Genomic DNA, 72,089 nt, shown 5'->3' on the forward strand with positions numbered 1-72,089 from the left:
ATCAAGGTTGATTTTCCTAGGTTCAAGGGTGAAGAACATGCTGCTTGGGTTTATAAAGCAAACCAATACTTCAACCATTACAAGACCCCATATCATGAAAAGCTTCCAATGGCCTATTTTTACATGGATGGGGAAGCATTGGTGTGGTTTGAAGATGCTGAAGATATTGGGTTATTTGTTAGTTGGATGCCTTTGTTCAAGTACTACAAGTAAGATTTGGATCTATTGCCTGTGACACTCCATTGAAGGCTACTATTCAAGAACCACTTGTTCTTGTGAGTAATCCAATGCTCATTGGCGTTTGCCAAACTCATGTTTCACCAGATGGGTCTGTTTATACAATCAAGAATGAAGACGTAGACTTACCACATAATCACGTTGGGGGCCAAATCTCATTACTTAGTGGTTGTCACAAAGCTAAGGAACTAGATGCTTCTTTTCTTGGAGATAGTTGTGGGATAAATGATGGATTCCATAGCCGAGATGATCACAATTTTTATAAGAAATTATGTTCTATATTGCTAAAGGTTAAGTTCAATACGACTATTTTGTGTTATGCTCCTATGTCATGGGCTGTGCTTTAGAGCTATTCGTGTAATCAACAGTCAAGATGCTTTGGCGTATTGGGTTAGTGGCTGGTTTCCCCTAATGAATGTGTTATTTCACAACAATACCTTGTGGGCAAAGTGTTTTCAAGGAGAAGGAAATCTTAAGAAATGAAATAATTGTTGTAATCCCTTTAGTTAGGTAGTTAGCTAGTTGGTTGAGATTAGGATGAGTTAGTTAGGATTTGAGCACATGTAGCTCATTTAACACATGACTTAATTCATAGAACACATGTTGAATTAACTAGCCAATTATCTTGAGTCATATGGGCCAATGACATTAGAGCTAGTCTCCTATAAATACATAATTGTAATTCAACATTAGATATCAATTGATGAATAACCCAACTCATTGCTTAGTGCATTCTCTCTCTCTCTCTCTCTGTCTCTCTCTCTCTCTCTCTCTCAATATTTCTTTATGGAGGGTGACTACCTCAAATTAAGTCAATTTTCCTATTATTCCCAGCAATTCCCTAATTCACTCTCTCTTTTCTTTCTCATCCAATCTTTAATTCTGATTCAAACTCAATAAGGCAACTAAAAGTTTTAGAAATAAATGAGGCAAACGTTTCAAATACAAAAGACTTAAATACTTTCTAAACTTAAAGTTAATAGTTATTTAGCAATTCATTGGAATCCAATTAATTATTCAAATATAAGGAAAATGTTTCAAAGGAGGCTTTAAAACAATTAAGATAATTGATTCGATTTTAATTGGTAACATCATAAGTCAAGTCAATCAAATCCTAATCAATTAAAAATCTCTTTTAAGCTCTAAAAAGTGCAAGCTCTTAAAGTCAAATCAAGACAATTCAAGTCTAATAAAGGGAAAACACTCATCAATGAATGACGCTTTCACTTCAATTAATGACCCTTCCTCATAAGACTTAAGCACACTTTAGGAGTAAGACTCACAACTTTGTTTGGTACCCACATGCATGCGCAAGGGCAAAAATTCAGTCACACATCATCGTAAACCCAATACAAAAGACTCAAATTGTATGTGTTTTTGATTTGATAGATATATATATATATATATATATATATATGTCATTGTAAACTATTCTGTCAATCTTCAACCCTTATTTCACTTTTTTTTTTCTTTTTTACTTATTCTCTACGTTAGTCTTTTTTGTATTTTTTTACTTTTACTTTGATACTAACGTATTGTATTGCACACGCATAAATGAAATAATTTTTTTCCTTTATTAGTGTGAACTATTTGAATTGTATTTAAAATTATGAATGAGGTTTATAATTTAATATATTTGAGAAAATATGTTAATAGTTAACATGAAGTTATTTTATATGTGAAAGTTCACTTGGTGTGTAAAACACTAATGAATGTTTAGACCCCAATTTCAAAATAACCAACACAAGCTTATACTCAAACAATATATGTGCGAAATAATAAGTACAAGCTATACCCAAACAACCAAACTACTCTAAGCCATAATGTAATCACAACGCAACAGTAATTAAAAGTAAAGAGTAAGGGTTAGAGAGATCAAACACAAGATAACACTAGCACATGTTATCGAAGAGGAAACCAAAGAACTCGGCAAAAAACCCCTCCGCCACCCTCCAAGCAGTAAAATGATCCATTAGAAAATCAATTTGGATACATGAATAGCAATAGACCCTCCAAGCCTAATCTACCCAATGCACCTAAGCCCTTCAAGCTTCTTTCTCCAACCGGGTTAAGCCTAACATTGTCTTCTCTAGCTTACCGGATCCCGCAATAAGCCCATTGCATCAACCAAATGAATTGGTCCCCTCTAAACTGCTTCCTAAGCACCAAATAACCTTCTCACTGATATGAATATGGTGAGGTAAGGATTTGGCTAAAGCTCCTCTCAAGAGTATGTCAATGGAGAGGGTGAGAGTAGAGATATTTGAAGAGTCAAATGTATAAGATTGTGGATGAATCAATCTTGTTGTTCTCTAAGGTTTCTCTCTCAAAATTCTCTCTGGAAGCTTTCTACATTTCGTGAGTATAAAGGTATTTATAGTAGGGTATGTAAAGAATGTGAAAAGTCATTTTTCTACAAAACAGGGGGTTTTGGCAATTCACTCGCGATTGGGACAAGTCACAAGTTCCAGTCGCGAAATAACTAACTGACCAGACTATCCTTTTTGTCCTGTAATGCTCCAGCTGTTATGACCCTTCAACTTCTAGCATGTTTCACACGTGTGGCACTTTAGTGAGTCATCACTCGCGAGTCACTTGCGAGTTACAGTTGTGAGAATGCTCTTGATTGCACACGCACTTGAATTCTACACACTCTCTCACATACAACCCTTACATGATTCCCACCTAAATACAGGGTATCTAACTGTTGAATTATAAGCAAATTTAGCACGGAATAAAGCCAACACATGGTTGAATAAATTCAACTTTACAATCTCCCCCTTTGGCTATTGTTGGAAATAAAGAAGAGATAATACCTGAATTTTCCTTGGAAATTACACAATTTGATTTTACCAAAAGAGGTGGTGGAGATGAGGCATGGACCAAGTTACTGTCTTAAGACAAATTGTACAGTCTACGGTATATCCGATGTAGTTAGACAAATAGTTTTTGCACGTTGTCCCCAGGATACAACAATCCAGCCACCTTTACTGATTATCCTTGCGAGCTTACACTACTCGTAGAGTATAAGCTCTCTATAGTACTTTCTTTTCCCATAAAATTTTGTAAAAGATAGAATATTTTTGTGAGTAGTAAGAAACAATAGATGGTAAGTGTTTCAGACAATAAAAAATTGTTTTTGAAAAGTCTAAAACTTTTTAATTTAAAAATAAGAATTTGTGTTTTTGAAACTTTTATTTCTTTCCATATATATAAGGCCAGACCTGTGCTTGTCCTTAGCCAAAAAAAAAAAAAAAAAAAAACGTTTGCTATATTTAAAACTTTAAATGATCATAAAATTATTGAAATCAATGTGTGATCAATAGCTTTCTTTTATATATATATATATATATATATATATATATATATATATATATTTAAACCGGTCAAAGGCTTCGGTTCGTTAGAACAAAAAAAGAAAGAATCATGATGCTATGACATTAAATCTCCCATAAAGTGGCTAAAGATTAAAAGCCAAACTGTGTAATACAATTTCAAATATGCATAAATATTGTCATTTGCTTTTTACTTTCCTTAAACCAAATAGTAAACACTTGTGTATATATGGTAACTTATTATAACATAAAATAATTCAGTAATAGCTGTACATTTAAGTGCTAAAATATCTTCCATATATGACGTTATTATGTTATATTCAAATAAGAACATTTGAATACAAAACGTTTAGAATGGAAAGTATATATTTGTAATAAAACCAAATATGCTGGCAATTATGGTATTAATATCACGTTAATGTTCATAAATTTCCTGATTAAAACCATTGACAAAAGTTATTCAAATTTTGAATTATATTTGAATTTCAAATTTTAGCAATCAGCATATCTGACATTAAGGGATAATTAGTACACATAAATGAGTATTAAAATAAATATAATATTTTTTATAAAAATATCCAACGGCTATTCTATGACAAAACCCTAAAACAGACTTTAAACTTAAAATGTGAGTTGGGAACAGTTGTCAAAACTCATTCACACCTAACTCTAGGTTATGTGAAGCTCTTGAACCATACAAACAAGTTTTCCTAAAAACAATATCATAAGAAGTTCATTGTAAGCAAAAATCTTGAAATGTATATGGAGCAAGCACAATTCAATCAAGCATGGATATGAGAATTAAACATGGCTTAACCAAACAAGAATAGTCACTATAAATAGTGACCACAATGAATATTCACATAGTGAATGAACATCCGGACATGCAAACTAATAAGCTCAATGCCCAACACTCAACCGATGCAAGAACACTAAGGTAATTGCATCAAGGATACAAGATCCAACAAGAGCACAAGAGTACTAAAGAGAATGCAAAACATAATCTAAAAATACTAAATAGCTACAAAAGCAAAGGTACAAAAATAAATATAGTTTAAATAGCTAAAACAGTCAAGCATCCATAACACACAATATCCAAGTATTTTAAAACCAAAGTACTACTTAAAAACAAAAGTACTAAAACCATAAAGTACTAGAATAAGTGCTATGATAAACCATAAAAACTATGAAAAACTATAATAGCTATAAAAACTTATAAAAAGTTCTCCCCCTTCAGATAGGCTCCCCCTCAAGAGCTACTCTATACTACTCCCCCTTTTTGACCGAAATGGCCAAAGGGTTATTGCTGGTTTGTGAAGCCATCAAACTTAGTTGTGAGTAAGTTGATTTGGTCCTGGATGGTTGTAAGCCTGTCGGAGTGCTCAGTTTGGACATCTTTTAGGTCATCGATCCTCTCAAGAATAATCTGAAAAGTGTCTGAAGACGATGAAGCTCTGCTCCTTCCTCGACCACCACCTCTTCTTGAAGAAGATGGTTGTCCTTTATCTTCAGTTTCTGTGTCCATAGGCGGTGCTTGTTTAGGTTCATCTGCTTCCTCATCACTCGGAAGATGAACTCTACTCCTTAGGATTGTTTGAGATTTGATGGAAGGAGGCACACTCATTAGGCTTATATCCTATGGAGTCTCCACACCTTTTTCATGAAGGATCCTCATAATCAAACTTGGGAGAACAAGCTTTGCCCTTGAGGTTGTCCTTGTTGCTTCGGCAATGATGATGAATACATGAGCACCGATGTTGATGTAGATTCTCTCACGAAGCTCCATTAGGAAGATGGCTCTAGCATTGTTGATGGTAGTCAACTTCTTTACTGGATACAAGTTGAACAATATGATGTCTGTAAGGCATCTCAAATCCGAAGGGAAAGTGGTTGTGTTAAGGCATTTTCCTTCTCTAGCACCACCAATATGGGATTGTACTATTTCTATAGAGATCATCCTGTCCTTGAAAGTAGTGAAGTCATCATGATCTAGGTCTCCATGTCCAAGAACACCATCAATGTCCCCCACATCAAGAATGAATTCATGGGCTCTAACCCAACAGTCTAGGTAATTGTTTTCAAGTATGGCATTGGCATAGAATTCCCTAATTAGTAGTTCACAAACCCCATGGAGATCACCAAGGAGCTTTTCCCAACCTCTTCCTTCAAAACAGCTAGGGATGAAGGATTCCTTGAGTTCAACAAGATCCATAAATCGCTCCTAAATGATTGGAGCCTTCTAAAAGTGATGGTTGTATCACTCAAAATGTTGAGTGGAGCGAAACCGACTATCACCCATTCGTTTCCTCTTGTCATCACACTGAGCAGTGATTTTTCGTGGAGCCATCTGCAAAACAAAGCAGCAAATACCACAAAACATAGCACAATACCCTGTAACAAACTTAATTAATAACAAGTTAGTACCAAAACATAAACATTGAATTAAAAATCTAAAAATTGGAATTGAAAGAGTAATTCAAAAAAGATGACATGTGAAGATGCTAAACATCAAACCATGATTCAATCATGGCATTACACATTCATCATGTCAAAGGGTGTGTGTGTGTGTGCATCATATGCAAAAGTGTCCAATAAGGGCATGAATACATGCAAGGGGCAATGTGTGAAAACACATAATCATTTGATGTTTCAAAGACAAAGAAACATGATTATCCCCACAATTTTTGTACTCTCAATGGAGTCCAAAAAAACACACAAAAACATCTAAGAGACATTTTATCATGAAGATGGTATGCACAACACAACACAAATCATAGTGCAATGCATAAATACAAAGAATAAACATGTAAAACATGTATAACAAGCATTATACTAACAAAACCCATATATCAAACTCATCAAAAACCCATATTCAACAACCATATTTCAATATCTCAACATATACACAAAATCTAAGAAAACTAGGAATAGAAACTTGAAATAAAGTGAAAATAAGAGAAAACTCATACCTTTTCTTGAAGATTGATGAAGGATTGAAGAAGATAATGGAGGTTTTGAGAGTAAGAATAGAGGTTTTGGGAGAGGGAGAGGTGGAGAAGACAAATGGTTATGCTCGTGATGCGAGAGAAAACTGAAAAATTTTTGAAAACCGTCTAATATTTAACCCTATTTATGCAAAACACGCGATTTTTGTGACTCAAATATCCCGCGAGCAAGTCACCAAAACGAGTCGCCAAAAACCCTTGTACAAAATTTTGAAAATTTTGTCTAAGTCTTTTTCGCGACTAGGGCATCCACTCGCCAGTTAGTCGCGAACCTCTCTGAGTAAACTTGCGACTGGACTTCCACTCGCGAAGTAGTCGCGAAAATGACCAAAACCCATAAATTTTGAAAAAATTTCTAAGTATTTTTCGTGACTAAAGGTCTCATTCGTTAGGGAATCACGAAACCTTCTAAGTAAGCTTGCGACTAGGGCCTCGCAACTAGCTTGACTCATGAATGAATTGCCAAAAGTCAGAGTTGAAAATTTTTGGATTTTTGAGAAAAATTTTGAAACAAAACACTTTCCAAAAAAAACTAAAATACTCAAAAATCTTTTTGTGTTTGATCAATATATGATTGAGTATGTACAACACATTTAATCAAGTACAATCACACAAATGAATTAGACATTCATTAAACATTAGGCATGTGTGTTGTATCTGGGTATCAAATGTGAGATAGTTCTTAGTCTAATATGAAACTTTAATAATCAATTCAACCAAGACATACACAATTAGCACTAAGTAGAGTGACCAATCTCAATTATAAAAATGAGCATATATGACCTGCCACAAAAACTTGATTACATAACTTTTAAGCTTTTCATTTGGCTTCTTACATTTCATAACATTTGATCTTTTTAGAATATTACATCTCTTTTTGAGATCAATGCCTGAAAATATTAATATTTCATTTTTGAGAGTAAGCATTTAGCTTTTTGGGCATCATACATTTTCAAAACAAGTCGCTTTCCCTTTTTTCTAGTCAAATACTAGTATGTGCGACGGCTTTTGCAACTCATTATCTCTTTTTGAGATTTCACATTGGTTGAGTTATAAAGCAAAAACATAAAAGAGTGGGAAGATATATAGACACAAGTCTATGTATGTCTCAAGATCAACAAAACTATTGACTAATTATTCATGACAAGTTTGAAGATCTATTTACAACAATCACATAGATGTCAAGATTTTTCCCACAATGATACAAGTGCAAAAAGAACAAACTAAGCTCGTAAATGCACAAAACCATTAGTACAGAGGTACAAGGCTAAACATGCGTGTGACAATACACAATAATGCCGATCAAACTTTTTGGATTTTTTATTTTTTATGTGTTTTTGGATTTTTGACACAAAATAAGTAAAGATTGTTCAAAAACGAAACAAACTAACATTCAAAGCTTCTTAAACAACAAAAATAATAAAAACATGCTAGAATGATAAATATAAGCAAACAACCAACAATGTCACAACATATCAAAAGAATTAATGCATGGACATGCTATAATGCTTATGCAAAAGTACCCTTCTTCACCCACATGGCACATGCGTTTGGGGTGATATCCTTAGAGGATTGAGTACTTGAGTGACGATTCTCAAACCTTAGGGTGAAGTTGGCCAAACAAGAAGTGATAGTGTCTATCATCTTCATTACATCACCAATATTAGGATCTACTTCTCGCCCTTTTGATTGCTTGTGGTTCCCTTTGCCTTTTCCTTGTCCTCTTGGCCTTTGAGAACCCACATTCTTCAATGCTTGAAACTTGTGGCAATTTGGCCTAGTATGTTCTCGGACTCCACAATGATGACAAAAGTGTTGAGTTTGAGGACCTCTTTGTGCCTTCGGAAGAGACTTCCCTTTTGCTTTGGGTTTGGCCACAAATGGATTTGGAGGCTTTGTCAAAAACTTTTGAGTAACCACATTTGGTTTCTTCTCAACTTTCACACTTTCAACAAGAGGGGTTGTAACCACCAGTTCTTTGGCCTTAACAAACTTCATCTCCTTAAACACATTAGTGCTTGAGCTACTTTCTCCGGTGTATCCCAAGCCACTTCTATAAGAGGAGGGCTTTTGATTGGCAAGCATCTCATCAAGCTTCTTTGAAGCAACACGCTCCACTTTAGCATTAACTTGATTAACCTTAAGTTCAAGAAACTTAATCCTAGAATAGGCATTCGTTAGCTCTTCATTCATCGTTTCAACTTCACATTTTATTTCTTTATACCTCACGAGTATGCTCTTGTAGTCCTGTTCTACTTTCTTCATTTTTCTAATGGCTGCCTTAGCCACTCTAGCATACTCTCCGGTCTTCTCAAGAAAATAATTATAGGATTTTTGCAATTCCTTTGCCCCTTTATAGATACATTCTTCATCTTCATCATCAGATTCCTCTCCAACCCCCATAGACTCCACTTCAGTGTGCTCACCAAGCTCTTCCACTATAGTGCTCAAATCTTCCAAAGAGTCCACGAGTGCGATGGTCACAACTTTCTTTCGAATCCGAATTGGAGCTGTCTGAGTCACTAAAAGTAGTAGCAAAGACTTTAGCCTTTGCCTTCAAATAAGTGGGGCATTCTTTCTTCACATGGTCATGCCCTGCACTCATAGCACGTGACTGCTTGAGATGGAGAAGAATCTTTGGAATCTTTCTTCTTGAAATCTTTCTTGTCCTTCTTGAAATTTGAGAATTTCCTTTTTTCAAAAGGCTTCCCATCCTTTTTAAATTTTAAGAACTTGCGAAAGTTCTTTACAAGGTACGCCACCTCCTTTTCAACCTCATCCTCAGCCGAGGAGTCTTGAGCTTCAACTCTCTCATTGATTGTCTTAAGAGCAAGAGATTTGCTCTTCCTTTGTGATGGTAGAGATAGCTCATAAGTTTGAAGAGAACCAATGAGTTCTTGAATCTTTATCTCATCAAGGTCTTTGCTCTCTTTGATGACTATGACCTTGGCACAGAAGCTCTCCAGCAATGATCGTAGGATCTTCCTAACAACCTTAGAGTCCTCTCTCTTTTCACTCAAGTTGAATTTTCCAATCACCACTTCATTCAACTTCCCATAAAAGGCGAAGCGAGTGGTGAGCATTTGTAGCTTGGTGTCTTTCACCTTCTTGGTGCCTTCATATGTGGTCTCCAAAATTTCCCATGCCTCCTTGGCAATTGTCACATGTGAAATCTTGTGAATTTCATTGAGTGAGACACCATAAAATATAGCATTTAAAGCTTTACTATTAGCATTGGCTGCTGCAAGGGCTACCTTATCCCAAGTAGATTTGGCAACCTATGGCCTAGTCCAACCATTCTCAACTGCATCCCATACGCTCTCATCAATAGAGCACAAGAATGCACGCATACGCACTTTCCAAAAGGTGTAATTGCTCCCATCAAAGAAGGGAGGTGCATTTAGGGATTGAGACCTATCCATCTTAGGGTCAAGGATCACACTTAGGATATAGAAATCCGTCAAAGTGTACTTGCTCTAATACCAATCGAAAGTTCATTTGGTGTGTAAAATACTAGTGAATGTTTAGACCCCAATTTCAAAATAACCAACACAAGCTTATACTCAAACAATATATGTGCGGAATGATAAGTACAAGCTATACCCAAACAACCAAACTACTCTAAGCCATAATGTAATCACAACACAACAGTAATTAAAAGCAAAGAGTAAGGGTTAGAGATATGCAAACACAAGATAACATCGGCACATGTTATCAAAGAGGAAACTGAAGAACTCGGCAAAAAACCTCTTCGCTGCCCTCCAAGCGATAAAATGATCCACTAGAAAATCAGTTAAGATACATGAATAGCAATAGACCCTCCAAGCCTAATCTACCCGATGCACCTAAGCCCTCCAAACTTCTTGCTCCAACAGGGTTAAGCCTAACCTTGTCTTCTCTAGCTTACCGGATCCCGTAATAAGCCCATTGCATCAACCAAATGAATTGGTCCTCTCTAAACTGCTTCCCAAGCACTAAATAACCTTCTCACTGATATGAATATGGTGAGGTAAGGATTTGGCTAAAGCTCCTCTCAAGAGTATGTCAATGGAGAGGGTGAGAGTAGAGGAATTTGAAGAGTCAAATGTATAAGATTATGGATGAATCAATCATGTTGTTCTCTAGGGTTTCTCTCTCAAAATTCTCTCTAAAAGCTTTCTACATTTCGTGGGTATAAGGGTATTTATAGTAGGGTATGTAAGGAATGTGAAAAGTCATTTTTTTGCAAAACAGGAGGTTCTGGCGACTCACTTGCGACTGGGACAAGTCGCGAGTTCCAGTTGCAAAATAACTAATTGGTCAGATTGTCCTTTTTGTCCTATAGTACTCCAGCTGTCATGACCCTTCAACTTCCTGCATGCTTCACACCTATAGCACTTTGGCGAGTCATCAGTCGTGAGTCACTCGCGAGTTCCAGTCACAAGAATGCTCTTGATTGCACACACACTTGAATTTTGCACACTTTCTCACACACAACCCTTGCATGATTCCCACCTAAATACAGGGTATTTAATTGCTGAATTACAAACAAATTTAGCACGGAATAAAGCCAACACATGGTTGAATAAATTCAACCTTACAATATGAATTTAAAAAATCGTACGAAATCTTTTAGATTTTTTTTTTCTTTTTTCTTTAGCAAATTTCCTTATACTATATGTTTTTTTTTTTTTTTGGCTGAATTTCCTTATACTATATTTGAACGCTTGGGAGTTTGCTTCACAAATCTATTAAATACTAAAAATATTTTGAATATGAACATTGAGGATAATTGCACGGATACTCTAACAAAGCTAATTAAAGAAAAGGGTATACCGTCAGTTTGGAAAGTAAGTATTTTCCTTATACCTTATTTTGCATACTGCAATTGCGATTTAGTTCCCATTTTTCTACATATTATTTTTAATATTAAATTTATAATATGGTATGGTCTCCTAGAAATGCTTAAGAACTACACAATTTCATTCTCATATATCAATATTAGTGAACAAAAGCCAATCAATAGTTTGGAACTACTTCTAGAATAAGAAAAATTATAAATATGAATTAAGAAAAGGGAGCTTTAAAGCCTTCAACAATAGTTTGGGAAAACATAAATATTATATACAACAAAATGAATATTATATATGGATCTTAAAAAGAAAACATAAAAATTATTTTCAAATGAAATTGCAAAGTGTCCGTGCATAGCGCGGGACATTATCTAGTATTAAGAATTCAAGGGACTCAATAAATCACTGTATGATGACCATGTTAGTTAGGTCCTTTGCAAAAATATGTAGTAATAAAAGCAAGCCAATGAATGTTGTGTGTGATAAACCTGATATAGAAGTTGTGAAACGCATTTGTTCACTAAAGAGAAGTGAGAAGCAGATGATTGGCTTGCCAAAACATCAAGGCTTCATCACATGAATGATAACATAATACCATTGTTTGAGGAGCATCAAATAGACAAGAAATTGATGAAAGCATTAGAAGCAATGGATGGGACAAGTAAATTAATGGAGGGTTGAGTGGAAAGTAGGCTGACTATCAGAAAATTTGGAAAACTGTTGAAAGTCAATTGATCACATGAAACCTAGTTTTAACAAATTAAATTAAATAAAATAAAGCAGGGAAGAGTGAAAAAGAGAAAGTAGAAATGGAAGGAATTGGACCAATATAAACCTTTGGTTGTTCTTTGTAAAAGATATAATACATAAAATAAAGCAGGGAAGGGTGAAAAAGAGAAAGTAGAAATGGAAGGAATTGGACCAATATAAACCTTTGGTTGTTCTTTGTAATAGATATAGTGAGTGTTTGGATTGAAATGAATCCGGCGTCTGCGTTTTTAAAGTTCTACGTTTTCCTTCTTTTTTTTTTTTTTTTTTTGGCCCGCATTTGTTGACTTTGGGAGACAAATTTTGCTTTTATGAACAGTGTATACACTGTTCATGTACTGTGCATACACTGTTCACGTATTAAAAAATATTAAAAATGGGTCCCACAGTACTATTTACACATTTAAAAATTATTTTGCTACAGTATTTTCAATTTTCAGTTTCAGCAACAATAAGTTCAATCCAAACGGACCCATAATACATAGGGAAAATCTTCTTCCACGCATGCATGAGAGGTAAATAAAACCTGATACATATGAATTGGAAGCTAATCTCTCAATAAAAAAGAAAGAAAGGAAGGAAAAAACACTTCCATTAAAAGAGTGAGCTCGATTTGATCCATTTATTCGTCTTGTAACAATTAAAATCTCTAGAAGTCCTCGAAAAGAGACATCTCGGTGGGAATCATGATTTCGAAGAGTCACTGATCAACACCATGAAATAGAAATAGAATTGCAAATTTGTAAGTTATTAGTAAATGAATTAGCCGCTTGTCAAACATGAGACATTATGCCATGCAAGAGATATGGAATTTTATAATTTTACTTTAAAAAAAAAAAAAAAGTCATAATCAGTGTACAATTTTTTTTTTTTTTTTTGTTAACTTCTATTTTTTCTTAAGAGAGATAACAAGTAACTTTATCTTCAATTTTTTTTTTTCTTGAAAAGATTGATGCTTAAACTCCAACAATGTATCCTTTTTTATGAACGGCATGTTATCACACCAAATTCCACCCTTTACACAATTTTATGACTTAAAAAAATTAAATTAATTTTAGAAAAGTTGAGTCAAGAATCTTATAACTTAATTGACACGTTTCTATATATATAATATATTTGGGGGTCTAGTGGAAAAAAAGTTTGAATTACAGGATTAACAGCATATTGTAAATATCTTTAAAAAAAAAAAAAAATTAGAGAAGTTGATTTAACCAAAAACACACCCCTTCTCACAAGTCACAAGGGTTCCATGTTCCTAGAATTTTTTTTTTTTTTTTCTTTTTTGATTAGGTCCCTACCTTTACTCATATATGAAAGTGAAAAACCTGTTGTAACAAATTGTTACAACCTGCTTACTTTCTCTAAAGTAGGTACGTAAAGGAATCATTGTTGGCAAAATGGAGTATATTACCTAAAAGAAATCATCGGCGTGCAATATTCAACATTGGCAACAACAAAAAAGACTAAAAAACCCGAAGGAAAATGTTAAAAAATGTCTCAAAATATTGGTTTAAAAATTACTTTTAGACATATTTTACGAAAAAATATTAAAATAATTAATTTTGTTTATAATTTTTTATATTTATCGTAAAAGTGATATGAAAATTTTTTCTACTAAGGTTTATTAAGAATTGGCTAATCATTGAGCAAACTAAAAAGAATACCGTACGTAACAGTTGAGCCATGATTCCTAAATCCTAACCATACAAAGTAAGAGATCAGGTTAAAACTTCGAAGCACGCTGCGTGCACAGCAAAACCATGGTGGATCACAACGTCGCCCACGAAGCCACTTCCAGTTCCGAAGTTTCCAGGCTCCGATGGCACGTGTTCTTAAGCTTCAGAGGCGAAGACACGCGCTACCCCTTCATAGACAAACTCTACACCTCGCTCCACAACAAAGGCATCCGAGCTTTTCGCGACGACGATGGGTTAGGCCGCGGGGACGACATCTTGCCGACTCTACTCGACGCGATCGAGGAGTCCGCGGCTTCCATCGTCGTCATCTCCCAAAACTACGCGTCGTCGAGGTCGTGCCTCGAGGAGCTTTCGAAGATATGCGAGTGTAAGAGGCTTATTCTCCCTGTGTTCTACCAAGTTGATCCCTCGGATGTTCGAAAACAAGGAGGACCCTTCTTCGGAAAACACTTCAGGGAGCATGAAGAGAAGGTAATTGAGAAGAAGATTGAGAAGGAAAAGGTAAAGAAGTGGAGGGAAGCCATGAAAACAGCTGGTGGAAAAGCTGGTTATGTTTTCCAAGACAAAGACAGGTACTTACTGTGTTAATACGTATGTACGTATGTATGTTTGATCCTTTTGATTGAATTGTGTTTAATTGTGTTCTAGAGTTAAACATTTTAGTAACTTCGAATCGTTTAGTGAAATGTGGCAATTTGCTTTACAATAATAGTGGCTTCTTCAGCATGATATGTCTGTGCACCTTGCAATTCTTTAATCCATCTTTAATTTTTTTTACTTATTTAAATTAGCGGTCGTTTTAGCTTTACATTTTTTTTAATCATTTAAGCATCTACTGAAATATATAATATCTGCATCTTCTCCTTTACTGTCCTTTTTCTTTTTCTTTAACAACCTAGCGATAGTACCAAAATTTTGGGGTTTGTTATATATGATCAACAAACTAGTAAAGGTTGGTCACAGGTACTTTTTTGCCATTCATTCTATCTAGGATACTTTCCTAATTGACATGTCATTTTTGTAACGTTTATTAATTTTATTTTTAGTTTTTCTCTACTTTTTTTTGGCTACCTCAACTTGAATTGATTCGCTCCCTCACTTGTGCATTAATCTTTTTCCTTTGAATGTAACTACATCATCCCAAGTGACTCTCTCTCCTCTCTTCATCAATAGGGGCCATCCCATTTTACTTGATAAATAGTTTAATTGAATTTTAACAGTTTTTTTTTTTAATCTAATTTATATTTGTCGAGTTGATCTTAAAATGAATCAAGTATTATGAGGTGCATATTATTATTAACAGAAACTAGAAACTGGCTATCTCAATATTTCTATCAACAACTCAACTAAGATTGGATGTTATGCATGAAGGGAGATCCGGTGCTTCTTGCTCGCATTTACATTTTATGTCATCTAACAGTCTTTGTCCTAACAAATACTACCATGCTCTGTAGAAGCCAGTATTATGGTATCATCAATGGGGTCATTCAGCAGTTGTCAGGCTTCACATAAGGTTTTATATACAAAATCCAAAACATTTATGATAAGGTGATATAATATTCTAGGATAATCCTATACATTTCATTCTTACATATGATTATATTTTTATGCATATAATATCTGTTTCCCAGTGGTCATCCTTTGGAAGGCCATAGAGTTTGAGGCACTTATATTTATCATCAAAATAGGCACTTGATACTCTTTATCTATGTTTCTCTCTACCATTTGACAGTTGATATTTTTTGTTATTAGCATCTGCCTTGCTAGTTTGTTTCCTATTGACTCATTTATGTTTATTGGCAGTAATGAGGCACAAGCAAAGTTGATTCAACTTTTAGTCAAAAGGGTGTTGGAAGAACTAGACAGTACTCCACTAAATGTGGCTCCATATACAGTTGGACTTGATTCTCGTATTGAAGAACTGATGAGCAGGTTAGATGTTAGATCCAATGGCGTTCGAGTTTTGGGATTACATGGGGCTGGTGGGGTTGGTAAGACCACACTTGCTAAAGCTCTTTACAATAAACTCGTTGGTAGCTTTGAGTGCCTTGTTTTCATGAAAAATGATAGAGAAAATTCTGAAACAGATGATGATTTAGTGTACCTTCAAAACAAACTTATCAATCATCTTTCTCCTAAGAAGCCTCCTGTGTATGAGGTTGATTCTGGTATCTCTGCAATCAAAGATGTAGTTTATGAGAAGCGAGTTCTTATTATTATGGATGATATTCACAATGTAAGACAGCTTGAAGTGCTAATTGGGGGAAGAGATTGGTTTTCTGAAGGAAGTAGAATTATTATTACCACAAGAAACAGAGATGTTTTACCTGATCATCTTGTGAATGGGTTTTATGAGGTCAGAGAGTTGGCCTTCACTGAGGCACTACAACTTTTTAGCCACCATGCGCTAAGAAGAGAGAAACCCACAGAAAGATTTATGAATCTATCCAAGCAAATGGTCTCTCTTACAGGAGGTCTACCATTGGCCCTGGAAGTATTTGGTTCTTTTTTGTTTGAAAGGTGGAGGATAGAGGAATGGAAAGATGCTCTGCACAAGTTGGAAAGGATTCGTCCACACAATCTTCAGGATGTATTAAAGATAAGTTATGATGGGTTAGATGTACAAGAACAGCGTATATTCCTTGACATTGCATGTTTATTCTTTAAAATGGAAATGAAGAGAGAGGATATACTTGATGCATTGAAAGGTTGTGGTTTTAGGGCTGAGATAGCAGTTACAGTGCTCAGAGCAAGATCACTCATTAAGGTTTTTGAGGACAATTCTTTGTGGATGCACGATCAGATTAGAGATATGGGTAGACAAATTGTTCTAGATGAAAGTCCTGTAGATCCTGGTACACGAAGTAGACTGTGGGATCGTGATGAGATCATGACTGTCTTAAAGGATGAGAAGGTATGACTGATAGTGAGATACCTCATCTTTTTTTCTTTTTTTTTCTCTGTTCCTTTTTTGTTGAATTGCTAGTTTAAAACTTTTCCAAGCGGCAAGTATAGAAAAGTACTCACATATTTCACTACATGCATCATATTGCTATGTATAATCCTCAATGGCAAATATAGAAAAATACTCACATATTTCACTACATGCATCATTTTGCTATGTATAATTCTCATGGGGAAAAAGGAATACTAATGTTTGTGCTCCACTTGTTGCTTCATGCACTAGTGTATCTTCAAATTTCCTTCTCACTCTCAGGGTAGAGTTCCAGTAGGTGAAGATTGATGGGAGATTGCAAAGCTTTCAGAGAGATGATAAAAGATGTTCAAGCTAACATCTTCAGTCTATACCATGGATAAGAACGGGAAGGATTAGGATCTTCTAGATTTCTATTGTATTCATAAACCAGAGGGCTTAAGATCTTCTATAATTCTATTGTATTCCACAACGAAGTTCTCTAAATCCTAATATTTCATGAATTAAAGGCTAAGATATATCATACCTATAGTTCGATTGACATGAGACCAAACAATTTGTCGATCCCTAGTAACCCTTAAATGGCATATTCATCTTGTTGTTTGATATGTTCTCCTCTTTGCAATCCTCCTCGCCCTCCAAAAATTTAGATGGGTTGGTCTTTTTTGTGTTCCTTTAGTCAGGTCCTCTTCCCAGGAGGGAAAGTTCATTTTTATTCCTCTACTTACTAAACAGAGCAAGAGGGAGAGAGAATGGCTATTTATTTCTGAGTTGAAAATTTGGCAAGAAGAGATGGTTGAATCTGCCAGTTCCATATTTTACTGCCATTGAAAAATAAAAATAAAAATATCTGGATCTTACAGTTTGGCCTCATTTTAGATCCTTGGAAGTTCTAAGTTCCCAAAGGATGGATACTATTCCTATATCCTTAATTATAATTTTACAGTGTTAACTTTGATAACCATTTGTTATTGTCTCAGTTTCACTTGGCTACATTCAAATTTTTTAACTATTTTCTATATGATTGACAATAGGGAACAAGATGTATAGAAGGAATTGTCCTAGACTTTGAAGGGAAGCCCATTGTTCAGGATCCAAGTGGTGAGAGAATTTCAAGGGAAAACCTTCAAAGAAAGCCCAATTTCACCTCTGCATTAACGTATGCAAAAGAAAAGTATAAGAAATTTCTTCAGGATAATGCAGAGAAAGAGAGAGAGGCACTACTTTGCACCAAGCCCTTTGAATCAATGGTTAATCTAAGACTTCTTCAAATCAACAATGTGAGATTGGAAGGGAAGTATAAATATCTTCCAGCTGGACTGAAGTGGCTACAATGGAAAGGATGTCCTCTGAAAGCTCTTCCTTCTGATTTTTGTCCTTGGGAACTTGCTGTCCTTGATCTTTCAAGAAGCGGAATTGAAAAAGTATGGGGTTCATATACTAGCAAGGTACGGTCCACAATTTGGATGTGACTGTAATAATGAGATTTTAATGAACTTGGTTGATGTGTTTCTTATTACTGGGAGTTACCTAAACTGACTAGAGTTTTTGTGTGTGTTCTGCTTGTTCTTCCCAACACCACCTCCTCCCCCTTTTTTTATATCAGTTCTTCATAATTCTCTTTTTTTAACAGTAAAATCTCTTGTTTGTCAGGTGGCTGAGAACTTGATGGTTATGAATCTCAGCCGTTGCTACAATCTAGCTGCTATTCCTGATTTATCTGGGAACCTGCCCTGGAAAAGCTTATTCTTGTGGGTTGCAAGAAACTGACTAAGATTCATGAATCACTTGGGAACTTGAGTAAATTACTTCATTTGAACCTGAGAGAATGTTCTAACCTGATCGAATGTCCAACTGATATCTCTGGGCTGAAAAATCTTGAAATCCTTATTCTCTCTGACTGCTCAAAATTGAAAGAGTTACCAACGAACATAGGAAGCATGAAATCTCTTAAAGAACTTCTTGTTGATAACACTGCTATAGCAAAGCTACCAGAGTCCGTTTTCCGCCTTACAAAACTTGAAAAGATTGATCTAAATCATTGCCAACTCTTAAGAAGACTACCCAACTGCATTGGAAAATTGTCTTCTCTAAAAGAACTCTCTCTAAATGATTCTGCTATAGAAGAAATACCTGATTCGGTTGGATCTTTGTCAAACCTTGAGATATTAAGTTTAATGTGGTGTGGATCACTCACTGCCATTCCTGATTCTGTTGGCAGTCTCATATCATTGACACAACTTCTAATCAATGGTAGTGCAATCAAAGAACTGCCTATTTCTATTGGTTCATTGTCATATTTGAAGGGGTTATCAGTTGGAAACTGTAAGGATCTGAGCAAATTGCCTGATTCAATTGAAGGACTAGCTTCTTTGGTTGAACTTCAGTTAGATAGAACACCAATCACACATCTGCCAGATCAGGTAGGTGCCTTGAAAATGCTAAGGAAGCTTGAGATGAGGAATTGTAAAGATCTTAGATTTTTACCAGAATCAGTTGGAAGCATGTTGGCTCTTACTACTTTGAACTTTGTCGGCGCCAATATATCTGAATTGCCGGAATCCATAGGAATGCTGGAAAATCTTATTATATTAAGATTGAATAAGTGTACACAGCTCCGTAAGCTTCCTTCTTCAATAGGAAATTTGAAGTCCTTGCACCATTTGTGGATGGAAGAAACTGCTGTAACAGAATTACCTGAAAGCTTTGGGATGCTCTCAAGTTTAATGATACTAAAAATGGCTAAGAAGCCTTATATTGAGTTATCTGGAAACAGCATGCCTAATTCTACTGAATTTCCTACGTCTTTCTCCAATCTATGCTCGCTGATAGAATTGAATGCTTGTGCTTGGAAACTATGTGGGAAGATTCCTAATGATTTTGCAAAGTTATCATCATTGGAAAGTTTAAATCTAGGCTACAATAATTTTTTCAGCCTTCCGTCCAGCTTGACGGGCCTTTTCAATCTTAAAAAGCTTTTATTGCCCTATTGCAAAGAGCTCAAGTCTCTCCCTCCACTTCCCTCAAACTTGGAGGAGGTGAACGTTGCTAACTGTACTGCATTGGAAAGTGTGTCTGATCTTTCCAACTTGGAAAGATTACAGGAGCTGAACCTTGCAAACTGTGAGAAGGTGGTGGATATTCGGGGCCTTGAATGCTTGAAGTCATTGACAAAGTTACACGTGTGGCTGCAAAGCATTCTCTTCTATGGTTATAAGCAGACTGTCTAAGGTTCTCTCTCTCTCTCTCTCTCTCTCTCTCTCTCTCTCTGTGGTTGACACAAACTAGGATTTACACACACCCACCCAAGGGTCTTGAACATACAACCTCACCCTCCACCTTATGCTTACAAACAGAGGTGTTTGAGTGAGAGTTTATTGGCTAAACCTTGAGTTTTTAATAATCCTCTTATAAAATGAATTTATTAATCTACATTTTGGTCCCTCGTTTTGCAATGTAAGCCCTAAAATATTAGGTGGTTGCCAATGTAATCCATGATTCTTTTTGCACTAATAATTGGCAATTAAATGCCATGTGAACCTTTGTTTCAGATAGAGAGGAGTAGTCAAGTTGGAAGTTCCGGTAGAACTTGCACTTCTTGCTCCCATTCTTTGGAAGTAGTTCTCAAAGCAAAGGATTTTTTATTTGCTTAATTATATTTAGAATCCCTTATTTTGCCTATTTTCAATTTGATTCTCAAAGTTCAATTTCATCCCTAATCTTGCAAACTGTACGTGTTCATGTGGTAAAACAATAGTTTTGATATTTTACTTATTTTTAAGTTCTAATAAAGAAAAAAGTTTATAAAGATTCTTCTAAATAAGAAATCAAATATAAGAAAAATATTTATGAAAAAATCACCAAAGAAACATCGCTACAGTTGTTGCTTGCCACCCACCATTGTAGACCAAAAACCATATTCTCCCTTGGCCAAAAGATAGCCATACCCATAAGCCATCAAAAACACCAGATTTATATAGTATTTAAAAGCTGAAGCATAGCATTTATTGTTACTACAGTCTTATCAAGCAACATCAGCATAGCATTTCGGTCCATTCCATCTAGTGTAGTCCATTCAGTCCATTTTCGTCCGCTCAGTCCATTTTAGTTCATTTGGTCTACTTCAGCCCTTTCCATCCCATTTGGTCCATTTCATCTACTTCTATGATGCTTTGGGAGGAGAGATTTGTGTAAAAAACTAAGCTGCTTCATGGACAATTATTTTACATTCTCAACATAATATTAGTAAGTTTTTGATAAAATTACATTTTTTTTTTATATTACTAAAATCTTGAATTGTTTTTTTCCTAATAGAAGTGATGGATTTACTTATATTTGCTTATTCTTTAGACTATTCAATACATATAGAGGATGAACCGTTTGAAAGAAGCTCTAAAAACAAATTCTAACCACACATTACATTATTTACAAAAAATCTCATCCTATATAATAATTGAATGTAAAATGTATTTGCTTTTTTGAAAAAAAAAATTACTAAATTTAAAAACAATTTCAAGTAACAAATATAGATAAATTAATTTTGAAAGTTTAATATATTGCATCTATGCTTTGTTAGAAAATAATCACATCATTTTAAGAAATGTTTGAGACTAATGCTTATAAATTTCATCTACTATTTTCATTTTTCAATTAACCAAAAAAAAGAAATAGCAATATAATTTCTTAGCAAAATATCTACTTGCAGGTTTGTTTGAGGAACATACGCACTCTTAGCATGCCTGGAAGCAAGATTCCAGATTGGTTTTCTCAAGAGGTGGTTAGATTTTCAGAACGCAAAAACCTTAAGATCAAAGGTGTGATAATATGTGTTGTTGTCTCTCTCGACCTTCAAATACAGGATGACTTAAGGGATCAAGACCCTATAATAGCAGGTATAGAAGCAATTCTTGTCAAGATGAATAAACCTTTGTACACTATAATGCTGGAATTAAAAGGAGTTCCAAAGACGCATGAAGACCATCTGTACTTATGTCGATTTATGGATCATCGTCCGATAGTTTCGAAGTTGAAAGATGGTTATGAGATCAGCATTATAGAGCATGACCCACCAATCATTAAAGGGCTTAAGTTGAAGAAGTATGGGATTCATTTGGTTTATGAAGATGATGATGATTATGATGGAGATGAAGAATCATTAGACGAAAGCCAACTATCCATTACAGAAAAGCTAAGTTTTTCAGCTCTCTGTGAGAGGAAGAGAACGCCTCTTAATCTGATTGTGAAGTCGAAAGCCAAGTGCAAGAGATCGAGGAAGAAGAAGAAAGATAAAGATCTAAGCCTGTTTGGTGGGACTTTCTGCGGCCTTTGCAAAGGTGCTTTGGCCCATAAAAAAATAAGCTACCTGCAATCCATTTCAAAAGAAACTTGGAGTTTTCAGGCAACTTTTATTGAAGCTGGCAGCTACTTCATACTCTTTATTTTCCCTATATTGTTCTTTCTATTTCAAACCTTGACTTCTTTTTAGATGATCCAAAGGCTGAAAGATTTGGGCTGACTCATCTGCTACTAGTGCTCAGGCCAACATCACCTTTCGAGTAAAAAGCAGCTTGGATTCAAGCATTTTCACCTCCGAGCACGCATACTTTTTTATTGTGAATTTCAGGCAAGGGACTGGGTCTCCACACAATGTATAATTCAGGTCATTTACACACAAATGATTTGAATGCCAAGGTTATAAACTAATAACTGCCAAGATGTCAAGATGGGTTTGAGATAAACTAATAACTGCCAAAGAATTTGTGAAAGGCTACCGTTGTATCTATTTCCTTGTGTGTGTGTGTCAAATGAAACAAAAACAACGTACAAACTACAATGTGCAAGGTGTAAGGGAAAGTTGAAGTGATTATGAGAGCATGTGCATTGGTTGAAAGTGGAAAACCAGTTGTACTGGACCCGATCTGATGATGACGCCTATCCAAAATGTCACAATCCCAATCTAATCCACACCCAATAATGTAATGATTCCTTACTTACCTACTTTAGGGAATATAAGCAGCAAATGGATTAATGGAGTATATTATCAAAAAGAAATCCTTGGCGTGCAATATTGGCAAAAACCCAGTTTTCTAACCATACAAGTAAGAGATCAGATGCAAAAACTAAAAACCCAGTTTTCGCACCATATATAAAGCACGCTGCGTCAAAAAGTCAAGAACACTGCACATGCAGTGAATTAACTATGGAGGATCACAACAACGAAGACGACGCCATTTCCAGTTACGAAGTTTCGAGGCTCCGATGGCACGTGTTCTTAAGCTTCAGAGGCGAAGACACACGCTACCCCTTCATAAACAACCTCTACACCTCGCTCCACAACAAAGGCATCCGAGCTTTTCGCGACGACGATGGGTTACGCCGCGGGGACGAGATCGCGCCGACTCTACTCGACGCGATCGAGGAGTCCGCAGCTTCCATCGTCATCATCTCCCAAAACTATGCGGATTCGAGGTGGTGCCTCGAGGAGCTTTCCAAGATATGCGAGTGTAAGAGGCTCATACTCCCTGTGTTCTACCAAGTTGACCCCTCTGATGTTCGAAAACAAAGAGGACCCTTCTTCGGAAAACATTTTAGGGAGCATGAAGAGAAGGGAATTGAGAAGGAAAAGGTAATGAAGTGGAGGAAAGCCATGGAAACAGCTGGTGGAAAAGCTGGTTTTGTTTTCAAAGACAAAGACATAGACAGGTATGTGTGTGTTTATCTGTATGTATATTCTTCACAATTCTATAATCCATCTTTTATTATTTCTTTGGGGGGAGTGGTTTGAATCCTGGATCTAGGGGTGCCGATTAGCCAAAACTGTCGATTTGGATTGGTTTTTAGGGGTTTGTTGGTGGGTTAGATTGTCAAAATCTTTTTTACTTTGGGTTGGTTTTTAGGGGTTTGTTGGTGGGTTAGATTGTCAAAATCTTTCTTACTTTGGGTTGGGTGTGGATTAGTAGATTCACACATTTGCCCAACCCAACTATATTTAATATATATTTAAAAATATATATTATATGATTTTTTTATTTATTTACTCTTTTATTTATCAATTGAGTTGGGATAAAGAACAATATAATAACCTACTAATTATAGAAAAATAAAACTTGTTCATGTTTATTTTGTTTCTCAACTGAGTTGAGATAGAACTATTTGATATCTTACAAATTAAATGAAATTTCATTCATTTTGATTATTTGTGTTGGTTTGATGCACTATTAAGTATTAATATAAATATGTTGTTATTTGTATTGGTTTAAACTTTGAAGCATTAATAAAATAGTTTGTGTTGGATTGGTACTATACTTAGGTTTATTAGGTTATATATTTGTTCTTATATGTGTTGGTGTTGTACTAATGCTCAATTAAAAAAAAAACTGTCCAATCCATGGGTCCAACCCAATCCTAGTGGATTGGATTCTTTTCAACCCGAACATTATGGGTCAAATTGAAAAAACCTCTCAACCCAACCCATACACACCACTACCTAGATCTATTGGAAATACATTAAGTACTAGTTGAGTACCAAGCTCTTGGTTATTGTGAGTTTTTTTTTATTAATAGACTAACAACCAAGCCTTAGTCCTAAATTTTTGGGATTAATTATAGATGCTCAACAAACTAGTTAAGGTTGGTCATATGTATTCTTTTTTGTCATTCTATCTAATCTGAAGACATTCCCTAGGTTACTTTCCTAATTGACATGTCATTTTTTATTATATCTATTAATTTTTGGTCATCCTCTACCTTTTTCATTACTTTAACTTGAATGGATTCACTCTTTCTCATTCATGCATTAATCTCTTTCCTCTGAATATTAACTAAATCATCCCAAGCTTCTTCGGAGAGGATCTAGTCACAAGCTTTAGTTCTTGCCTAAGCAAGGGCGACTCCACATGTTTCTCTTCAACTTGAAAAAAATATGTGTGTGTGTATATATATATATATATTTCTACACACACACACATATATATATATATATTAGTAATTTAACTTAAATATTTTTGCACACATTGGCTTAAATTTTCCAAAACCAAACAACAATATAAATCAGCTCATCCAAAAACCAAACAACAAAATTCATATCACAAATCTCTCTCTCTCTCATTTTCTTTTGGTTCTTATTTTGTTTGAGATTGTTGATTGAAATGGAGAAGGGTTTAATTGTGTTCTTGAGTTGAAGTTTGAGTAACTTTGAAAGATTTAGTAACTTCGAATTGTTTCGTGGGACAGAGGAGTGAAATGTGGCAATTGGCTTTAAGATAATAATTGTTCGGAGTCTTTGAAAATTATTAATTAACAGGCAGCTTCTTTAGCGTGATATCTCTGCATGTACACCTTGCAAGTCTTTAATCCATCTTTAATTCTTTGTTTATTTAAATTAGCGGACGTTTTAGCCTTATATTTTTTTAATCATTTAAGCATCTACTGAAATATAATATCTGCATTTTCTCCTTTCTGTCTTCTTTCTTTTTCTTCTCAATTTACTCTCTCTCGTCTCTTTGTCAATAGGGGCAACCCCATTTTACTAGATAAATTTTTTAATTGAATTTGAACCCTTTGTTAATCTAATTTATATGTTTTGAGTTGATCTTAAAATAAATAAGTCCTATGAGGTGCATTTTATTATTAACAGAAACTAGAAACTGGCTCCTCTGAACTCTCAATGATATTCATTGTAGCCGTGGATATGATGTACAGGACATTATGATTTTACCCCCTATGGGGTTTACATAGAATCATGCAATGGAAACATTGAATATAATAAAACTTTGAACCAGTCAAATATCTCAATATTTATATCAACTCAACTAAGATTGAATGTGATGCATGTAGAAGATCTAGTGCTTCTTGCTCGCTTTTACATTTTATGTTATCTAATAGTCTTTGTCTTAATTACAGGATTCACTTAAATATTTTCGCACACATTGGCTTAAATTTTCCAAAACCAAACAATAATATAAATCAGCTCATCCAAAAACCAAACAACAAAATTCATATCACAAATCTCTCTCTCTCTCATTTTCTTTTGGTTCTTATTTTGTTTGAGATTGTTGATTGAAATGGAGAAGGGTTTAATTGTGTTCTTAATTGAAGATTGAGTAACTTTGAAAGATAGTTGGGGTGGGGTCGTTACAATTATGATGCCCCAATTTGATTGATTGTATGATGTGTGTGGGTGTGTGATGAGTCCCACATCGGGTATTTACTAGGTTGAAATGGGCTTTATTAACAACTACAAGGAGTCTCAATTGTGACTAGTTCTTTTGAGGTATAGCGCAGATGTGGCTAGCTCTTTTCCTTGGGTTGTTACATATGGTATTGAGCCATGCCCTAATCGAAAGTGTAGGCCCCACACGCGAGGACACGTGTGCCCGTAAGGGGGGTGGATTGTAGTGACTCAAAAAGGGGGGTCTTGCATTCCATGAAATTCCACATTGCCTAAGGAAGCACATGGGAATGTGTTTATAAGGAATGACCTCCCTTCAATGTGTAGAGGCCTTTTCCCCAGCCCAACCTGGGGGAAGAACAAAACCGTGAGGGGCATGGGCCCCAAAGTGGACAATATCTACACAGTTGGGGTGGGGCCGTTACAGATGGTATCAGAGCTGGCCCGGTAATCCAATGTGGACTCAGAGACACTACCCTACAAAGTGGGCCCTAACGAGGACGTTAGGGATTTAAGTGGGGGAGATTGTGATGCCCCAATTTGATTAATTGTGTGATGTGTGTGGGTGTGTGATGACTCCCACATCGGGTATTTACTGGGTTGAACTGGGTTTTATTAACAACTACAAGGAGCATCAACTGTGACTAGTCCTTTTGAGGTATAGCGTAGATATGGCTAGCGCTTTTCCTTAGGTCGTTACACACACACGCGCACACAACAAAATGAACACAAACTGCAACATAAAAATAAAGATGTTCAAATGCAAAGTATTTATATATATTTATAAAAGGGTTTACAGAAGGGATGCAAGAGCACGCACAAAGCACGAAATGGGATAAAAGCTAGAACTTAGCTATATATGCTATATGCATGTAAGTTTGTGATCTTAAGTTTCATTCTATACTAGGGGTGGCAAAATAAGCCTAAACCCATTTGCCTGCCCAAAAACATTTGCCTATCCAAACCTACGGCCAAAATGGGAAATTAACATTAATTTTTAAACAGTATAATTAGTAGTAACACTTTATCATGCCTACTAAAAAAATGCAAATATCCTTCAGCTTTTTTTTTTTTTTAACATTCTTGACTATGTGTTACTAAATTTATTTTTATTTTTCCTTTTTTTGGACTTGTTTCAATTTTTTTAAAAACAACTAAATTTGAGTAAAAATACCATATTTTAAATAAATTATTTCTCACATTAAAAAAAAATCAACTGTTTCTCATATAAATCTTAGAAAAATGATATTAAAATTTCATAATGCATAAAATAATTAATATAACAAAATAAACATATTTATTCTATTAGTAATCTTTCTAATTACTAAGAATAAATATTACAATGTTAGTTCCACACACACACACACATTTAATTACAAAATTAATTACAAAAAATTTACAGAGTTAATTTTTTATGGGTGTGTCAATTATTGTCAAAGCAACTAAACATGAAAAAGAATGTCATATTCAAAATTTATTATTATTCCGACTGAAAATTATTTCTTATATAGAGTTTATAAAAATACTCATATAAATTCATTTAATATAAATAATTAATGCACAACTATTGGTAATTAATATATGCATTTACTCTATTGGTTAATTCAATAAACTAATACTTCGCTATAAATACAAACTTTGTTAAAGTAAAAGTTTAAATGAAGAGAATTTCAAAAAATGCGTCACATGGCACAACTTCATGATCTCCAACATGAGATTTTGACATATATATATATATATATATATGTGTGTGTGTGTGTTGTTTACTTGGTCAAAACGCCTACGACCACACCTAAACTCGCACTTAATTTCACAACTTGGATGTCATTTTTTTTATTGGATTTCAACACTAACACAAGGGAACCACACAAGAATTTAAATAAAAAAACTTTGAGTTCAATAATCACAAGCTTACACCTAAGCATGTTGTAGATTTGAGTGTAGAGTTGGGTGTATCCCTAGACTTTCTCTTAGTGTTTATACACTATCAACAAAGGTAGTGGGCTGTGGTCTAATGCAACAACAAATATTTGAGTTGAGTTGAATTGTTGATAGAATAATGTTATGGATATAACAAAATTTAAGTTTTAAGAAAAATCCTTCTTAACTGAGTAATGTTATGCACAAAACAATAATAATGCAACAAAAAATAATTATAGTTCAATTTAATTTTCATCATTATAGAGTAATGCTACATACACAACAAAAATTCCTAAGAAATTTGTGCTTGTTATGAAAATTTTGTAGGTAAAATTTTGAAGCTATCATGCACATGAAAAATTATATAGGAAATTGTAAAACTTTATATATTTCAAGTCTTTGCGAGTTTTTTTTTTTTTTTTATGTCAATATTTATGCGTTCTTTTTATTAAATTTTGAATGAAATTTTGAATAATTTGAGTTTCTTGATAGCCACCCTGAAAAAATTTCCTGGAGCTGCCACGGTCACAATATATTTGTTTCCCATATATTCTTCATAGTTGAACATCGATCATCTCTCAGAAGTGCATAGAGTTTGAAGCACTTTATCATGGGCACTCGATACACTTTATCTATGTTTATCTCTACCATTTGACTGTAGATGTATTTTGTTATTAGTATCAGCCTTCTAGTTTGTTTCCTATGGACTCATTTATGTTTATTGGCAGTAATGAGGAACAAGCAAAGTTGATTCAACGTTTAGTCAAAAGGGTGTTGGAAGAACTAAATAGTACTCCACTGAATGTGGCTCCTTACACAGTTGGACTCGAGTCTCGCATTGAAGAATTGATGAGCTTGTTAGATGTTAGATCCAATGGCGTTCAAGTTTTGGGATTATATGGGGTGGGTGGGGTTGGTAAGACCACACTTGCGAAAGCTCTTCACAATAAACTTGTTGGTAGCTTTCAGTACCTCGTTTTCATGAAAAATAATAGAGAAAATTCTGAAGAAGATGAAGATTTAGTGTACCTTCAAAACAAACTTATCAATCATATTTCTCCTGGTAAGCCTCCTGTGTATGAGGTTAGTTCTGGTATCTCTGCAATCAAAGACGAAGTTTATGAGAAGCGAGTTCTTATTATTATGGATGATATTCACAATGTAAGACAGCTTGAAGTGCTAATTGGGGGAAGAGATTGGTTTTCTGAAGGAAGTAGAATTATTATTACCACAAGAAACAGAGATGTTTTACCTGATCATCTTGTGAATGGGTTTTATGAGGTCAGAGAGTTGGCCTTCACTGAGGCACTACAACTTTTTAGCCACCATGCGCTAAGAAGAGAGAAACCCACAGAAAGATTTATGAATCTATCCAAGCAAATGGTCTCTCTTACAGGAGGTCTACCATTGGCCCTGGAAGTATTTGGTTCTTTTTTGTTTGAAAGGTGGAGAATAGAGGAATGGAAAGATGCCCTGCAAAAGTTGAAAAGGATTCGTCCACGCAATCTTCAGGATGTGTTGAAGATAAGCTATGATGGGTTAGATGTACAAGAACAGCGCATATTCCTTGACATTGCATGTTTATTCATTAAAATGGAAATTAAGAGAGAGGATATACTTGATGCATTGAAAGGTTGTGGTTTTAGGGCTGAGATAGCAGTTACAGTGCTCAGAGCAAGATCACTCATTAAGATTTTTGAGGACAATTCTTTGTGGATGCACGATCAGATTAGAGACATGGGAAGACAAATTGTTCTAGATGAAAGTCCTGTAGATCCTGGTATGCGAAGTAGACTGTGGGATCGTGATGAAATCATGAGTGTCTTAAAGGGTGAGAAGGTATGACTAATAGTGAGATACCTCGTCTTTTTCTTTTTTTTTTCCCTATTCCTTTTCTGTTGAATTGCAAGTTGAAAACTTTTCCAAGAGGCAAATATAGAAAGTACTCATATGTTTCACTAAATGCATCATATTGCTATGTATAATCCTCAATGGCAATTAGCAAATATAGAAATATACTGACACATTTCACTGCATGCATCATATAGCTATGTATAATCCTCATGGGAAAAATGGAATACTGATGTTTGTGCTCCACTTGTTGCTTCATGCACTAGTGTATCTTCAAATTCCCTTCTCACTCTCAGGGTAGAGATGATAAAAAATGTTCAAGCTAACATTTTCAGTCTATACCATATAAGAATAGGAAGGATTAGGATCTTCTAGACTTCTATTGTCTTCACAAACTAGAGGACTTAGGATCTTCTAGACTTCTATTTCTTTCCACAATGAAATTATTCCTAATATTTCATGAATTAAAGGCTAAGATATATCATATCTGTAGTTCAATTGACAGGAAACCAAACAATTTGTCAAACCTGATTAGCCCTTAAATGGCCTACCACACAAGCATGTTCATATTGTTGTTTCCTCTACTTACTAAAAACACACACACACACACACATAGAGAGAGAGTGGCTAATTATTTCTGAGTTTGAAAATTGAAAAGAAGAGATGGTTGAATCAAATTCCATCAGTTCCATATTTTACTGCCAAAAAATTATTCAAAACAAAATCTGAATCTGACAGTTTGACCCCATTCCTTAGATGTTCCAAGTTCCCAAGGAATGGATAATATTCTTATGTCCATTGTAATCGTACAGTTTTAACTTGATAACTGTTTGTTTATTGTCTCTGTTTCACTTGGCTACATTCCAATTTTTTAACTATTTTATACATGATTGACAATAGGGAACAAGATGTATAGAAGGAATTGTCCTAGACTTCGAAGGGAGGCCCATTGTTCAGGATCCAAGTGGTGAGAGAATTTCTAGGGAAAACCTTCAAAGAAGGCCCAATTTAACCTCTGCATTAACATACATGAAAGAATGGTGCAAGAAATTTCTTCAGAATAATGCGGAGAATGAGAGAAAGGTAGTACTTCACACTAAGCCCTTTGAATCAATGGTTAATCTAAGACTTCTTCAAATCAACCATGTGAGATTGGAAGGGAAGTATAAATATCTTCCAGCTGGACTAAAGTGGCTACAATGGAAAGAATGTCCTCTGAAAACTCTTCCTTCTGAATTTTTTCCTCGGGAACTTGCTGTCCTTGATCTCTCAAGAAGCGGAATTGAAAAAGTATGGGGTTCGTGTACTAGCAAGGTACGGTCCACAATTTGGATGTGACTGTAATAATGAGATTTTAATGAACTTGGCTGATGTGTTTTTGTGTGTGTTCTGCTTCCCAACCACACCCCCCCCCCCCCCTCTTTTTTTAGCAGTTCTTCATAATTCTCTTTTTTTAACAGTAAAATCTCTTGTTTGTCAGGTGGCTGAGAACTTGATGGTTATGAATCTCAGCCGTTGCTACAATTTAGCTGCTATTCCTGATTTATCTGGGAACCATGCCCTGGAAAAGCTTATTCTTGTGGGTTGCAAGAAACTGACTAAGATTCATGAATCACTTGGGAACATGAGTACATTACTTCATTTGAACTTGAGAGAATGTTCTAAGCTAATCAAATTTCCAACTGATATCTCTGGGCTACAAAATCTTGAAATCCTTGTTCTCTCTGACTGCTCAAAATTGAAAGAGTTACCAATGAACATAGGAAGCATGAAATCTCTTAAAGAACTTCTTGTTGATAACACTGCTATAGCAAAGTTACCAGAGTCCATTTTCCGCCTTACAAAACTTGAAAAGATTGATCTAAATCATTGCCAACTCTTAAGAAGACTACCCAACTGCATTGGAAAGTTGTCTTCCCTGAAAGAACTCTCTCTTAATAATTCTGCTATAGAAGAAATACCTGATTCGGTTGGATCTTTGTCAAACCTTGAGATATTAAGTTTAATGTGGTGTGGATCACTAACTGCCATTCCTGATTCTGTTGGCAGTCTCATATCGTTGACACAACTTCTACTTAATGGTAGTGCGATCAAAGAACTGCCTATTTCTATTGGTTCATTGTCATATTTGAAGGAGTTATCAGTTGGAAACTGTAAGGATCTAGACAAATTGCCTGATTCAATTGAAGAACTAGCTTCCATGGTTGAGCTTCAGTTAGATGGGACACCAATCACATATCTGCCAGATCAGGTAGGGGCCTTGAAAATGCTAAGGAAACTTGAGATGAGGAATTGTAAAAAACTTAGATTTTTACCAGAATCAATTGGAAGCTTGCTCGCTCTTACTACTTTGAACCTTTTCGGTGCCAATATTTCTGAATTGCCGGAATCCATAGGGATGCTGGAAAATCTTATTTTATTAAGATTGAATAAGTGTACACAGCTCTGTAAGCTTCCTTCTTCAATAGGAAATTTGAAGTCCTTGCACCATTTGTGGATGGAAGAAACTGCTGTAATAGAATTACCTGAAAGCTTTGGGATGCTCTCAAGTTTAATGATACTAAAAATGGCTAAGAAGCCTTATATTGAGTTATCTGGAAACAGCGTGCCTAATTCTATTGAATTTCCTACTTCTTTCTCCAATCTATGCTCGCTAGTAGAATTGAATGCTCGTGCTTGGAAACTATGTGGAAAGATTCCTGATGATTTTGAAAAGTTATCATCATTGGAGAGTTTGAATTTAGGCTACAATAATTTTTTCAGCCTTCCGTCCAGCTTGACAGGCCTTTTCAATCTTAAAGAGCTTTTATTGCCCTACTGCAAAGAGCTAAAGTCTCTCCCTCCACTTCCCTCAAACTTGGAGGTGGTGAACGTTGCAAACTGTACTGCATTGGAAAGTGTGTCTGATCTTTCCAACTTGGAAAGATTACAGGAGCTAAACCTTGCAAACTGTGAGAAGGTGGTGGATATTCCGGGCCTTGAATGCTTGAAGTCATTGACAAGATTACACATGTGTGGCTGCAAAGCATGCTCTTCTATGGTTAAAAGAAGACTGTCTAAGGTTCTCTCTCTCTCTCTCTCTCTCTCTCTCTCTCTCTCTCTCTCTCTCTCTCTCTCTCTTGTTGACATGAACTAGGATTTACACACACCCACCCAAGGGTCTTGAACGCAGAACCTTACCCGCAGAACCTTACCCTAAACCTTATTCTTACAAAGAGAGGCGTTCGAGTTAGAATTCAGCGTCTAAAAGTTGTATTTTTAATGATCCTCTTATAAAATGAATTTATTAAAATACATATTATAATCCCTAATTTTGCCTATTTTCAATTTGATTCTCAAAGGTCAATTTCGATCCATAATCTTGAAAATTGTGTTCAATGTGGTAAAACAATAGTTTTGATCTTTTCCTTATTTTTAAATTCTAATATAGAAAAAAGTTTAGAAAAAATTCTTCTAAATAAGATATCAAGAAAAAAATTTATTAAAAAATCACCAAAGCAATGTCGCTATAGTTGTCACTCGCCACCCACCATTGTCAACCAAAAACCATCTTCTCCCTTTGCCAAAAGATAGCCACACCCATACTCCATCAAAAACACCAAATCAATACAATATCTAAAAGTTAAGTATTTAACTATTTATTGTTGTCACACTCCTATTAAGCCACATTAGTGTTGCATTTCAATCCACTTTCATCCACTCAATCCATTTCGGTCAATTCCATCCATTTTGGTCCAACCGGTCCATTTATGTCCATTCGTTTCAATTTGGTCACTTCAATCTACTTTAGTCCATATGGTCCACTTCAATGATGCTTTGGGATGAGAGGTATATGTAAAAACAAGAGCTAGTTCATTGACAATTATTTCACCTTCTCAACCTAATGCTAGTAGGTTATTGATAAAATTACAATTTTTTTTTTTTTGTTATTAAAGTCTTGTATTTTTTTTTTTCTAATATACAATAAATTTTCTTATATCTGTTTTCTCTTTAAGCCATTCAATACATATAAAGGATGAATGGTTTGTAAGGAGTACTAGAATCAAACTCTAATTATACATTACATCATTTACAAAATTATCACATCATCTTAAGAATAGTTTGAGACTAACACTTATAAGGTTCATCTACTATTTTCATTTTTCACTTAAAAAAAAAACAAATTATCAAACATTTCCATGCGTCGTGTGAGTCTATGACTAGTAAATAGATAAAAGCAGCCATCAACTAACTAATACTCACCAAAGCTGCCGCAACTGTTGTCATAACCTACCATTGTTATAGATATCAAAGGTCCAATTCTAGTTCGGTCCTAATTCTATTATATATTCTAGACCGGGTTCAAAGGACTAGGACTTGTAATGCAAGCAAAATAATCCTAATCCTATTTGCAGTGTAATGTACAGTGACTAAATTCCAATCCCCCTGAAAAAAATGAAATAGTCTTATTTCTTAGGAAAATATCTACTTGCAGGTTTGTTTGAGGAACATACGCACTCTTAGCATGCCTGGAAGCAGAATTCCAGGTTGGTTTCAAGAGGGGGTTAGATTTTCAGAACGCAAAAACCTTAAGATCAAAGGTGTGATAATATGTGTTGTTGTCTCTCTCGACCATCAAATACCGGATGACTTAAGAGATCAACTCCCTATAATAGCAGGTATAGATGCAATTCTTGTCAAAATGAATAAACCTTTATTCTCTACAATGCTGAAATTAGAGGGAGTTCCAAAGACGCATGAAGATCACCTGTACTTATGTCGGTTTCCAGATTGTCATCCGATAGTTTCTAAGTTGAAAGATGGTTATGAGATCAATGTTATAGAGCGTGACCCACCAATGATTAAAGGGCTTAAGTTGAAAAGGTCTGGGATTTATTTGGTTTTTGAAGGCGATGATGATTATGAAGGAGATGAAGAATCCTTAGACGAAAGCCAACTATCTATTTCAGAAAAGCTATCAAAGTTTTTCAGCTGTCTGGAAGAGGAAGATCACACCTCTCAATCTGATTGTGTAGTTGAAAGCCAAGTGCAAGCGATTGAGGAAGAAGAAGAAGAAAGAGAAATATCTGAGCCTGTTTGGTGGGACTTTCTGCGGCCTTTGCAAAGGTGTTTTTGCCTATAAAAAAGAGAAGCTACCTGCAATCCTTGACTCATCTGCTACTAGTGCTACAAGGCCAACATCACCTTTCAGGTAAAATGCAGCTTGGATTCAAGCATTTTGACCTCCAAGCACGCATGCTTCTGCTTGTGAATTTCAGGCAAGGGACTGGGTCTCCTCCACACAATGTATAATTCAGGCCATTTACACAGCAATGATTAGAATGGCAATGTTATACACTCTACTTTCCCAGTCAAGATGGGGTTTGAGATGAACTATAACTACCAAAGAATTTGTGAAAGACTACTGTTGTATCTATTTTTGTGTGTGTAAAATATAACAAAAACACTAGGTACCCTATTTGGGACTTTCTCCAAGAACTCATATTTTGTTTTGATTTCCATTTTTTATATCTATTTTCTGAATTTGAGAACCAAAAGCACTAGGTACCCTAATTAGGTCTTGATTCTTAAATATGAAAAAGACCTACAATTTTCATTGATATGCTCGTAACCTTTTTCCACAATTTTCAGTTATTTTACAAAAATGCCACCGAACATAGTTTGCTAAAAATGAAAATGCCAAAAAGTTGCTTTCATATTCTGTTTTCATTCTCACTTTTTTTTCTTTTTTTTCTTTTTTTTTTTGGGTATTGAAAATGAAAATAAGAACCAAAAAAAAAAAAAAAAAAAAGCAAACTCAAATAAGTTTTCACTAGTGAGTTCCACAGAAAACAGAAAATGAAAATAGAATACGCTCTGTTTTCAAAAGAACCAAACATAGTATGTGGACTCTTGTTTAAAAGTATTTCCTAAAATGTTTTCAATTGACAGCAGACAAGAATGCTTACACAACATCCTAATTGGGTGGTGAAGACATGATATGGACTAGGAATTTGTGATTAATTTCTTTAACTTGTAATCTAACTTCTAGCTTCTAGACATGGGAGGTGTTGCAAGTTTTGGAAACTTTCTGAATTAGGGAAGTTTGATGTCCGATCTTGACTTCTTTTTTTGATGCTTAGAAGGGTAATTTTCCTTTGAAAAGCATCTAGGCGAGAAGGTGCTTCAGAAGGTCTCATTCTTTGCTTGGACAACTAACGTTGGAAAAAATCTAAAATATCATCTTTGGAACTAAAATATTTTGATTATTTTCTCAAGAACAAAAAAAAAAAAGGATTTTCCACTTACAGGGTTTTTTATTTTACTTTTTATTTATTATTTTAATTGGATTATCGACTAGTGTTCAATATGCAAAAATAGCACAAAATTTATTAAATCTTCGTTTGCTTCATTGTACAGTGGCAGGAGATATACGGATTCAGTTGCTTGTTTAAAATGTTTGTTTGAGTGAAGGATGCTCTTTCTTGGAGTACTTACATAGCTTTGCTTTGGGCTTTGTGATTTGTGATCTCCCTTTGCCCAAAGTCTTGTATTATGTAAGGAAAACTCTACTACTTTGGTCCATATTAATGTTTACACTGTGTCAATTTGGTCCCTAATGTTTTAAATGTGTAAATTTAGTCCTTAATCTTTTGGTATTATGTCAAAAATAGTTTAAATTATTAAGTGATGAATGAAAAACTAACAGGGATAATGATCAAAATAAAAAATTACTTTTATACCACCTAGGATGCTTGTGGACTGCCACATGGCCTAAAAAAAGAAGTTCAAATTATAATTGGGATCTTAAAATCCCAAAAATCATTAAGGAATCGGTGAGAAGAATGGGGAGAACAGGGCACACAAATATAACAAATTGATTTGATTATACCGTTTCGTAAAGCTTTTCAGATTTTGCATAAGCACTCAATATCCTGAAATAGATTATTGGGGCAGGATACTCATTTGGAAAGAAAATCTAGTTTTGTACTTCTCTCTAATTTTATTTTATTTTATATTATATTATATTAAGGAGGTGTGTTGTTTCCCTAGTAATTATTTATACATAAATCTTGGATTCAGAAGCCTTCTCACAAAGTTTTGAAATGATTCTTCATCCTTGATAGAAAAATTAAGTTAAGAGACCAAAATGATAATTTACCCTATTATATATTTTCTCTTGTTTGCTTTGAAAAAAGGCATTTATTAATTAACTACTAAAAAAACAGTCACTTAAAACTCTCATCTAACTATCTAAGAGTGAACCAAAGGACACAACCTTTTTTTTTTTTTTTGTGGGGGGGGGGGGGGGGTTGTGGTAGAGGGGACACCACTGCTGCACATAATAAAACCAAAACTTCCTCTTCAATCAATATACAACATCAGGCTGGAAACTAAATCAACTTGAACAGACCAAAAATTGCTCATTTGTATTTGTTAGATCAAGTACATGTACATCTGTAGCAACTCTAATAACCAGTATTTCCACGAGAACAGATTTATGGGTGAAGGAAAAAATGGACCCCCCAAAAAATAAAAATAAAAAACAGTACTATATATGGCACAAGCTAATTTTACAAACATTCTATAGCTGACTGTCAAAATGAAAACTTTTGTACAATAATAACATTTCAAACTATTTCTTAAGGGGTGTCTTTGGCCGAGATTTCATACTGGCTCTTCGAGCAACATCCCATGCCTTTTGTGGGGCATATATACCAAGCTGTGCAGCAAAAAACGACTCATACCCAGGTGAGTCAAAAGCAAAGCCCGTGTGTTTTGATCTTTCTTGTGGGAGTAGAGATATGGCATATCTCCTTGCCTCAGCTGGAGTAAGTTGGTTCTCAATCTCAAGCAAATCTGACCGGCCAGCACTTTCAGGCTCATGCCTGTGAATTTCCTGAACAATCTGATAATCATAGGGGAAGAACCATCTTTGAATCCTGTATCCAGATAATCCCAAAATTAATGGAGGCAAACGAAGCACACACGCTAAACAAAATGAACACAGAAACTGCAACATAAAAATAAAGATGTTCATATGCAAAGTATTTATATATATGAAAAAGGGTTTACAGAAGGGATGCAAGAGCACGCACAAAGTGCAAAATGGGATGGAAACTAGAACTTTAGCTATATATGCTATATGCATGTAAGTCTGTGATCTTAAGTTTCATATTATACCAAAATAAGTGTGAAGTTGTGAACATTGAAAAAGTATTCACCATAAAATACGAACAACAAGTGGTTGACACCGTTAGTGAGTATCAGATGTTTTGATGCATGGAGACACGCCTGTTTATTTCACCATTTAAATACATTGTGGCAAATATGGGTATGCCCAATTTTGGACAAAGCCAATCCTCCCTTGAATTATCTTCCAAGCTTGAAATCAGCCAGTCTAGGTGTGCATTTGGAATGAGCCAATTTTTTCAGCCTATCTCCACTTTCAACTTATTTTTGCTACTATTCATAAGTCTCACTGCACTTTTTAATACTATTCATGAGTCTCACTATACTATTCAGCTTATATTTTAACCTTTTTTTTTACGCTTAAGCAAAAAGTTTTCAGTTTTAGATAAATAAGCTATTCCAAACGGACACTAAGCGTGCGTTTGCTTACCAATGTTTCTGCGTTTGCCTTTTTTTTTTTGCTGGTCCCATGGCACTGTTCATGGACCAGCCAACACCTAAAAACGCATGAACAGTGTTCGTGAACAGTGTTTTGCTTTCTAAAAAATATTTTACTACAATGTTTTCAGTAATAAATTTTCAGTTTTCAGCAAAATAAGCGGTATCCAAACAGACCCTAAATAGCAAAGAAATCTATCCGGATTAATACAACCAGGAGCCTTCTATTGGGTATCCTAAGAGAGTACTGACACAAAATTTGGGAAATATGAAAGAGAGGAAAATTAAAATCAATTGCTATTAAAGTGTTCTTTAATCATGGAATAGCTAACTAAGCAAACCACCATATAAGCCATATCAATAATGACATTGTCACAAGCTTTACTGCTTTAGTCAGTTCAACCTGACCCTACCTAAAACGACTAAAGCCAAGTTGTTAATTTGATCAATGACAACATGCATGGGGACAAGCTTAATTATGCATAAAAAGACTCATGACCATTTCCATTTATAAAAGCTGTGGAGTGCTTTGAGAAAACAATTTCTTACCCTTGGTAGATGAAGTCACCAAAAAGAGCAACAATGGGAACAAGAAGAAGTGTGACATAAAAATATAATGTACTCATCAAGACATATATGACGAAATAAACATTCTCCTGCAGTGAATGAAAAAAAAGGAGGAAGTTAGCATTTAAAATAATTTGAAAGGGATTTTAGGAAATATACCACAAAAAAAAAAAAAAAAAAAAAAAAAGACCCACCTGTCGATCCATTGGGGTCATAATTCCTGAATAAATAAAAATGAAAATAAACCATGCTAAAATACTTCCCCCAACACTAATGTAATGCCACCTAGTAATCGAATTACACATCAGAAGAAGTCGCAAGTTGACTGTTACTACAACACATGTGAAGGTCATTGTGCTGACATCCCAGAGACCAAACACCTTCCCTGATGAACTTTTAGCACCTTTACTGGAAGTGGTCACAAAGCAATAAAAGACAAGAGATTGGTAGAAAGAAAAAAAAGCCCATACTGCCACAACCCTCCATTTAAAAAAGACATTTCTTATTCCCTCCATATACAGTTCAGGGTACTTCTTAGAAAGGGTTGCACTGACATCCTGGAAAAGAACAAAAGTAAATAATCAAAAAACATTTCCCTACAAAATAGTAAAAATACAGTGCACCTAGTAAATTATATTTGAGATATGGAATGGCCTTCTGATACAAGTTTTCCTAACATAAGTGATGAACCAAACCAATTGCATTGGCATCAACAGAGCTGCAGTTGTCTGAAAGAATACAGTACCTTATCAAAAAGCCCAACCATGATCACAGGCAGAGCTGTAAATATGACATTATACAGGGACTGAAACCAATCATCATAGAATCTCTGACCAGAGAATCCAGTATGAAAGGTGAACCAAAATTGAGTCAATGTGAACGTAAGATTCTTGTAAAAGAAGTATGTCACAACCTGCAATGAAAAAATTATATATAAGTAACCTCAAATTAGATATTAAATCTTTTTTTTAATTTTTTAATAGTTGGTAAATTACACATGCACTCAGCCGATCTTGAACTTACTATCTCATCCCCTACCCTCCCAAAAAGAAGGAAGAGGAGCCATTTGAGTAGGGATCATTCACAAATATTAACGAAGTTTTGAAGTTATAGAAAATCCATACCTTGCATAATCTAAGATAAGACCACCGCCCATGCACAAGAAGCAAATCCGTAAGAAAGCGAAACTGGGCTATTGCAAAATCACTAGCCATCACTGCTTGCATCCCTTCCATCCCACTTATTCCAATGCCAATATGAGCAGCTTGAATCATGCTAACATCATTGGCACCATCACCAATACTCAGTGTAATTTTCCGAGCACCTTTCTTGACCAAAGTTGTTACCTGTTAGGCACCATCGGTTAGTGCCATAAGAATTACATTATGCTTTTAGAAGCAAAAATGTGCAATCATTACTTTTACTTCACAAGAAAAGATCAAGCTTAGAAGCACAAGGTCCAACCAAATGGACTTAAATTTAAAACTCAAGACTTGTCAAACAACTGATCAAGATTCTCTCAATTTTTCAAGGAACTCCAATGTGAGGAGTTTGGCCAATCGTAATCTATGAAGCACGGGTGCATTTCTGGATTCGGGTACGGGTGCGAGACTTGGCAATTTTTGAAAAAGTAGGGTGCGGGTGCGGTGAGGTGCGGTGATTAAAAAATTATCAAAAAAATTTATATTTATATTTTCTATATATTTTTACTATTAAAATATTCTTAGAAAAAACATTAGATTCACAAAACAAAGAAAGAAGAAGGCCAGAAACACAAAACAAAAAAGAAATGTCCTACACTCTCACCTAACCATGCCACGTATCAACAATATCAGATCATGCACTGAGAATCTGCCATGTGTACCCATCTCAACCACAACGTGTCACATCAAGGTAAAATGACCAAAACAGCCACATGACTTTGGGTGCAACTAGGGGGTCCAATAGAATACAAAGCAAAGGGCATTTTGGGGTAATCAAAGTCCTTTTATATTGCAACTCACTTTGTCACAGGCCAACAGAGTAGCAGTTGTGTTGTTGTGGGGTTCCTGTGGTGTTGATGAATATGGCTATCTCTCTGAATTCAGTCGTGGGTTTCAACTCAATGGTAAGGCTTAGGTTTCAGTTTTTTGCTAGTGCAATGCATGATTCAAGGCCGATTTCAGCCATTTCAATCAATTTCGGCCGTTTCGGTCAATTTCAGCCGCCAGCCGATACGACCTGATTCTGGCCAAATCAGTCTGGTTCGGCACGAATCGAAGCCGAGTCGGCACGAATCGGAGCTGAGTGGCATGAATCCAAAAAAAAAAAAAATTCAGACACGGCACCGACACGTAGGCAGCCGCGTCGGTGGCCGCACCCTTCATCGGACTCTGGTGCGGCACCCTCCCAGCCGCGTCAGTGCTTCACAGATCGTAATTGAATCAATATGAATGCCCATATCCACAACACATTGATCACGAATAAAAAAGGTTGGCCTTCAATTGAAAAGTTTATTAAGCTTTTTTTTTCTTTTTGACAATGTGTGATCTTAATTGCTATATTGAGGGTGAGATTGGTCAAATTCCAGTGGAGTTCCAGTAGGAACTTCAGAGAATCAAGATTACACATCCTCAGTGGCAGACCAGGCACAAGTCCTTTGGAAGGGGATGCAAGAGAGTGAGATTGAATAAACAAAACAAATCAAATATAGCTTGTCCAAGTAAAACAGCATTAAAATTTCAATCCATTTATCCAAGTATCCAGAGACAGGACCTTTTCTTATGGGACAGTTGCATAAGACGACCCCATTTCTCTCATGACATGGTATGGAATGCAACTTAAAAAAATTTCAAACAGAAACCAAAGCCAAGCAAAGAAAAGAAAATAGCTCACTCAAACTTATACATCAATGGCAAAGAAAATTCAGAAAGCAAAACTTTGTCAAGTATTCTGCAATGTATCAATAGCTCACTCAAACTTATATATCAATGGCAATGAAAATTCATAAAGCTTCACAACAATTCCTTTTCATGCCCCATTTGGTGCTCATATAAGAAATAATTCAGTTACCATGACAAATCTTACCTGTGCTTTCTGCAAAGGAGAAACTCGGCAGCAAACAACTGAAGTACAATTCAAGCTCAAGTTGAGCAGCATCACTCGTAAAGTTGGGTCTAATGCATACATCAGACACTTTCCATCTATTACAAGTGCTAATTTTGGTCCAGAAACTGTCCGAAGACTGTGCTGTGCTTCCTCAAGGCACTTCTTCAGCTCTTTCTTAACTTCCTCTTTGATGAAGCGTGCAATTTCCACTTGGTCACCCTAACAACAAAATTTCAATAATAATAAATGAGCTCGAAATATAACTCTTTCCAGCCTATATACATGTAAAAACTTGTTAGTTAAAAAAGGCAACTTACCCTATCTTCAACTTCTCTAATTGCATCAGTTTCAGAACTGATGATAAACTGCTTCATGTCATTGTTAATTAAGTTGCAGGCTACAGCAGATAGAAACAAAGAGAATACTCTAAGTTGTTGCAGACACATAAAAGGAAATGACAAATAGTTAAAATTAGAGAGAGAGAGAAGTCAGTCCTAGCTCTCATTTTATACCAACTCACCATAAGCTATGTTTATTGCTGTTTCCATCTTGTCCCCTGTCAATACCCAAATCTTAATACCAGCTCGAGAAAGAGTCTCAATACAAGCTGGAACTCCTTCTTGAAGCTTGTCTTCTATAGCAGTGCACCCAATCAAAATAAGATCCTTTTCTATAAGTTCTGCCACCTGCATAAGTTTTACGTTTTATTTCAATAATTACTTTTTAAAAAAAGTATTAATTGCTTCATATTTAAAAATAAAATAAAATAACAAAGGAACACAGAAATTAACAAAGTATAAAAGCCACTAACATCATGCTCGTGTAAGAACACTTGATTCACAAAATTTAAAACTAATCAATATGAAACAATATATAAAAACTTCAAATATGTATCATCAAAACCTTATACAAGAAAACAAACTTAAGTCATACTTCTATTGAGATCATAAGTTCTGTAAAATATGCTATACAAAACTCAAATCATATTTTAACAAGTGTTTTCCAGTCTGTTTCTTTAGATCTCTTAAATGGTATCTTATTTCAAAAATAAAGAGTCTACAGCATGTCACACACAACAGAAGTGTATTTTTTTGTAAGAAAAAGAGACAGGGAAACACACAACAGTATATATAAATAATAAACCAGTGTCAAAATTTTCCAGGTGACAAGATTTTTTTTTTTGGGGGGGGAGGGGGCACACTTTCACGTACAAACAAAAAGGTATTCAAAAATACCAGCAGATTAATATCCACAAATAAAGGGTTGGAAAAATCATTCTTGTGACAATTCCCTCAGTTCAGATTTCGAATCAAGCATGTTCATATAGAACTCCAGAGACTATCACACATCAGTACCCAAATAAAGACTTGGAAAAATCATTCTTGGGACATTTCTTCCCGCTTACATTTTGCTAAGTGATCAATTGTAATCCAGGATATGTAATACAGCATCATTCAAAAACAGAACATAAAATAACGTCATTCGTAAAAGTGATAATTAATTTCTGCATAAAGAGAAGCATTCAAAAAGAATATTAAAGAAAAGAAATTATGTTTTAGCAGAGAAATGCAATCAAATTCCAGTGAATTAACAAACATGTTTCCCAGAGGATATACCTCATCCAACTTCTTCTCACGATCTCGAAGAGAAGATTTAGCCTGGATAAACTTCTCATTCCAGCTCTCATACATATCAGGACTTAAATCTCTATAGGCCAAGCAAAGTGTACGTAAGCCAGAAGATCCAAATTGCTCCAGTTGTTCCCTTGTAACTCTCCTTAAATCATCAATGACAGAAGCCAATCTCTCAAATATTACAGAATCAGCACCCTGTCAAAAGTGGATTCTAGTCAAGTGTTATTTTCTTTTCCAACAGACAAGCAATGTTCATACTTTTTAGAAGCCTTGCAAAACTATTACCTTACAGTACAACACAAGCCGACCATCTGGATAACGACATACAACAGACTGACGCTTCCGTGTACTAATTACAAGCAACTGATGTTAGAAAGGTGAACCCTGAACTTATAAAAGAAGATAAATGACTCAAAAAAAAAAAAATGTATACCCACCTATTGAACTCAAGGACATTCAAAATCTCATAAGACACATCTTGGATTTTACCCATCTTCTCAACATTAGATTCACGAACATATATCATGGTAGGTGTACGCCTGAGAATGAGAAAATCATTAGCCTCAAAACAAGCTGGATACCTGGAATAAAACTTACTACTTGTATTAAAAGAAAAAGGGGCTGGATATCCTGGAATGACAGCAGCTCTCTAAGACTACTCATAGCCATATTGAAACATTTAAAGTTGGGTTTATGTATAAAAATATAGTCTGTAAAGGTTTAAGACTATTTCTTGTGACCCACACTCAACTTAACTTAGTGCTCAATGAAACGATTCCAAAGTCCTAAAAAGCCATCTGGCAGTAGCTACTCCAACCCCAATGGGGTTGCAGATGATACACAAACCAATGGTGTCAGATTAATTAGGATTTGTCACTTTATGGTATTAAATAATGGGAAAAGTTAACGGATGTCCTAAAAGCATTGGTTTAAAAACTATTTTTAGAAACATTTTATGGGAAAATGATAAAGCAATTTTTTTTTTTACGGCATTATATATTTCCCACGAAAGTGGTGTCAAAACTTTCCTAAAATGGTTTATTAACAATTGCCCTAAGGACACCTGTTAATGTGACCCTTAAACAATATGGTATCAAGGCTAAAAAATATGGTATCAAGGCAGAAAACTTAAGTCAGAAAAAAATAAATAAATAAATAATCCCATTCTTCAACAAGGCATGGGAGAGAATGGCAAGTACAAACTTTTTTTGATAGATAGAATGGCAAGTACAAACCTGTAAAAGAAGAAACCAAAGTTCTTTGCAGCAGTAACCAAAGCAGCCTCATCAGGGGATGCGGCTTGATATGTGATTTTTTCTGGGCTTTCTTCACCCTCAGGGAGTACAGTATGACATATAGCAAGGCATCTGAAAAATTCCTATTAAAAGAACAAATACTATACTCAAAACGAATTGTAGTTAAAAAATTATATTAAAAGATTATACCTGTTTCATGACGTGTATAAGCCTAAACACCAAACACAGCAGTATATCAAAGCAAAAGTTGAGAGAATGTTCAATTTTGAAAACCATAGAGTGCCTCAAGTTAGGCCAAGTGGTATACCTTCTAATAAAAAGGAATTGCAATTGATAAAAAGGAATTACATACAATTGGTATGATTAGAGTAGGCAATTACAACTAAAAGACTAACAAGCGTAATTTAAATAGGTAACTACAACTAAAATATTTGGTGTAGAGATATTCTCATACATACTTCCTTTCACTAATTTATTAATAAATTAAAACAAGTGGGAGGAATTTTTTTTTTTTTTAAAAAGGCTACTTCAAAATCCATTTCGACAAATTCAATGTCTAATTCAAGAGCCACCACTCAGGTCGTCTTGCAATCTCAGCAGTTACAACTAAAAGAGTAACAGGTTTAACTAGAAGAGATAACAACAACTAAAAGATTTTCTGTGGACATATTGTTTGATATTTTTTTTCTTTGACTATCAAATTTAAATTTTAAACAATTGAGAGGGATTAAAAAAAATTGGCGGCTACTTCAAAACCCATTTCAACAAATTCAAGGAATATTTGATCCCCTAATAGTTTATTCTTAGTATTACTATTATAATATATAAATAAGTTTGGCAAGTGATTGATTTTGAAATCAAATTGAAAATAGGAAAGAATGAAATAGGTTTCCTTTGTGTTTAAGTTGGTTTGGAAGTAAGAAAGATTTTCATTTTTTTAAGTTATAACAATAGCACCGTGATTTTTTTTTTTTTTTTTTTTTTCTCCCTATAAATCATTACAAGTTAAAATCTTATTTTCAATTTTGTCTGATACTTATTGTTCTCTTCATTTTATTGCCAAGGAGAGAATTTTTTTTTTTTTTTTTTAAAAAGATAGGTCATGAGAAGATTATCAACAAATGGGATGTTTGTACTTCAGTTTACATTTAAATAAAGTCATACATTTCAAAATTATTTTTTTTTTTGATAAGTAATAAGATATATTGAAAAAAAAAAAGGAACACCCAAGTGCACCGGAAGTGAACAAGGGAAAGGAAATCAAATACAAAAATTGCAAGAGTCTAGGAAAACAATAAAAGAAGGGAAAGATTTATTTTGCAAAGCAAACAACCAATCCCTTAAATATTTAAAGATGAATAATGAAGAAAAGTACCCGTGCATTGCACAGGTTACAGGTAGGGCTGTACAGGCACTGCCTGCCACCGTAGGAACCAGCCAGAGCCAAACTGACCGCCCACCTCAAGCCTCCATCGCAGGTGCCAGGCACGGTGGTCGGAAGCAATTTTCAAGTATCAAAGTCTGCTGGTACAGTTGTCGGCGAAGGTTTTTGGATTCCAACAAACACTGAACCAAACCAATTTGCTTATATATATACATCTATATATATTTCAACTTAAGATTTCTACCCCTCAAGTCAGATCTAAGATTTCCACCCCCACCCACAACACAAAGTTTTGACTTGTGGTTTGAATCCTTAGAGTTTTCTGGGTTTGATTGTGATTTAAGTTTCAGATCTCTCTCTCTCTGTGTGACGGACTAGGTGGAAACCAACCACCACGCCAACTGGAACTACCGATGTTGCCAGAGAACCGTTCCTCAGGAGCAGCAGCAGCTTGGGTTTTTAGGAAACCAAAAGGTCAGATGCAGTGCAGAAGTGGCCACACAAACCGGCTGCACTGTGCTGTGTACAGCCCTAATTATAGGCAAATTAAAGGTTCTTACTCAATTAACAGCTAAACGCTACTAGATCCTAACAAAAACGCCAGCACTATTCTTGATAAAGTGTGAACAGCATTTTCAACATTCATTCTTACCCATTACATTAGAGTAAGAATCCATAACAGAAATGAAAATCCTGATTAATAGAAGTTATATAATTAAACAAGATCCCAAAGACACCCAAAACTACCCAACAATAAACTTCGCTGCTAAAAAGTTTTAAGCTCACCAAGAGAAAACGAGGAAAAAAAAACCATGGAATTCCCTGACAATGCAGAGTAAGCAGATATGACAACATAGCAAAAAATTTGGGAAAAAATTATTCTATCATATAAAAAAATTCCCCCCCCCCCCCCCCCCTGTTTTGATAATGTGGGAACCTTTTTGAAGAAGATCCTTTACTCACCTCTAGCCAGTAAAACCAATAGGCAATTGACCCCACCCACCAGAAACAATTGCCAGGTAGGGGTCAGAAAACACCCAAAACCCATTAACCTGCCCATGACCCGCATTTTTTAAGTAAATCCTTACTCACCCATTTAAAGTAATGGGTTAAATGGGTAAATATTATTGGGTTTCTAATTTGAGTATTAATGGGTAAACCCGCTGGGTAACCTATCTTTTTCTTTTTTTCATTTTTTAAAAACCTATCCTAAAATCTAATTTTTAATGTTAAAAAAATAAATAAATAAATAAATCTAAACCCTAACACAAACTACTGACCCTCTCTGGTTGATTTTCTTAGTCTTTTCTCCAATTTTCCCAGCCACTAAATAAATCCTAAGATCGTAAACCCCCCCTCTCTCTCTCTCTCTCTCTCTCTCTCTCTCTCTCTCTCTCTCTCTTCCCAATCTGAGAAAATTATAGAAACTCGCTCACAGGTCACAGCTATACCTTACTCAAGCACCAACAAAAACAAATCAAATCAAAATCAAAAACATTTTTACCCTAATTTATCAATCTGAATCAAAAATTGAAATCATTCCCCGAGATCCAACTCGTTTCTAACTCCAAGCTCCTCACCCTAAGTCGGCAAGTCAGTATCACAGCAACAACAACTATAAGAATAAGCAGCAGATTTGAATTCCATTTTCAATGCTCCTCCCAGTGAGGGTATGATAGAGCCAATGGTGGAAGCTAGGGTTTGGTTTTGCCTTTGGATTCCTTTTGTTCTCAACTATGGTGTAGACAATGACCATTCCGAGTCTGGAAACAACGTCGTCGAGCTAGCACAAGGGAATGATCTTGCTCTCTCGTGCAATTTCTTCATCACTGCAAGCTTCATCGTGAAGTAGTTTTTGCCTTTTGGGGTTTGTTTGTTTTTTAATTTTTGCTGGAATTGGTGCTTGTAAATATGTGCACCAATATAATAATGGTTGAATGGGTGGATTAGGTCCCACTTAAATTAAATGGGCAGGGTGGGTATTTAAAATTTACTTAACGGGTAATAAGTGGGTAAAATGAGTAATTATATACCCAACTCATTTATGACCCAACTCAAAACCCACCCAACCCACCTAATTGCCACCCCTAAATGCTGGGTAATTCAGGAACATTCATCCCTGACAGGCTAAACAATTTACGCTAGTGCCCAAGAGCAGATCATATTGATTAATTCATCAAGTGAACTTTCAAATTACAAGTGTACAGACCTTCCTGTCTGTGTAGAATATATCATATATGACAAGCACCAAGGCTATCTTAACCTAGTTTCAGTAACTAGGACAGATTTGAGGACTGTTCCATCAATGGCCAAAAAAATATATGTTCCAATATATATTCTAAAAAAGTAAAAGTCACAACTCAGAATCATAAACTGAGCATAGTCCTCCCAACCATGCTGCTTAAAGATTCACTAAGCAATAGAATCAATACATCATAACTGGTAGAAAAATCTTATCCTGCAAAAAAAGAAATCTATCTGTATATCAGAACCATTGGAAATAGTTCTTCAGCCCAGCCATGTTAAGCCAGCAAGGCATTCCCCCCTTCTTACAGCAACTGTCAGAAACTCTTAAAAGACACATAGAACATATATAAGAATTGATGAAGGTAATATGAGAGGCAATCAAGATAAAAAAAGATCAATGCCCTAGTACAAGCACCAACAGTTTGACCAAAAACAAGTCTCATAATAGAAAGCATGCTAAGAAACAAAGCCTGACTGTAATTATTCGCTCCACATTAACATATGGAAAATATATTGCATACAGTGCAATTTTAGATTAAACAATCTACCTTGCAAGTATCAGGATTAGGCTCATTTCTCCAAGCTCCTCGCATAAGCCTAGCATCATCAAAATTAAAACCCTTCTCATGCACTGCATTGGCTGATTTCCGATCCTGTGACAATTTAATAAAATCGAAGTTATCTTTAGTTAAAACAGGAATCATGTCCATCTCCATAAAATGACAGCAATGTATACCTCCAATTTTATGCCATTCCTCTGTGCTATTCCCTTCTCTATTTCAGTGATGCCAGTTCCATACACCTCTCCTCCAATTGAACACTTAAAGAACTCCATTAAATTTCTTGTTAAAGTTCCAGTTTTATCAGAAAAGATGTATTCCACCTGATGACAAAGGAACAATTCAGAACAATATAACTAACACCTTTGAAAATCATCTTTGATTAAGTATATTAAAAAAGTAGCAACTCAGTACAGGCAACAGCAATATAATTCCTAAAGAAGTGTAACAGAATTAACTTTTAATGATGAAGAAGATGACAACAAGTGTAGAAATTGAATTTTCTTTTGTTTGGTAATTTAAAGTAAAAAAATATAAAATAATAATAATATAAAAATATAAAATAAAATAATCAACACCACCACCACATTGCAACTCACTCATCATCGATATGACAGCAACTTACCTGTCCCAGTTCCTCATTCAAATTGGAAGTCCGAGCCAATGCTGGAGTGTTGGTTTCACTGTGGTACATATGTAAGTCCTTGTTGATGTATTGAGTGGACTGAATAAATTTGACCATCTGAAACAGCATTCACAAAAATAATAAAGAATTTTATATTCCATTTCCTGATGTTAGCAATGTGCAGCTGTTGAATAGGACCACTTTCTTATCAAGACCTTTTACTTTATTCAGCACACAGATAATAATGCACTAAGGAACCTACCTCAATGGAAACATAAAGAGAAATGGGGATAATGGTTGAGTACAAAGTAATCAGCGTAAACATAGTCAGAACAGCAACCTGAAAAACCAATAAGTAGAATCAGATGAGGAAAAATTAAGAGGAATAAAACAACATGATCTCAATCCATATTATTCAGCTCATTGTAGCAATAATACAATACCAAGAGTCGGTTGCCAGGATTGAACTGATCATCCACACTTTTACCAAGAGATAAGTAATAGTACTTGCGGTCTATGAATATACCACTGAAAATTTCATGAAGCCATAAACATCACAACATGGGAAAACTCCGAAGTAATGTGAACAATTTAAATTACTAAAAAACTCACAAACATGGTGAAATATATAGTACAGACTGGCAAGCTTAATAGTCAAACCTGCCTATGGCTCCAATCAGACACATAGTAAATAGAACACCAAAAAGCATGAGAATGAGTTTGTCAAGTTTTCTCTCTAATGTACTTCTTTTGGAAGGAACATCATTGGCATTCATCATAACCTGCAATTAAATCCAAACATCCATTAACATCATTGGCATTCATCCGTGTTTGCTTTTCTCTCTTTTTTGTAATCTTTGATATGCTTTGTGCTTCTTTGCATAAAGCAGTTTTTTTAATATACATTTTTCTTACTTATCAAGAAAAGACAGTAGAGACAAATGACATAATGGGGCAGATACCAAAAAATAAAAAGGACATAACCCATATAGCAAAAAATATTTATGAAACTAATATCCTCCATCAGTTGCAAAAAGAAACAACTTAGTGGATCAAGACTTTCCAAGATTTTTTTCTTCCTTCTGATAATTCCCTAAAATGTTTTATAAGTGCTTGTAATATTTACAAAAAATAAATAAATAAATAATAAAAATAACCAGAACCAAGAAATTTTTTTTTTTAGGTTAATTATAAACCATTGAGTTAGAAGTGGAGGGAAGAGCATAAACAAGAAAGTTGATGCATCAACATAACAGAACACATCATAACATTGAACCTAAGAAGCATAGAAAGGCCTTTGCTGAAGTGTCACCATGTATGATACATGTTGGTTATTGGCAAGTATTGGATATGTTTTCAACACATCTGACACAGGAAATTGGCATGCATTAGTTATGCCTCAAAATGTCTGACATGCTGTACATGTTCAAAATAAAACAAAGGACACATCCAAAGACAAGAAAAGATCATTTTGTGTAATTTCTATATTTTAAAGTAGGGCATTTGGTGGTAAATTAGAAAAGCAAGGGGTTTGTGAACACATAGAAATTCTGGATTTCCATTGATCTCATTATGAGAATGTTGTTAGACCACACACAAATGTGTGTGTGCGTGTGGAGAGAGAGAGAGAGAGAGAGACCTCCACTTTGAGCTGCACATTTTCCACCAACCTTTTTTTTCTAGTTGAATATCTTAGAAATTACATGTGATGATATTCAGATCACATGCATAAGAAACACAGACATCACAAGCAATATACTCATGAAAACATAATCATGTCTACCCATGTCCTATTTTAAGATTTTCCATTTTTTATGTTTCTCCATGTTTCCAAGCATGGGGGCGGGCCAAAGAGAGGAAAATAGGTTTTGAGTATATAGCAGTGCAGTTCATGATATCAAACCTTTGTTTCATGTCCTGTAAAAACAACAGCCCCAACAATGTACTCCGTATTCCTGAGACTGCACCCCTGGAAACAATTTAGAAGTGCCAATGAGCAAAAGCCAGCTAAGTTTCACCAATGGAGAGCAAACATTGAAATCAACATTGACCAAATAATAAAATATTAAAAAAGACAGTCAAAAAAAGGATTCTTTCCTTCTAGGTACTAAAAAAATTTATTAATAAAAGAGATATCAATGTAAACTATGCAGCACATACATACTTCCCCAAAAATTACAATTTATTATCTAAAAAATCAACAAAATCTAGAAGAGAGGAAATGTGGGTGTTGCATAAGTATTTGCTCATACAAGGAGGGTGGGGATAACAATTTAATTACAAAAATAGGCAATGCTACACTGCTAAGTGTATGATGTTTCCACTCTCTGTCCAAATAATACACATTAGACAGAAAGAAGCCGCATTCCAAATGAAACCATTCCTTCATCTTCCTAGTCAACCTTTGCAGCAAGTTACACATCAACAAACTTCTTCAGCATCACCTATTGAACTCAAAATACATCAAATACAAGAGACCAATGGTCAACTCTCTCCCACTGCACTTACACATATGATGCCAATTCACCATGATCATAATTAAACTGATAAAGGGATTCTGAATAACACATAAACTGGTAATTGGTCCAACTCAGAAAACATTTCATTTACACCACCAAGATCAATAAAAGATTGGAGTGCAAAAGACTCTTAGCAGATAGTCAAGGGCAGCAAGAACAAATTTAATGGCAAAGACTGAACTACTAGAAACACAAGGATGAAAATCAAACAAACATAAAGTGCAAATGCATGAGGAGGAAAACTCAATGTCATACTCGCAACAAGATTTGGTTTGGAGAGAGAGGCAATGTTTGCTTTTGAAATAAGAGATTGCCAGTGAAAGTGTACAATGAATTGTTTGGTTGCTCGCACTGCACTTCACCTGCAATAAGGAAAGGAATGATTTTCAGATTTTTTTTTTTTTTTTTTTTTTTTTTGGGTGGGGGGTGTTATAAATGATAAAACATATTAAAAATGTCAAAAGAGGCAGGGGCAAAACCCAAGTTCACAGGAAGTATACATAGAGAAATAGCCCAGAATAAAAGCTTGTCAGGATTGAAACAAGCAAGAGATCTGGAGTTTAGTTTGATAAGCATATTGACTTGAAAAAACAGGGAATGACGTTAAGTTTATATATTATATATCAATTTCTAGGATAATTTAGTCCCATGGCAAGTGTAAATATAATTGTATAAATAAGATATTTCAGAAATAAAACTTGAAATACAGATCTGGAATTTTATTCCAATTTTACAACCAAACATATGAATAGAAATAATTATTCCATTACGACATCTAATATTGCTAGTAATATGAATTTCTATTCCTAACTTAATCCCATTCAATGTAGGCCTTAAGTTTTTGGGACAAGTGTTAATCTATCATAGTATCAGAATAGGTGATCATGAGTTCGAACAAGGTCTCCACATGTTGGGCCCCACTAATTAAGGAGGAGCCTGGACACGCATGTGTGAGGGTGTTAAAATAATGGTTAAATGATTAAGTTCATAATTTCCTAATAGTTTAAACTTTTGGGACAAATAGTAAATTATCAAAGCTCAAACATCTCATACATGGTCTGTTCAATTGCAGACCTAGTAAAAAAACATTTTTTGTACCACTGGTAATTTACAGCCATTCTCTTAGGTGTATGGTTGTAATAAGTGGGGAAAACATGCACTTTCTCAAACACTGATTCAACATTTCCTATGAGCTTGTCCCCCTCACTTATGTTTGCCCAGCTTTTGTTTCTAGTTACTTTCCTAGTGCTGTATTCCCAGTTTCATTTTTAATTAACACTTCCCATTTGTAAACGACTGCATAACAGCTGGTCAACAACATTTGTGACAAACAAATGGAGCAACAAAAAAGCTAAACCTTTGAATTCAGATGCTTTCTCAGGACTCAAGAAATCCCAGGTCCTTTCCAATGCCTTCCTAATTTTCAAATTTGTTTCCCCATCTAAATTTGCAGTCTGCAGCCAACAATAAAAACAAATTAAGGAAAAAAAGAAGAGATAAATGTTAAGGAAATATATTTTTTTATATAGGTATATAGTGGGGAAGGTGATAAAGTTACAAAATTATAAATAAGAAAAATCAAACATTCTTCAATCTTCTAGAAAAATCATGATAATAGTTACATTTAAAAAATAAGAAAAATATAAAATAAAATAAAAAATAAAAACACCTCAATATAGCAGACACCATCTGAGTTTGTACTAGCAAGAAAAAGCAAATCTGCAGGAAAGAATCCGTCCTGCTTAACCTGCAACCATGCAAAATTCACATCATAAAGATGCCTCTGACATAATTCTTGTGTTGTTAATAGAAAATTATGACATTGCTAATAATAACGACAGCATCAATATCAACAAGTAGAGCATTTGAACAGCTGAAAGACAATCTACAACTCTTGAAACGTAAGTATTATACAAAAATCATGTAGGAATTACTTGAGAAGTGTTCTACTGCCCAACTCCAAGTCCTCACAACTTTAACTAGCCACATAGAAATTGAACCAAGCAGGAAGCAGAACAATTAAACCAATTTTGCACAGCTATTCGCACAACAAAAGAATAGCACACGCATCATCAATATGAAATATTTGTTATCGTCCAAAAAGTAAATTTTTGAGAACCAGTCTGACAACTAACTCATCAAGACTAGAGCTGCAAAAGAAAATCCAGAAAACCCCTACCAGGCAAAAGAAAATCCATCCTAATGAGAAATGACAAAAAGGCAAATCAGATTTAAGTGCCACAATTACTAGTTGGCACAGCTCAACCAATGGACATGGTAATGGGTGATATATTCATACATACCATATATAGATTTATACATCAAAATTACTTATCAAAAAAAATATATATTTATACATTAAAATCGGGGGACAAAGCTATTTGCAGGATATGAGAGAGGAAGAGGTGAATAGGACACTCAACATGCACTATGCAACCTGGTAATATTACAAGCATGAAATAATAGGCAGCACAGTTGGTTAACACTTGACCACAAAAAATCTGGCTCAGAAAATGAGAGAACGTCACAAACTAAATGACATAATTTGCATACTTGTAATAATGCTACAGTCCACAGAAATGACAAACATAACTGCCATAATTTATCTTAAGGATGATATATTTCAAAAATTTATGATTTTACACAAGTATCAAAACTCAATCTTAACATATAAAACACAAATACATGTCATTGCAAAAAACACAAAAATGTAGAATACTCACCCTGACAATGTCCCCAACCTGCAACTTCTTCCAGGGAAGAGGCTCCCACTTTTGATCTAGCAAGACCTCTATAAGATTGTTATTTATTGACATGTCATTCTGAAGACGCTTCTGTTATACATGATTAAGGGGAATAATCAAAAAATAAGGAACTGAGCCTGGTCCTACAATTATACTCCAAAGCAGATAACAAAAGGAAGATAACAAAGTTTCTTTAAAGAAGCCCAAGCCAAATAAATAAATGAATACAAAAGAGTGCATGCCACAATGAGCAAAGACTGCAGTACTCACCCAATCCTCAAATGCTTCTTTAACTAGAGAGACAAAAAGCACCAGACTCAAAGGGACCACATTCGTTATTGGAGATACAGGACTGCATGATCAAAATAATACTTAGATATCCAGATTCACAAAAAAATCACATATCGGTAGGATAGATCTCATGACCCTAGAAAAGTTATTTAGTATTATTTTGATCATTATGCCATGTGGAAAGAAGACAAAAAAGCAAAAAGCAAGGCTTGTAAAAAAACACAGAAAGGGAATGAATCCCAACATGAAAACAGGTTTCAACAAATGATAATAAACATAAAAAATGAATCATATATTCAACATATTAGACATCACTTTTTTGTAAGATTAAAAATAGCCCAAAGGTAGTTTTCAACAGTTAAATGTCTCAGCATTACACAAAACTTCATACTAAGCATCCTAGTAAGGAAGAATGGCTTTCAGTGAAACCAGAAGCAGCATTCCAAATATATTGTAGAAGTTCAATTCAAAATATTGGGGTGAATGTAATCTCCCACTTCAAAAATGAAAAGCTAAATTCTTCAAAAGCACCAGACAGCCCCAAGTCTAGAAAGAATTTTTACAATTTATTAGTTTGGTTACATAGTAACTGTATAAAAAATAAAGGTCAGGATCTAATTGGGGGCAGCTCTATAAAGAATTCATAGAGCACAACCAAATTTGTTAGGATAAGATCTTAGTTTTTTTATTATGTTTAAGATCTAATAACTCTCACAGGCAATATAGTAAATTATCTAAGATTAATAGGGCACACATGAAATACATCTTAACTAGTAAATATATAACATTACTTTATGAAGAGTCGAATGCAGGTAAATTTGGAAGCCAGCCAACTGAGTATAAGTTCAAGACAAGCTTAAACTAACATACCTGATACTTGTTGCTGATAAAATTGAGATTGAAAGAAAGTAGAGGTTAGCCACCCGCCTGAACTGTCCAGTGTAAGAAAAAAAAATTTCTCAGGAACATAACCAAAATAAAATCACAGGAAAGGTGGCAATGAACCAACCATAACCCATTAGTTAGATACGATTAACCATAACTTATCACTATAAAAAATAATATTAATTTCCTAAACCCAACTCCAAAATTCAGCATTAAATTCATGGTATCAAAGTCAAGTACTAAGCTTGCATAGTTTAAATTAACCTAAGCCATTTTATTGAAGAATTTTCTGGACTCCATTTACTAATTCTTAATAAAAAGACAAGCAAGGGTTCATAATTTTTTTTTTTTAATTGAAAAAAGAGTTTCCAGGTGAGGTGCCCTATCATTTCTTTTAGCGCAGTGATCAACAAACGAGTAAATATTTAACATTGTGTCAGACTACTAATGTTATTCATTTGTAAGCTTAAAATACATTTGAAGTAGGACCGAGTAGAGAAATCTATCCATGTTTGCTTGTGGTGGGCCTGGGTTTAGGAAAATTAAGGATCTGGGGTTAAGAATTTAGAAAAAGATTAAGGCTACAAAATTGAATAGCATTTTGAAGAGAAAGGACAATAGCACCATCTTTTAAATCAAATAAGTTAATAAAAATTCTGGAGAGCAGCTTTGTTTGAGAACTTTACCTATTGTTTCATAGGCTATTTGATGGAGAAAGTATGTGAGATTAAAGGGTTTTGATATGTATGGAGAAGGGCTTGATTTTGGGTTATACAGAAGAAGGAAAATAGAAAAATTTGTTACCATTAAGGGCTGTGTTGCACAGACACTTGAACAGTATCAATGTGCAAATGGAGAAGAGAGAGAAGAACACTTAAAGGCATAATCACCTCAAAACCCAAAAAGCTCATTTTTCCATTAATTTTGCGAATTTGAGTATAATGAAGCACTTTTATATAGACAATTCCCTTCCAAAAGAATTCATATTCCCCATTTCCACGTTACCAAGAAATAGAATAACCAGTTCTATGCATCTCCACTTGTGCCTTCTAATACCTCAACACCAAACCAACCCCTTGATAGGTCATAGGTGTGTTGAGAAAAATATTAGGTTGAACTTCAAGTTTTAGCATAAATTGGTTCAGAAATTACCACGCATAACCGCCACCTTCAATCATAAACTAACATCGAGGTAAGAGTTTAACATAACAATCAATTTACCCATGTTATTGCCAGTATGCTCGAAAGTAATTTACCTGTTCAAACAGTCCTTTCGGTAGAAAAGTAAAAAAGTTGAACTTCGTTGTTGATATAGAATTTCCCTGACATAATTGATACATACAAATCAAAATGAAAGAAAATTTATTGGAACCAGATGCAAGCCACATGTAATACAACATCAACAGAAGTGCAGAAATTCCCAATTTCCATATACAAACATTCTCATCCATGCAAAATACTAATTGAATTCAAGATTCAAAAATAGGCCTTTGGCTGCACAAGACAGCAGATTTATATTTCTTTTCTATGTTATACTTATGTACAGTGGCTTAATATCGGCCTCTTGACTTCACATGACTGCCTGTGGTAAATGATAGATATTTAACAATTCTAGACTTGTAACTCAACTGATTTTAGCACCTTCTGATGTTTCCAATGGAGACATCTAAGGTTCAAATCCCCCAACCACACCACCAACTATCAATGTATCAAAACTAGTCGATAACATGATTTGCCTATCAAAAAAAGAAAAAGACTCTCTTCGAGTGGGCATCACAGTATTTTACTCTATCCTTGTTTTCTCTTATGGAGTTCCTAGTTTCTTTATGCCCCTACCGTTGATTCATTGGTGCTTGATCTTGTCACGATACATATCTCTTTTCTTTCTTGCTTTCTTTTTCTCATTGTATACTGCATGTATACGCTTATTTTGTTTTTTAGTGAACTGCACTTATTCATCATAAAAGCATACAAAGCTTTTTACACTAAACTACCCCCTTCTTTCATGTCTTCCTCCTCTAAACTAACCACACCATAAATAAAAAATTTCCCAATATCGTCAACTCACCTATGGAAATTCGTATATCAAAAAGGCTGCGAAATGGGTACTCACTCCCCACCCTAAAACCCTCCTCCCCAACAATGGGTTAAACCATGTAAGTCCACAGGGCAATTTTCTACAAAGGCCTACTGTTCATTCATTCATTCTTTTCTGTTCTGCTTTTGGCTGTATTGCTTATATGTTAGTGCTAGTGTATACGTATGTCTGTATATAGAAGTTTCTGTTGCATAGCACAAGCACCCACAAGGAGTTACAATCTAATCTTCAACCAACACCATGCCTCTTAATCAATGCACTTCCAGTTAAACATGTACAAGTTTCAACATCAACTCCATATCTAATTAATATATCAAAGTCACCGTATCCAATGACAGAACTATAGCTAAAAACCAGGCCGTGGCCCCAGCCCCCCTTGATTTACAAATATTAGATATCTATACCTACAATTTTAAAATTTCAATCCCAAAAATTTATACTTGGCCCCTCAAAAATCAAAAATTAGTCAAAAGTACCAATTAAAAATAAAAAAGCCACATAATTTTATTATGTTATTGATGCAGTACCAATCAATGAAATCAGTAGCAACTTTAGCATTTTCAATGTTCATCTTTTGTTAAAACTAATTTGCATAATAAATAAATAAAATCTTTACACTTAGGCCCCCCAAAGTTCGAATCCTAATTTTATCCATCATCAAAATCCATGTAAGCAATAACGCAATCAAATTCAACAATTCTTCATAGCTAAAAAAGAGAAATACATATTCATCAACCATATAAACTTTCTACCTTCCTTCAAATTTTCTCAGGAACCAAGCAAAGGCGAATTCAAAAAAATAAGAGAGGATTCTCCAAACCTTGAATCTGACGGGTTGATTGGCCTCGCGATCGTTGCAGTAGATGGTGCGGTGACCAGGAGCCTGAGGCGTGACGTGGCCGAGTCGAACCGTCGTCGTTCGAGTGGAACGAACGCGCTCGTTGAGCGTAGAATAGTTATTGCGATTTCGACCCATTCTGGTTCCCAATCTCGATACCCTAACCCTATCCCAGTCCCACCCACTCATATTCCTTTTTTTTCTTTTCGATCTGATATTTATAATATAATAATAAAAATCAAATCAATCTTTCTGGTTGGGAATGGCCGTTTTAACTGTCGAAAAAACTAAAAAGAGAGTCTCGCTGGCTGGTACGGGGGAAGTTGAAACAGAGAGAAGTGTGTGTACGCATTCAACGACCTCCCACCCCACTTCTCTCCGCTTCCATTTTTTTTTTTTTTCCATTTTCCTTTTTTTACTTTTCTTTATTAAACTTCGCTAGCTTTTTTTTCTGCTTTACGCGCGATCCCTTTGCGTGTGTTCCGAGTTTTCCCTTTTTTTAATTTTTGGGCTCATTTGTGTGTGTGTCCATATATATATATATATATATATATATATAAATAAACACATGTTTTCAGTTTTTAAACATTACACGTATTTCTATATACTTTTTCACCTATACATATTTTCAAAAAAACTGAAAACTGTTATTTAAACACACATATTAAACTGGCCCGAACATTTTCCAAACTTATTTGTAGAAAATTTCTCCGAACCTATTATAAAAATGGACAAAACTTCAGTACTTAATTGTTGTTATTTAGGTTCCCTCTTACAATTCAGCTATATGGTTGTACTTAACTAAAAATACATTTATACTCCCTCCGTCCCACTTTGTTTGTCCTCTATTCTATTTTGGGATGTCCCAAAATATTGTCCTGTTTCTAGAAATAAAAGTCATTAATTTACTAATGTTCCTTTTAAACCCCTATTTTATTAATAATTCAATTTTTTGATAAATTTATTTAAGGGTAGTTTTGAAAACTTATACATTTTTAAAAGGTAGACAAGATAATAAATGATGTTCCCTTAAAAAATTTGACTTTTCAAATAGGACAAACAAAATGGGACAGAGGGAGTATCTTATAATAAAAAAGTCACATGACTGAATATTAAGAAGGAAACGTAAAACCTAAGTTTGCCCTACAAAAATATGTTATTTTAATGCATAAAAAAAACTACTTTATTATTTTTGATGGGATGAGAAACAAGTATAGTTCGTCCTTAAGTTGCCATCCAGTTCATATAAGAAACTACAAAAATTAGGCCATCTTTAGTTCATCCAAGGTGTTGTCCAAATCCAGAAAGGTCGTCCAGCATAAAGAGGTCATCCAATCTAAGAAAATCGTCCAGCATAGAAACACCTGGATGACCCCTTAACACTTAGAAAATCTTCAGAATGAATTTATGCACAAAAACTTATAATTCGAACCACGTTCTACTATTTTGAAGAATAAGCAAAATCCTTGTTCATCGCTTTAACTTCTCACTAAACTCTTAACTTCTAATGGCAGTTATAGAAGACAAGATTAAATCTTCTAACTTCTATAGCAGTTGTAGAAGTTAAGTCTGAACCTTGTAACTTCCATAGGGTTTAAGGAAATTACCAATCAGGTAACCACTCTAAGGCTCTCTATAAGGACTCATCCACTTCAAACAAAAGTAAGTTTCCAACGCTCCTCAAAAGTTGGAATTCTTGAGTTCTAAGAAAAAACTAACTTAAGCATCGAAGGGTTCTTGACCGGTTCACCCTAGTCACCTTTGATCTTGTATTTCTTTCTTTTCAGGCCTTTCAAACAACCTCTAATCCATTGAAGCCCGGAGCTTTCGCCTACTGATTTTCTGTATATCATCAATTTTAATACACCATTTTACAATACATTCTACATTACATTTTATATTCTTCAATTTCATACATTAAAATAATATATACAATACATTAAAATAATATTTAACTAAAAACTCAACAAACACAACCTAGGCCGCGTGTACACACAATTTTCATAAAAGATAAATCACATGGTCACGAAATAGTGTAACAAATAATCAATTTTTATTGATTTGTGTATATGTGAGTACAATACTCTATATAAATCTTTACAATAAAAGAGTATACTGAATTCCTCTAATTCGATCTCCAAGAAACTTTACAATCCAAAGGGGCTATGAAACTTGATTTTGAATCGTGCTTTGATGTCTCCAAGTTGAATGAATAGTTGAACGTACTTGATTTAATGCGAGGGCCGTTGGCTTGATCTCGAACTAGATTAAAGGAGAATCCCCACTTTGATTTGAAGAAGTATGAATAGGTCTTGATGAACAATGGAATTCTTGTAAACTTTAGAGACAACTCTCTATTTTGGCAGAGTGTCAGTAGGGTTTTATCTCTAAGTGTTTGTGTCTTTGCTCATATGAGAAGTCTCTATTTATAGGCAACTCAATAGTATTTAATTTGGAATTTTCTCTCAGCATTTATTAAGAGTTAATTATGAATTTAATTTGGTCTATCATTTAATAAGAACTTTTTATATAGGTCTTTTCTTCTGACGTTGCCATATAGCTTTCTTATTTGATATTGCCATGTGGCTTGATTTCATTTGCTGATCGTCCACCTCGTCAATGGGAGATTAATTTGATCACAAATATTTTATCATGAACAATCGGACGGTTGTAAATACATCATAAAATTTTAATGCCTACACCGCGGCCACCCAACAACCACCGTCACAACTACCTACCACCAACCAACAGCCACCACCACACAACTACCACATCCTCCACAACTCAAAAGAAACTCTAATGCAAAAAACCACACAACAACATCTAAACCCACCTTCAAATCCAAACCCACTACCACAAATTGAACCACCGAGACCAATAATATCAGCCACTACACCCCAATGAAAATCAACCATAATGACCAAAATAACCCACAACAACAACCCCAAAAAAAAAAAAAAAAAAACTACCACCACAAACAACCACTAACTCACTGCATTCACTTCTCAAAATCCATCCAAAAAAAAAAACCCAACAAAACCATTAACTCGCCGATCTCGCCGATCAATAGAGAGAGATCTAGTGGCGTGGGTGTGGCCTGGTAAGGTGGAGGCATGGAGAGGTGACTGGTGGAGCAAGGTGGAGGCGAAGCGGGTGGACGGCAGGGCAAGGTGGCCGACAAGGCAAGTTGGAGGCATAGCAGGTAGGCATCAAGGTGAGGTGATCGACGTGGTGAGGCTAAGGTGTGAGTGAGAGAGGAAGAGAATGAGAGGTTGATACCCAAGGTATAGAGATGAAAAAATATGTGAAGGGAGAGAGATAAAAGATTAAAAAAAAAAAAAATTTAGCATTGTGTCCGTACCGTTCCAAATTTGGAACGATATTGTTCACCTATGCTAAATCTTTTAACATTTGGAACATTTGATGTGATAGGTTTTTGGTGTTTGGTGTTGGCGTCCAAACGCCAAATATTTGGCATTTGGCACACCTAATGCTAATGCTCTTACATGCAAGTAGTTTGTTTTGATATAAAATGTTTTTAGGAAAATATTTTACACATTTTACTATGTTTGTTTTGTTTTACAAAATTTGGTGACCTATAAAACTCAAGCAAGAACATGTAAAATGTTTTACACTCAAACAAAAGGGTAAAACGTTTTACATATTCCTCTCAACCTGTCTCTCGCTTATCTACTATTGCTAGAAGCCATCTTGCACAACTAGACAAAAGATCGCCAATCGGCACCATCATTAGTACCGTACACTTGAAAATGTTTTCACTACAAATATTTTACATGTAAAATATTTTACGTGTGAGATATTTTACTTCGAAATAAACGGAGTATCGCATGACCTTTTATAATAAGTTATATGACTTTTTTAAATAGTACATGTGAATAGTTTTATAAACTATCATATAATGGGTTGGGGGATATTTTAGAGGAAACTTTGTCCATTTTATTAAGATAATTCAAATTTTGAGTACATTATCCCCTAAAACGACTATAAAATAAGTATGAAATTTCCCATTTTTTTAATAATTTGATAGTTACAATAGTGGAGAATGAATTATTTGAAGATATATTCGTCGGAAATACCAAATAATTTATAAGACTCTTGACAATAATGTAATTTTTTTAAACCAAATATCATTCATATAATCTTACTTAACATGAGTAGCCATAAACCTTATCATGATTTTATTTGTTGCTGTACTAAAGAGACCTCTCAATTTCTAGGATCACTGAAGATCAAATGAAGCTCATTTAAAAGATGACCATAAAAGACAACACACTATCCCCATTTTACCTTAAAAAGTGTCACGTCAACAATATTTTTATAACACTTTCACAACAAATCTTAAATGGTAAGTTATTATTGGTTCTAATTTAAATTGACCACTAAAATTACTTTTTTGTCCATCAATAACAACATGTCATTTCCGATTTGTTGTGAGTGTGTTATAGACATATCATTTCTTATTCTACCTTATTTGAGTAAACTTAAAATTTCCGCTTTCATATAAATATATATATATATATATATATATATATATATATATATGTATGTATGTATGTATTTTATGACATTGGAGAACTTCACTCAAATTATTTGCACATCACAAAGTATATTGTACAACTATCTTTACTATTAATCAAACTCTTACAAACAATTGACTTTATCCATCAAAACCAATTACCAGGTAATCCAAGAGCTTTTCACCCCTACAAGTAGTTTGTTACTTTCAAATATTACATCAAACACCCCAACCTCAAGGGCAAATCTAATCGTAGCAATTGCCCCTAGATATGAGAATGCAATCTATAAGGACCTGATTTGAGATCCTAGCCCAAGTTATGAATGAACTTAGGCCCAAAAAGCCCAAAAACAATGAATTTGTAGAGAAATGGGTTGGAAAACTAGGCTATAATGAATTAGACTAACTAGAAAATATGTTTAAAGGAGAAAAGGATGTGTATGAACAGGTTTATAATGAATAAAATCATCATCAGCAAAGTCTGAGGAGATATGTTCTTATGTATTTTTTTCAAGTCTGATTACAAAGTCAGTTCTAGATGCTACAGTAATTTTCCCTCTCTTTTTTCGATCCCCTAGTCTCATTGCCCCCTTCTTCTTTTATACTGTTTCCCCATATCATCTCCACCTTCCATATGCATGCCCGATGGTTGGTGTTGATACTTGTCCCATCTGCACCTCCCATAAGTCTTCATGTAGCAGCTGTAAGGCTAATAATCACTGTTCAGGTATCACATCCACATTAATGCGGTCAGAGAGTTAGCTGTAATGCATTTAATGCGGTGGTAACAGCTTTCTCTTTAGATATTTTAGGACTTCTCCCTTTCCTATGTCTCTGCCGCGCCTATTTATATTGACCAAACTTCCTGAAACGTTCCCCTGAATAATGGATCACTCCTCTTGACCTCAATTTCCATTAGCCGATGAGGTATTTATCCTCGGAAAATCCTCCTAGGCCATTATGACCAAAATCAACTTCTTCATTTACTAACACAGTCTCTTTTGTCAAAGATTTTTCCTCCTCGAACGACTCCTAGTCCTCGACTTAGGCCACAGGTCCAATATACAAACAGATACTAGACCCCTGGGCCCAATGTCCCTACACAATCAATTAAAGCCTGATGGGGAAGTGGAAAATTAGTCCAACTCCGATTCGTCCAAAGGCATCGTCCAGAGCCAATAGAGCAGGTTGGACCAAGAATCACCCCAGAAGAATATAAAATGTTCATGGAAGATGATATTACTCTTGATCAGTGAAGTCTCCCATGGACGATAAACTCGTCCATGGACGATCATCAGATGTCCAAGGACGACCAGATCATCATACACTAGACGGACAAACACACAACACTTAGAAAACTTTCGACTCTCTATAGCGGTTACTAAACCCATAGCTATCGCCATGAATCCCTCAAATGAGTTAACTTCCGTTAGCGGTTACAACTTTAGTAGCCATTGAGGAAGTTAACTCCAGACTCATTGGCTTCCACAAATCTTGGGGAGGTTATTGGACAAATAATTGTCCCCAGGATCTCTATATAAAGGACCGGTCTGAACCCGAGAAAGGTAAGAACTTTCTGAGACTTGACTCCCAAAAACTTGGAACTTCATTCCTGTGAGACTAACTTTGCCATCGGAGGGGATTTGGCCGGTCTTCTCCGGTCCCCTTTTTTGACAGCGTTTGCTTTCTATAGGCCTTCCATCGCTTAGTAGCCCACCGAAACCAGAACATCCAACTTACTGATTCGAAACGATATCAGTTGGCGCCGTCTGTGGGAAGAGAGAGATTGTTTTGCAACTTTCTTTTCTGCGACAAAAGGTTAGGATGGTTAGGACTAGATCGAGGGCCACTAGCCCAGGCCGTCAGGGAAGCAGAGGCACTTCAAGCGATCCCGAACGCGATCGCCAATCTACACCAGCCATGCAGACATCATCTGTTCAGCATGTGCAATCTATAGCGGCTGCAATGGCGGAGTTGACTCGCCAAAACCAAGAGTTAAGAATGGAGATCAATCAGAGAAGACAGACACGTGAGGAACGTGAAGGAGGCGGACAAACACAAGGTCATGGTGATAGAGAAAATACTGAGATTGGAAGTCAGTTAAGATGCACCACTTCACGGACGGTACCACACTTGAAAGAAGAGATGGACCAAATGAAGAAAGTCATGGAGGAAATGAAGGAGAACATGAGGAGGACGAATCCTATAGAAGATCTGGTCCACAGAACTGACTCTCCCTTTACGGCTTCCATCAACGGTCATCCTCTACCATCAAAATTCAAACTGCTTTCCCTGGATTCGTATGATGGAATGCGTGACCCATTTGATCACATTGTTACTTTCAAGACAACGATGCACCTTCAAGGGGTCCCTGATGAAATCATGTGTAGAGCCTTCCCTACCACCCTTAAAAGCCCGGCACGAGTTTGGTTCAGCAAAATACCCCCAAGTTCTATAGGTTCTTTCGAAGAGTTAAGCAAATTGTTTGTTAACAATTTCATTAGGGGACAGAGACACAAGCGTTCTTCGTCCAGCTTGTTGACCATAGAGCAAGGAGAGAATGAAAGCCTGCGGTCATTCATCACTCGCTTCAACAGAGAAGCCCTTAATGTGGACGAGGTAGACGACAAGTTTCTATTGGCGGCCTTCCATAACGGGATTAATTCTGATCTATTTATCCACAAGCTATATGAGAAGGAGCCTCAAACCATGGCTGAGCTCGTCCATTCGGCTTAGAACGTCATGAATGCAGAAGATGCGATCATAGCCAAGAAGAGGAAAAGAACTGAAAGGATGGAAGCGCACCCAACACGCCACTCAGAACAAGGCCCTCGTCCAAAGAAGGGGCAGACGGAAGATAAGAAGGAACGAGATAACAGAAAGACAGGTCCTTTAGGAAGAAGCCAGAACTACACATCCTTGAACGCTCCACTTGATCAGATGCTCATGCAAATCAAAGACGACCCTTCTCTAAAATGGCTAGAGAAGATGAAGGGAGATCCCAATAAGCACAATAAGAGTAAATGTTGTCGCTTCCATAGGGACCATGGGCATGACACAGATGAATGTTATGACCTGAAGCAGCAAATTGAGAATCTTATTAGACAAGGAAAGTTGAGGCACTTCGTTGGAAGGGATCATCAAGATGAGAAGTTGAAAGGAAAAAATGGAGGAATCATCCCAGCCCCCACTAGGAAAGATAAGGATTATCATTAGAGGAAACTCAATGGGGCAATCTTCCAAGTCAAAGAAGACATATCTCAAAGTGGTACAAAACTTCCAACTCTCTGGACGATCACCAAGGACGAGATCAATGGACGAGCCGACCATTTCCTTCACCGACGAAGATGCTGAGAGGATCCATCACCAACATGACGATGCAATTGTCATTACCCTGCTTATTGCAGATTATACAACCAAGAGAGTGTTAGTTGACAATGGAAGCTCAGCAGATATATTGTACTACCCTGCCTTCCAACAGATGAGACTTAGGCAGGATCAACTTCGTCCAGTATGTTCACCATTGATAGGGTTCGAAGGAATGAAGGTATAGCCCGTAGGCACCATTACATTACCAGTAGTGGTAGGGTCATACCCGCAGCAGATAACTAGGGAAGTTAATTTCCTTGTGGTGGATTGCTCGTCTTCTTACAATGCCATTATTGGAAGACCAACTCTGAACAGTTGGAAGGCGATAACATCTACCTACCATCTATCAGTAAAATTCCCTACGGAGTACGGGATAGGGCAAGCACAAGGAGATCAGTTGGTAGCTAGAGAATGCTATTTAGCCATGATGGCTTTGGACAAACAAGTGCAGACAATGAGTATCGAGGAAAGAAGGGTTGTTGCAGAGCCCACAAAAGTACTGGAAGATATTCTTTTGTAAGAAGATGATCCCGAGAAATTCACCAGAATTGGAACAGGTATGAAGGAAAAGGCAAGAAAAGACCTCATCCAGTTCCTAAGAAAGAGTATCGATGTTTTTGCATGGAGTCATGACGACATGCCAGGAATCGATCCAAGTGTAATCACTCATCGATTGAATATGTACCCTTTTTTTAAGCCTGTTCATTAGAAGAAAAGGGTGTTCGCCCCTGAACGGGATAAGACAATCAAGGAAGAGGTTCAGAAATTGACCACGGCACAATTTATTAAGGAAGTCTATTACCTGGATTGGTTAGCCAATGTGGTGATGGTGAAGAAAGCAAATGGCAAGTGGAGAATGTGCGTAGATTTCACTGATTTGAACAAGGCTTATCCCAAGGATAGTTATCCTTTGCCACGCATTGATCAATTGGTACACTCTACGGCTGGCCATCAGTTGTTGAGTTTCATGGACGCCTTCTCAGGATATAATCAGATAAAGATGGACGAAGTTGACCAGGAAAAGACCTCCTTCATTACCAGCCAAGGCTTGTTTTGCTATAAGGTGATGCCCTTTGGTTTAAAGAACGCAGGGGCAACGTATCAAAGGTTGGTTAATCACATGTGTCGTCCACAGATAGGACGGAATGTAGAGGTCTATGTCAACGACATGCTTGTGAAGAGCATAGACAAGGGAAGCCATTTGGACGATTTACAGAAAACCTTTGAAACACTTAAGCGATATAAGATGAAATTGAACCCAAGTAAGTGTGCATTCGGAGTATCATCGAGGAAGTTTTTGGGGTTCATGGTTTCGCAAAAAGGAATTGAAGCGAATCCAGATAAGATCCAAGCCATATTGGACATGGAACCACCGAAGAACATCAAGGAAGTCCAATCCCTCACTGGACGAGTTACTGCTTTGAACAGGTTTGTTTCAAAAGTCACAGACAAATATTTACCTTTCTTCAAAGTCCTCAGGAAGGCATTCGAATGGACGGACGAATGTCAAAAGGCCTTCCAAGACCTGAAGGACTATCTCACTACAGCTCCATTATTAAGTCTGTCTGTACAAGGAGAAGGACTGTACCTGTACTTAGCGGTGTCTCCACATGCTGTAAGTTCAGCTTTAATCAGAGAGGAAGGGAAAATACAAAAACCCGTGTACTACACTAGCCGAGCACTCAGAGGAGCAAAGGGAAGGTACCCACTTATAGAGAAGTTGGCTTTTGCACTGATAACAGCTTCTATAAAGTTAAGACATTACTTCCAAGTTCATGTCATCAATGTCATGACGGACCACCCGCTCAAGAAGGTAATGAATAAGCTGGAAGCTGCAGGACGGCTAATTCAATGGGCTGTGGAACTTAGTGAGTTCGACATTTGATACCAACCGAGAAATGCAATAAAGGCTTAAGCCCTAGCAGATTTCATTGCAGAGTTCACTCCGAGTTACGAAGATCTTGGAGAAAGAGAGTACAATAAAAAATGGGTCGTCCATGTAGATGGATCGTCTACATTGCATGCTGGAGGAATAGGAGTTGTTTTGCAGTCACCAGAAGGAGACAAATTAAAGTACAAGGCTCGTTTGCAATACCAAACTACCAATAATGAAGTGGAGTATGAGGCCCTTTTAAAGGGGTTGGAGTTGGCTAAGTCTGTAGGAGCAGACTCAATACTTGTCTTGGGAGACTCTCGGTTGGTCATAGGCCAAGTAAATGAGATGTGTGAAGCCAAGAAAGACAGAATGAAGAAATATCTAAAGAAGGTAGTGCGCCTTGTGAAAAAATTCAAAGAAGCTGATTTCATTCAAATCCCAAAGGAAGAGAATGTGGAAGCAGATGTTCTGGCAAAGGAGGCATCTGCGAATGAAGTAATGGACGAGTTGGATGCAGTACAATACATGCCTAGTATAGACCTTCTAGAGATGCTGCAAATAGAGGGTGATGAAAATTGGATGACCCCAATAGTGTCATACTTGAAGAACGGAAGGCTTCCAGAAAAGAAGGACGAAGCTAGGAAGCTCAGGGTCAAATCAGCCAGATACATACTTATGGACGAAGTGTTATGCAAAACAGGTTTTTCCCAGCCTCTCCTAAGGTGTTTGGCTCCGGACGAGGTAAACTACATATTGAGGGAGGTTCATAAAGGAGCATGTGGTAACCATTCGGGAGCCAGATCACTCGTCCATAAAGTCATCCGTAGCGGATTCTATTGGCCAACCATCCAAGCTGATATTAAGGCATATGTTAAAGTATGTGATCAATGTCAGCGCTTCAACAACATTCCTAGACAGCCAGCAGAGTATCTCACGCCAATGATGACCCCTTTGGCCTTTCGCGCAATGAGGATTGGACATTTTGGAGCCCTTTCCAACTGGAACTCGGCAAATGAAATTTTTGGTGGTAGGAATAGATTACTTCACAAAATGGGTGGAAGTCTAACCCTTAACAAAAATTACACAACAGAATGTCAAGAACTTCGTCTAGAAGAACATTGTATGTAGATTCGGGGTACCTAGGGTATTAGTGTCTGACAATGGACGACAGTTTGATAATACACCTTTCAGGGAATTTTGTGAACAGCTTAGAATAAAGAACCATTACTCCTCACCCTCCCACCCACAGGCCAATGGCCAGGCGGAAGTAGCAAACCGATCCTTGTTGAAGATCATCAAGACTCAGCTCGAAGGGGCAAAGGGAGTATGACCGGATGAGTTACCAAGTGTTCTGTGGGCTTACAGAATGACAGTGAGAACTCCAATAGGAGAAACTCCTTTTAAACTAGCCTATGGAAGTGAGGCAGTTATATCGGCAGAAATACATATAACGAACCACAGGGTGAGGAAATATCAAGCTGAAGAAAACGAAGAACAGCTCCGTCTTAACCTCGACCTTATGGACGAAGTCAGGATGGATGCAAAACAGAGAACAGCGAGGTACAAAAATCTTATGGCAAGACAATATGATGCCATGGTGAAACCCAGGCGCTTCAACATCGGGGATCTCGTCCTGAAGAGGATTACCTTGGCAACAAGAAACTCGGCCTACGGGAAACTGGGGCCAAATTGGGAAGGACCTTATAGGGTTATCAACTGCAAGAGGCAAGGATCCTACTATTTGGAAGTTTTGGATGGACGGAGGCTGGAACACCCTTGGAATGTTGAGCACCTAAGGAAATACCATCAATAAATGCTGACTCTTGACGAAAGTGACCACAGACAAGATACCTGGATGAGCGGAAGTATTCTCATGTTTGTTTACTACTACTACGTGTTTTAAGTATTTCAATAATCCCCTAGAAAGTACATTAGTGTTTTCACTTTTGTGCTATTCATGGACGAGTTGGGTTGTATTTTTAATTCCCTAAGGCACTAGCTCACGAGCATGTGCCATGCCTGTGGACGAATGTTTACATAAGTTTGGATTTTCAGATATATATATGATGTATTTTCAAGTATATTGTGTGGGAATCCTTTATTTTTGTATATTCATTCAGAATGATCCACAAAAAAACATATAAGCATGGACGAATGAAATCCTTGGACGCAAAGATGTATCGTCCATAAGCTTCCCTCAAAAGGAAAAATGAAACAAGGTACATCCGTCCAAAGCTTAAGACGAGATGAAACCTGAGTTAAAATGAAACAAGGTACATCCGTCCAAAGTTTAAGACGAGATGAAACCTGAGATGAACAAGATATATCCGTCTAAAGCTCAAGACGAGATGAAATCCGAGAAATGGTCATCCAAAACATGGACGAACAAAGATTGCAAAAGCACAAGCCCATAAATGAATCTAACCAGCGTAACAATCCATTGCATGGACGAGAAATTGCTGGGAAGTATTATCAAGGACGGAAATATGGTCGTCCCTAAATTTGAATAATGAATAAAAGACTAACCTAAAAGGAAGTCATTCATAGACGAACAGTACATATAAAAGGATTCAATTTGCTCTATTTCGGTGATGTAATAAAAAATTCACCCTTATACTCAAGACGAGGCAAACTGAATTCTTGGGTGGACGAACCACACAGCCACAAAAATGATATGAATAATGAAAATAAAGTTTCATACATAAAGCTGGAAATGTATGTATTCAAACACAATGGAAGGTGAAAATAGAAAATATTCATTTGTTCATGGAATTTAAAAAGGGTGGACGACCCACGTCCAAAAAAAAACCCTTTAGTTGTGAAAATAAAACTAAATGTAAAACTCGTCCATAATCTTGGACGAGACAATTGTACTTACATGAACTTGAATGAAAAAAGTAAAGAACAAAGCCCAAAACAATGGGCACTTCCAGATAAAAGTAAAATAAATTTTCTAAGGAAACTGCAATCACTTGGGCAAGCTAGTCTTGGGGTCGTCCCGGGTGACTTCAGTATTAGCATCGTCCATTATGTTGACGTCCTCAGAACTCGTCTGCAACAAGGAACTTTCAGTAGCAAAGGGAAGCTTGAAAGAATTGAAGTCCAAGTCAGGATATGCCTCCTTAGCATCAGCACGAAAGTCCTCATAGCCAACTGCATAGTGGCTGTCTAGACGATTTTTGTACTCGTCAGACTTTTTAAAGGCTGTAATGG

The 72,089-nt window shown here is 35.7% G+C and overlaps 2 protein-coding genes and 1 pseudogene across 2 annotated transcripts; 2 read left to right on the plus strand and 1 right to left on the minus strand.

Annotated features, from left to right (window-relative positions):
* The first annotated feature begins 13,846 nt into the window (after nucleotides 1-13,846).
* Nucleotides 13,847-22,591, plus strand: LOC126718644 (disease resistance protein RPV1-like; annotated as a pseudogene).
* Nucleotides 22,592-22,733: 142 nt separating this feature from the next.
* Nucleotides 22,734-35,351, plus strand: LOC126718645 (disease resistance protein RPV1-like). Its single transcript, XM_050420961.1, has 5 exons — nucleotides 22,734-23,511; nucleotides 28,627-29,737; nucleotides 30,650-31,063; nucleotides 31,230-32,810; nucleotides 34,224-35,351. Exons 1-5 carry the CDS (start codon nucleotides 23,009-23,011, stop codon nucleotides 34,869-34,871), a joined length of 4,257 nt encoding a protein of 1,418 aa, XP_050276918.1. The 5' UTR covers nucleotides 22,734-23,008; the 3' UTR covers nucleotides 34,872-35,351.
* A 1,781-nt stretch (nucleotides 35,352-37,132) lies between these two features.
* Nucleotides 37,133-59,489, minus strand: LOC126718651 (phospholipid-transporting ATPase 3). Its single transcript, XM_050420965.1, has 27 exons — nucleotides 59,077-59,489; nucleotides 57,415-57,480; nucleotides 56,144-56,205; nucleotides 55,253-55,334; nucleotides 54,962-55,072; nucleotides 53,908-53,985; nucleotides 53,596-53,692; nucleotides 52,494-52,600; nucleotides 51,623-51,688; nucleotides 50,380-50,501; nucleotides 50,163-50,247; nucleotides 49,982-50,059; nucleotides 49,720-49,836; nucleotides 49,271-49,417; nucleotides 49,083-49,187; nucleotides 44,883-45,025; nucleotides 44,085-44,186; nucleotides 43,933-43,996; nucleotides 43,630-43,842; nucleotides 42,534-42,699; nucleotides 42,331-42,410; nucleotides 41,993-42,232; nucleotides 40,051-40,272; nucleotides 39,672-39,839; nucleotides 39,121-39,483; nucleotides 38,909-39,015; nucleotides 37,133-37,671 (listed from the first exon to the last, which is right to left on the minus strand). The coding sequence occupies exons 1-27, from the start codon at nucleotides 59,281-59,283 to the stop codon at nucleotides 37,365-37,367; spliced, it is 3,705 nt and encodes a 1,234-aa protein (XP_050276922.1). The 5' UTR covers nucleotides 59,284-59,489; the 3' UTR covers nucleotides 37,133-37,364.
* Nucleotides 59,490-72,089: the final 12,600 nt, after the last annotated feature.

Source organism: Quercus robur, chromosome 3, assembly GCF_932294415.1.
Source record: "Quercus robur chromosome 3, dhQueRobu3.1, whole genome shotgun sequence".
NCBI classification, from domain to species: Eukaryota; Viridiplantae; Streptophyta; class Magnoliopsida; order Fagales; family Fagaceae; genus Quercus; species Quercus robur.

Bases quoted from the DNA above. Each gene is read 5' to 3' on its own strand.
- LOC126718645 (XM_050420961.1), top strand. From the start codon at position 23,009: ATGGAGGATCACAACAACGAAGACGACGCCATTTCCAGTTACGAAGTT. The intron at 23,512-28,626 runs GTATGTGTGTGT...GTTTATTGGCAG, and splicing joins AAAGACAAAGACATAGACAG to TAATGAGGAACAAGCAAAGT. The intron at 29,738-30,649 runs GTATGACTAATA...GATTGACAATAG, and splicing joins GTGTCTTAAAGGGTGAGAAG to GGAACAAGATGTATAGAAGG.
- LOC126718651 (XM_050420965.1), bottom strand. From the start codon at position 59,283: ATGAGTGGGTGGGACTGGGATAGGGTTAGGGTATCGAGATTGGGAACC. The intron at 53,986-54,961 runs GTGAGTATTCTA...GCATGGTTGCAG, and splicing joins AGGTTGGGGACATTGTCAGG to GTTAAGCAGGACGGATTCTT. The intron at 39,016-39,120 runs GTGGGTCTTTTT...CATTCACTGCAG, and splicing joins TGACCCCAATGGATCGACAG to GAGAATGTTTATTTCGTCAT.